The sequence below is a fragment of the Pseudophryne corroboree genome, chromosome 4 (assembly GCF_028390025.1).
Source record: "Pseudophryne corroboree isolate aPseCor3 chromosome 4, aPseCor3.hap2, whole genome shotgun sequence".
Lineage (NCBI taxonomy): Eukaryota > Metazoa > Chordata > Amphibia > Anura > Myobatrachidae > Pseudophryne > Pseudophryne corroboree.
The window spans coordinates 288,568,737-288,640,825 of NC_086447.1; positions in this window are offsets into that span (position 1 = coordinate 288,568,737).

Sequence of the window (72,089 nt, forward strand, 5' to 3'; positions counted from 1 at the left end):
GCGACACCCACGAGATTAGTGAAAGCCCCTAGCGGAGGGATAGGTGAGGTCGTGTCAACGGGTAAGTACGGCACCATGCACTACACTGAAACAATTGTACCACAACAAGCTGTAGAATCTACACAGGAAGAGGCCGTTAGAATTGCTCCTGTAAGGGTAATAGCAGTTCCCAATGGAAAAACAGATGTGTCTGGAGCCACTCCCATAAGGAACATTGCCATGTACACTCCATTTTCCAGAATGGAATTAAGAACAATAGTGTCCGAATTTCCTGACCCCAGGAAGGATTTAGTTGCTAGCCAAAAATATATCAGGGATTTAGGTAACACGGTAGAACCCAACAACAAGGATTGGCAGATACTGCTAAGAGCTTGTTTACCTTCCAATGTCGATGCAACTCAGTTTTTAGCTGATTGTGCATTGGATAAAGATGTACCGCTTACAGACGTGTACAATAAGGATAATGTAAAAAGGATAAATTTACAGCTAAAAGAGTATTTCCCAGCCGTTGTTAAATGGAATAAAATATTTTCCATTAAGCAAAAGGAGTCCGAAACGGCAATAGAATATTTTCACCGGGCACTATTAGAAATGGCAAAGTACACTGGTATAGAAGACATAAAGACCAACCCAAACCATCGAGAAGTAGCAGTATCTGTACTGATGGATGGTTTGAAAGAAACATTAAAAGCTAGGGTACAGACCACGCAGCCATGTTGGCGAGGTCTGTCAGTGTCCACCTTGAGAGAGGCTGCTATTGATCACGACAGAAATATCACTAGGCACAGGGAGTCGCAAAGTGATAAGTTGATGTCCGTAAGTATACAGGCGCTGACCACAAGGCAGCCTGCGTATGTACCACCGAATCCTGTGGGTAAGGCAAGTGTAATAACATGTTTTTCTTGTAACAAACCAGGACATTTTGCACGAGACTGTAGAGTAAGAAATGTACAAAGATCTTTTCAACCCCCTAGACAACAACACCACACACGACATTGGGAGCAGGGTCCACAGAGGCGGAGTTTTGAGCCACATACAGGGGAAACAAAAAGATATCCCCCAAACAGAGATTGGCATGCCTCTGGTAGTTCCCAGCTAACTCCCTCACAAGTAGTTGCTGCCAGCGGGATTCAGGGAGGTCAGCATACCCAATAGGGGTGTGGCCATACCTGTAATCTGCAACCAGTTAAATTGATTGCCAGTCTTGGAAGCGAACCAGAGATTGCAATCAATGTAGCCGGTAAAACTTTAAACTTTCTTGTAGACACAGGGGCGGCCAAGTCAGTGATCAATTCGACAGTGGGCATGAGAACCACTGGTAGGACAGTTCCAGCCATAGGAGTAACAGGAGTAGTCCAGCACTACCCTGTTAGCAAACCAGCCGAGATTACAATAGGGCCTTTGCACACCAAGCATTCCTTTTTGCTGGCTGCATCTGCACCAACCAATCTCCTGGGTAGAGACTTACTATGTAAAATGGGTTGCGTCATTTATTGTACTCCTGAAGGTGTATTCTTGGACATCCCTGAGAATCACGCTCAGGAAGTACGAGACATGTTAGACTCCCCATCAAAATTAATGTCACATTCCATTATGACAAATAGGAATCCATCCCAGGTAGAAGAGATGACATCTCAGATACCAGAGTCACTTTGGACAAAAGATGGACAGGACACTGGATTAATGGCAAACGTAGCTCCAGTAGTAGTACAAGTAAAAGAAGGTAGGATAGCTCCAAAAATCCCACAGTATCCTCTGAAGCCAGAGGTGGAGTTAGGAGTTTTTCCCGTAATAGAGCGCTTGCTACAACAGGGCATTCTAGTAAGAACGTCCAGCACAGCAAATAGTCCCATCTTCCCTGTTAAAAAGAGTGGGGGGAGGGGTTACAGGCTAGTGCAGGATCTAAGGGGGATTAACAAAATAGTCGAGAGTCAGTTCCCCGTAGTGCCTAATCCAGCTGTCATCCTAATGCAAATTCCTCCCACTGCCAAATTTTTCACTGTTATTGACCTCTGCTCCGCTTTCTTTTCGGTACCTCTGCACCCTGACAGCCAATATTTGTTTGCATTCACATACAGAGGAGTCCAATACACGTGGACTCGGTTACCCCAAGGTTTCATAGATAGTCCAAGTATATTTTCTCAGGCTTTGCATGATTGTTTACAGTCTTTCCAACCGGAAAGTGGATCAGTATTAATACAGTATGTGGATGATTTACTGCTGTGTTCGGATTCACTGGAAGCTTCCCTGAAGGATACGAAACAGCTCCTGTTTCATCTTTCAGACACAGGTCACAAGGTTTCCAAAGACAAGTTGCAATTATGCCAGACTAAGGTAAAATATTTGGGACACTGTCTAACACAAGGACTGAGACACCTGACCGCTGATAGAATCCAAGCCATTAGAGACATGACACTGCCACAAACCCAGCAACAGATAAGGACGTTTTTAGGAATGTGTGGGTATTGCCGTAATTGGATCCCAGGGTTTTCCATATTGGCGCTACCTTTGCAGGAAATGGTCTCTTCAAACAAACCTGATCGGATTTCGCATACAGACGAATCCGAAACAGCATTTGAGAGACTCAAACAGTGCCTAACGCAGGCACCAGCATTAGGTATGCCAGACTATGGGAAACCCTTTGAACTATACGGAACAGAAAGTGCTGGGTGCGCAGCAGGTGTACTAACACAAAAACACGGTGATGCCAGCAGGCCAATTGCATACTACAGCGCTCAGCTAGACACGGTAGCGCGATCCCTCCCCACATGCTTGCGTAGCGTTGCGGCGATAGCATTGCTAGTGACGAAAAGCGAAGATGTCGTGCTAGGCCACAACCTCACAATCCATACACCACATGCGGTATCGGCCTTATTGAATTCTGCCCAAACCAGACATGTCTCATCAGCAAGGTTTACGAGATGGGAATTGGCACTAATGGCCCCAGTAAATATCACCATAAGGAGATGCAGCGCATTAAACCCTGCAACATTTCTCCCAGGTGTGCCTGGACAGGCACAAAGGGTGGGAGGTGAGAGTGATGGGGAAGGAGGATTTAATGCAAAGGAAGATACACATGATTGTATGGAATATTTGACCCAAAATTTTACCGCAAGGCCTGACATCAGTGACAATCCACTAGAAGATGCAGAACTCACGTTCTACACGGACGGTAGTTGTCACAGACAGTCAGACTCGGGAGACTTGTGTACTGGATACGCAGTCGTAGATGACCAAGACACCATAGAAGCGGAACCGCTAGGCCCACCTCACTCAGCCCAGGTTGCTGAACTGGTCGCCCTAACCAGAGCATGTGAATTGGCTAAGGGTAAGTCTGCCAATATCTACACCGATTCTAGATACGCGTTCGGGGTAGTCCATGATTTCGGAGCGCTATGGCGTCTCAGAAATTTCATGACGGCAGCTGGTACACCGATAGCGCATGCAGCTCACATAAAAAGGCTTCTAACAGCGATACAGGAACCCGACAGAGTGGCTGTTATCAAATGTAAAGCACATACATATAGTCAAGACCCAGTATCCCTTGGTAACAGCCGAGCAGACGAAGCTGCAAAGCTTGCAGCTGCTACCCCCATACGGACAGACACCACACAACTGAGGGTATTTAATACCATCAACACACAAAAGTTGTGTGAAATGCAGAATTTGTGTTCCACTCAGGAGAGAGCAGTCTGGAAGGCAAAGGGATATGGCCAGGAGTCCTCAGGGCTCTGGACGGATGGACATGGTAAACCAGTGGCCCCCAGGGCATACCTTCCGTGTCTGGCTGAGGCAGCTCACGGGCTGACTCATCTAGGCAAGGAGGGGATGTGCAAATTGGTAAGAGCATACTGGTGCGCCCCAGGATTCTCCTCTCATGCTAGTAAAAGAGCAATGTCATGCCTTACCTGTCTGAGAAAGAATATTGGAAAAGCAATACCAACAGAACCATCCCATATCCCACCTGCCGGCGGCCCTTTCCAAGTAATACAAATTGACTTCATTCAATTACCCCCATGTAGAAATTTGAAATATGTACTTGTTTGTATAGATGTTTTCTCGAATTGGGTCGAGGCTTTTCCAGCAGCTACAAATACCGCTATGTTTACAGCTAAGAAAATTGTGCAGGAATTTGTATGTAGATATGGTATCCCTAGAATCATTGAAAGTGATAGGGGTACCCATTTTACAGGTGATGTCTTTCAAGGAATGTGTAAGTTGATGGGAATTGATAGTAAGCTGCACACTCCGTACCGTCCACAGGCGAGCGCGAAGGTCGAAAGAGTGAACAGCACTATTAAAAATAAATTGAGTAAAGTAATGGCAGAGACAGGATTGACGTGGCCAGAAGCTTTACCCATTGTTTTGTATAGTATCAGAACCACTCCCAGGTCCCCTCTTAATCTGTCTCCTTTTGAAATTCTGTTTGGTCGACAACCGCATGTCATGATTAACCCTCAGGATGATTTGAAATGTAACAATGAAGTAACTGTAAAGTACTTGATTAACATGAGTAAACAGTTGAGGAATCAAAATGATAATCTGAAGTTGGTGATTCCTGATTTACCAGATAGTAATTGTCATGACATTGAACCTGGGGATTATGTAATGATACGAAATTTTCTACGCTCAGGTTGTCTTATTGATAGATGGGAAGGACCATACCAGGTCTTATTGACTAGCACCACAGCATTGAAGGTTGCTGAGAGAGAGACTTGGGTCCATTCATCCCACTGCAAGAAGGTTGCTGATCCAGAGAAGTCCCGTGATAAGGAACAGACGGTAGAGGTTGTATCACTAGAGTGTCTGTTCCAGGAGGACTGAGGCGGCACCTGAGCCTTGAAGACCGAAAGCAGCTGTCGACTCCCCTCTCCCTTTATTGTTTTCTCCACTTCCCATCCCCTCTCCTTTAAAATTTCTTTTTCCCCCTTCTCATTCTTCTCTATTTCCTCCTCAAAGATGGACTTGCCCCAAGAGACTGTGGTCCGGATTTTGATGTTAACCATGATGTTGACCAGAGCAGTCTGTTCCGGCGAGAGTACCATAGAGGTCGAAAGAGGTTCTGGAATGGGTTCCGATTATGATGATGGAGGCGTAGTTTTCCAAGATCAACCAAGCCAACAAGCAAAGGCGAGTATCAGAAAACGATCCGATAGAAGAAATTGTGATGGATTGTTAGCTGAGGAAAATTGTATCTGTAGGCTCTGTGATAATCTGGTTGAAGATGGATGCATAAAGAAATGTCAATCTAGTTTTAATATCCATATAGACCGGCATCCATTGAGTGACTATCACTCCTTAGTGGGTAACGTGTTAAACCAAACAGATTGTTGGGTATGCTCTCAAGTACCTCAGGGTCACAGTAAATCAGGGCTAGTACCATTTCCTTTAACGTTAGGGGAGGTACTTGAGCTAAGTGGTGGGAGACCGGTGGACCGGAGGTTTAACATCTCCAGCCCTCCTAGTTTGAAGCTCCACCAATACCATGTGGATAGGTCCCTCATATGCTTTAACATCTCCAATCCTAGAAAACCGGGAAATTGGGAAGTGTCATGGAGCAACCTTACCATGACCTTTTCACACAGAGCAGATAGAATGCCTACAGATACAGAGCTCGTACGCCACATAGCCAGTAGAGGAAAATCATTCCGGTATCGATATACCTTAGGAAATAGGATTACTAAAGTTGGAGAGGTATCACCAGGATACTGTGCACATATCGTACAAACTGATACGTGCATTAGACAGATGGAAGAATTAGGGTCAGGAGATTTCACCTGGAAGGTTTGTAACATGGTCATGTCCTTCTCCGTCCCTTATGTTCTCCCCGATGATGCATATTTCATATGCGGGAGAAAGGCGTACAAGTGGCTTGCCCCAAACTCTGAAGGATTGTGTTATATTGGAAAAGTATTGCCTGAAGTAATGACTGTTACACATGACAAAATGAAGGACATACACCGTGGTGCCCAAACTCCTTATACTCACACTCACTACGAGCACCTTGTTAAAAGACAACTGTCAGAAAGGTTAGAGCATCTGGCCTCTGATCTTATCCATGAATCCACCGGGATTCAGGTTCTGGTAGCGTTAGATTTCACTCGCACCGCTCGAGGTGTGATGAATTATAGATACATTTCCGCACTCGCCAATTTGTTAGATAATATCACTGAAATGTATGATGACACGTTTAGATACACTGGAAGAGAACTTCAAGCTTACAAAACAGAACTAGTTCAGCATAGGATGGTTCTTAATTATCTTACAGCAGTAACAGGCGGATATTGTGTTACATTGGCAACACAGTACGGCATAAAGTGTTGCACGTATATCACAAATAGCACCGAGGATCCGGTAGAGGTCATAGACCAAAAGATGGACGATATTCTGCAATTAAAGTGGGAATTTCGTCGAAAACACAATCTCACCCTTGCTGCTGTAGGTAATGAGCTGACTGGTTGGGTGTCATGGTTGAACCCGCGAAATTGGTTCTCCGGTTTAGGAGACTGGGCTCAAGGAGTCATAATGGATGTTGGAAAGTTTCTCCTATGTATTTTGGGTGTCGTTATATCTATTGGATTGATATTTAGATGCGGGCAGGCTTTGATGAGGTGCAAGCAAAGTACGAAAGTGATGAGCTTAAGGAGTGAGGAAACTGTAATTAACCTGGATTTGATTTATGACCCAATGCTAGAAACCATGACGTAATGATGTAATGAGTATACGGTCCGTCTTTCACCCATTTCTATGTTTTCCTCCGAGGTACAAAGACCCATGTAGACGAAGGATTTGATGAGCCAAGGGGCCGACAACGGAAAGATGGAAAGAAGAAGAGCAGTCGACCTGATATACAAGATTTTGATGGACAATGCCATGGGTACCCCAGTTTCCCTAGGAACTTTAAAATCACGATAGCCCAACATTTTTTGTAAATCCATGGACGTTGTTTGCTTTACTCACGATTTATGAGCAAAAGCACAAAGAAGAAGACTCCGATCAACCGACACCAATCAAGACCTCAATCGACGAACGTACATTACCCTGACATAGAATATCATTGCATTTTTCGTAAGTGTTCTTTATCTTCATCTCTGCAACCCTCAGGCAATAACACACATAGTCGATAGGGAATACAGGCACAGATAGCAGCAACCACATACCCCCCCCCCAATTCATGTATCATCAACTAAAATGTGCATCCCCATTGTGTTACAACCACAGCCGAAATGAGCTCGGTAGAGTTTGACAGCCCATCCACAGACCTGTACCACAGGATAAGAAGGAATTCAAATGTATACTTCGCAATACCTCGAAGCTTGATCTACCACACGTACGGCACGATGATACATGACCCTCCAAACATGGACTCATACACACATGCTCCTGCTTTCTCACTAGGTCATACCCTCTTCACACCTTCTCCTCTCTCCTCCCCTACCCAACCATGGAAATCAATTAACCCCTGACTTACATTTTTCTCCTTAAATGTTTTGTGGCAGTTATTATTGACTGCCAAAGGGTGGACTGTCAAAGTCAGAAAAATGTCTCAATGCACGTTGCCATATTTGCACCGCACACTGGTCCGTGCTGCGCATGCGTACGCTCTCCCGTGGAAGCGCATACCCGCAATAGCGTGCACTCGCACGCGCAGTATGCGCATTTACGGTAGAGTTTATGTGATCGTAGCGTGCGACTCATTAGTTACAAATGTTCACAATTAATGTAGTTTATAGATCATGATCCCTTTGATAGTTTCTGTAAGTTTGGTTAAAGTATAATGTCCCAGAGCTGAGGAATCCCTCTTTGCATCGTACGAAGGGTTTAACAGGAATCATACTGCAGTGTTTGGTACCCATCGGAAGAGTATTTAATTAGCAATATTCCGGTGTTGGTTTGGAGCGTATTAATCGCTCGTGCGAATAGTTATGGACATAAGAAGTTTATGTCCATTTCTATGATTTACACATACTCAGGTATGCGGCGGGAAACCCAGTTCCCCACCCACCTGAGCTGTTGGAAATCAGCACAGCCCACCTGTATGAATCACCCTATGACCTTTTGTTATGATACAGGGCCGAATTCCTGCGGCCAATGGACAATGGGATTGTAGGACCAGGAGATTGCATTGTGTGTGGGGCATAAATAGGCAGGCCGACCACATCCAGCTCTCACTCTCTCATCAACGGTTATCTGCTGATAATCGGGAGCTGGATATCGAGGCGCTGGCGATCATACCCTTTGTGCGTAAGTTCTCTCCATAATCATTGTCTTTCTGCGAGCCAATCTCTCTCTCTCTCTCTCTCTCTCTCTCTCTCTCTCTCTCTCTATCTCTCTCTCTCCTCTTTTTCTCTTAAATACCTTATAGTATTATAGTATTGTATCGTATTGCATTTAGGTCAGTGTAGTATTGTCTTTTTGTATTTATAGTTTAGTTCTGTGGTTAGGAAGTCTCTGTTATATGGTAGTGTATCATATGTACTGTTATCCCCTTTCACAAGTATATTAGACATAATACAGTTAATAGGCCTTGGAAACCTAAACCAGTATCTGTGTATTTCCTATAGTGATAAGTGTTCATTTGAGCGTCGGTGACGCTCAAACAGCTTTGTAGATAGTCAGGTTACACAAGGTTGCATTTACACCCTGTACTCACATTAAGGTATTCTGTGTGTTTCATCGGTATAAGGTTTAATATCAAGGTATAGTGTTGTGAGCGTCTGCACCGCTGGTGACCTCCTCGTGGTCTCTAGCGTATGCTACGTTACAGCGAATCTTTCCCCTAGACATAACCAATAACGTGTCTTGTGATCACTGGGCCGTGAGCGAACGTGACGCTTGAGCGTCTCGCCTACGGCTGAGCGATCGTTACGCAAATAGCGTATCATTACGGTATTTCTTAAGTAAGCAGCGTACAGTGTTCTTAGCTTCATAAGGGTTGATTATACGACAAAGGAATTTAGCATTGTCACTTAGCTTAGCCATCCAGCGACCTTGGTGCACCTCTTTTTTTTCTTTGCATCATGTGCTGTTTGGGGACTATTTTTTGAAGTGCCATCCTGTCTGACATTGCAGTGCCACTCCTAGATGGGCCAGGTGTTTGTGTCGGCCACTTGGGTCGCTTAGCTTAGTCACACAGCTACCTCATGCGCCTCTTTTTTTCTTTGCATCATGTGCTGTTTGGGGACTATTTTTTCGAAGTGCCATCCTGCCTGACACTGCAGTGCCACTCCTAGATGGGCCAGGTGTTTGTGTCGGCCACTTTGGTCGCTTAGCTTAGTCACACAGCTACCTCATTGCACCTCTTTTTTTCTTTACATCATGCACTGTTTGGGGACTATTTTTTGAAGTGCCATCCTGTCTGACACTGCAGTGCCACTCCTAGATGGGCCAGGTGTTTGTGTCGGCCACTTGGGTCACTTAGCTTAGCCATCCAGCGACCTTGTTGCACCTCTTTTTTTTCTTTGCATCATGTGCTGTTTGGGGACTATTTTTTGAAGTGCCATCCTGTCTGACACTGCAGTGCCACTCCTAGATGGGCCAGGTGTTTGTGTCGGCCACTTGGGTCGCTTAGCTTAGTCACACAGCTACCTCATTGCGCCTCTTTTTTTCTTTGCATCATGTGCTGTTTGGGGACTATTTTTTTGAAGTGCCATCCTGCCTGACACTGCAGTGCCACTCCTAGATGGGCCAGGTGTTTGTTTCGGCCACTTGGGTCGCTTAGCTTAGTCACACAGCTACCTCATTGCACCTCTTTTTTTCTTTGCATCATGCACTGTTTGGGGACTATTTTTTGAAGTGCCATCCTGTCTGACACTGCAGTGCCACTCCTAGATGGGCCAGGTGTTTGTGTCGGCCACTTGGGTCACTTAGCTTAGCCATCCAGCGACCTTGTTGCACCTCTTTTTTTTCTTTGCATCATGTGCTGTTTGGGGACTATTTTTTGAAGTGCCATCCTGTCTGACACTGCAGTGCCACTCCTAGATGGGCCAGGTGTTTGTGTCGGCCACTTGGGTCGCTTAGCTTAGTCACACAGCTACCTCATTGCGCCTCTTTTTTTCTTTGCATCATGTGCTGTTTGGGGACTATTTTTTTGAAGTGCCATCCTGTCTGACACTGCAGTGCCACTCCTAGATGGGCCAGGTGTTTGTGTCGGCCACTTGGGTCGCTTAGCTTAGTCATCCAGCGACCTCTGTGCAAATTTTAGGACTAAAAATAATATTGTGAGGTGTGAGGTGTTCAGAATAGACTGGAAATGAGTGTAAATTATGGTTATTGAGGTTAATAATACCATGGGATCAAAATGACCCCCAAATTCTATGATTTAAGCTGTTTTTGAGGGTTTTTTGTAAAAAAACACCCGAATCCAAGCACACCCGAATCCGACAAAAAATTTCAGGGAGGTTTTGCCAAAAAATTCAGGGAGGTTTTGCCAAAACGCGTCCGAATCCAAAACACGGCCGTGGAACCGAATCCAAAACCAAAACACAAAACCCGAAAAATTTCCGGTGCACATCACTAGTCAAGATGTATGACAAACAAAGTCTACAAATCAATCAACATTGTGCTGATTTGTGTCAGCCAGACTGTAGGACAGTAATAGTGTAGCAACTTCTATGCAGAGGTCCTTTCAAAGAGAGATAAGCACATTCATTAGTCTGAATTGTTGTTAATAAGCAATCCTTACTAAAATCATTAATCCATTGATTAGAGTTCAAGATGCAAATGCAAATTTCGAAACATACATTTCTATTTTAATTTCCAACTTAAACAAAATGTTTTTATTTTTGTTAACCAAGTTGTTACTGAGGCATACTATGGTACTGAAATATCTACATATACCACTATTCATGATTAGTATAGAATGTTCATACTTGCTACCTGACATTTACTGAGGGAAATGATGCTGTGTTATGCCATATATTAACAAGCAGCAGCAATAAATTCATTAGAACAGAATTATGCATAGCCACACACTAATGACTTTGATCACTTACATGTCAATAACATCGGAGATCTTGCACTTTTGGATTTGGTCAGGTGGTCATCATTAATGCAACAGGAGCATGTCTGCATCACCCCAACTCCCACACACATACAGGCATGCGCACACACACACACACACACACACACACACACACACACACATGCACTATCAATAATTAGCTCAACTCAGCTATCAGTGGAAAAGCCACTCAGCATTTCTACAACAACTAATTGAAGGATTTTATTTTTATTCCCACATTATATTTAATGAACTGTAATTTATCATGTTATTGAGTTTACAAAACTGGTAGCTGGTAGATGCTTCACTCCGAATACAAGGTCACCTGCCAATGGCTTGTTGCAGTGCCGTATCTTGCGGCGGGCGAGCCGTGCAACCACACGGGGCGCCCGCCGCGGCACTTCCTGAGCACTTTCAAACCCCCCTCCCCTCTCCTCCCAAGTGCCCAGCTCGGGGGGCGGAGTTTGGCGGAATTACGCGTTTGCATCGTGACGTCACGACGCAATTGCGTCATTCCACGAAACCCTGCCCCCCGAGCTGGGCACTCGGGAGGAGGGAGAAGGGGGAGCCAAGCCGGCCAGCGCTGCTCAGACGAGGGAGAGGCGGCTGAAGAGCGGGAAGAACCGCTTCAAATGTACGTCAGCCCCTCTCCCCCTCTCTCTCTCCTTCCCCCCACCCCACCTGCCGTACTGTGTAAAATGGGGACACCTGTCTGCCGGAATGTGTAAAGTGGGGACACTTGTCTGCCGGAATGTGTAAAATGGGGACGCTTGCCTGCCGGAATGTGTAAAATGGGTACACCTGTCTGCCGGAATGTGTAAAATGGGGACACTTGCCGGTTGTACTATGTAAAATTGGGGCACGTGCCTGCCACAATGTGTAAAATGGGGACACTTGCCTGCCATAATGTGTAAAATGGGGACACTTGCCTGCCGGAATGTGTAAAATGGGGGCACGTGCCTGCCGCAATGTGTAAAATGGGGTCACTTGCCTGACATGCTGTGTAAAATGGGGGCACGTGCCTGCCGCAATGTGTAAAATGGGGACACTTTCCTGCCGCAATGTGTAAAATTGGGACACTTTCCTGCCGCAATGTGTAAAATGGGGACACTTGCCTGCCGTACTGTGTAAAATGGGGGCACGTGCCTGCCGCAATGTGTAAAATGGGGACACTTGCCTGCCGTACTGTGTAAAATGGGGACATGTGCCTGCCGCAATGTGTAAAATGGGGACACTTGCCTGCCGTGCTGTGTAAAATGGGGACACCTGTCTGCCGGAATGTGTCAAATGGGGACACTTGCCTGTTGTACTATGTAAAATGGGGGCACGTGCCTGCCATAATGTGTAAAATGTGGACACTTGCCTGACGGAATGTGTAAAATGGGGGCACGTGCCTGCCGCAATGTGTAAAATGGGGTCACTTGCCTGCCATGCTGTGTAAAATGGGGAAATGTGCCTGCCGCAATGTGTAAAATGGGGACACTTTCCTGCCGCAATGTGTAAAATGGGGGCACGTGCCTGACGCAATGTGTAAAATGGGGACACTTGACTGTTGTACTGTGTAAAATGGGGGCACGTGCCTGCCGCAATGTGTAAAATGGGGACACTTGCCTGTTGTACTGTGTAAAATGGGGGCACGTGCCTGCCGCAATGTATAAAATGGGGGCACGTGCCTGCCGCAATGTGTAAAATGGGGACACTTGCCTTTTGTACTGTGTAAAATGGGGCACGTGCCTACCGCAATGTGTAAAATGGGGACACTTTCCTGCCGCAATGTGTAAAATGGGGGCACGTGCCTGCTGCAATGTGTAAAATGGGGACACTTCCCTCCCGTGCTGTGTAAAATGGGGACACTTGCCTGCTGTAATGTGTAAAATGAGGACATTTTTTTTTTTATCCTGTGGTGGCCGTGATGATGAGATCAGATGAGGCCACGCCCATCTTAACAAAGTCACGCCCATTTTAACGAGGTCACGCCCCCTTGCCGGGAGCGCGCGCGCCTGTGGCGCGAGCATACTTTTCCTCTTTATATCTATGGGGGGAGTGCATTTTTTCTTATGTGAATGGGGGGAGGGGGTGGCGCATTTTTAAATCTCGCACTGGGAGCCAAATTGGCTAGAAACGGCCCTGCTTGTTGGTATAAGGAGTGTGCTACTGCGCTTCTTCCATGATTCTCATTTATACAAAGCATCAGATCCTTTACCAAGATGTCCGCTGTTCTTTATTCTGTGCATGCGTGGCTCTATCTTGTCACTGTATTTACATGCCATAGTAGTACGCGGCTGTGTAGTACTTAGCTCCGTGGGTGACCCTGCATAATCCTGCCAAAATGCATGACTAAATGGTCCCCTGTACGCTTCTCTCCATCTCTGCTGCTTGTATACATAAGTATAGAGTGTACTTTGCCACGTTCTCATGCTCAGAACAGGACTCACTCCCTAGGACAAGGCACAGGTACTGAAGGGTTAAGAATCCTGCTCCTTGCTACAGCAAAGGAAATACACAGAGCTGCACTATGTTTGTGTGACTAATGAGTTGCATGAAGGTATAATGGTTTGTGGGAACCAGTGGGGTTGCCAACACCAGTTAGTGGCTGTTTTTATACATTTCTGGAAATAAAATACAGATCCAAAACCAAAACACGTGAGGGTGGTTTTCGCAAACGCAAAACACATAATTACTACAGATCCAAAACCAAAACACGGGGGTCGGCGCACAACTCTTCATTTCTGTACCGTAAAATGGCTGCATCTGCACTTATGCAGTAGCACATCAGGTTGGAGGTCGCACCTCGCTGCAAACTCTGGGTCTTAGTAACCAGCATGTATGCACAGAAAGGTCCTTGAGATCACTACCCTCTCACAGTTATATATTAGAAGTACAGTATTAAATAAAATAGTTTGTATATAGGCAAGTTACGTTATCCAGGTACTCATATCTTGGGTTTTAGGGTATTATATAGAGATGAGCGCCTGAAATTTTTCGGGTTTTGTGTTTTGGTTTTGGGTTCGGTTCCGCGGCCGTGTTTTGGGTTCGAACGCGTTTTGGCAAAACCTCACCGAATTTTTTTTGTCGGATTCGGGTGTGTTTTGGATTCGGGTGTTTTTTTCAAAAAACACTAAAAAACAGCTTAAATCATAGAATTTGGGGGTCATTTTGATCCCAAAGTATTATTAACCTCAAAAACCATAATTTACACTCATTTTCAGTCTATTCTGAATACCTCACACCTCACAATATTATTTTTAGTCCTAAAATTTGCACCGAGGTCGCTGTGTGAGTAAGATAAGCGACCCTAGTGGCCGACACAAACACCGGGCCCATCTAGGAGTGGCACTGCAGTGTCACGCAGGATGTCCCTTCCAAAAAACCCTCCCCAAACAGCACATGACGCAAAGAAAAAAAGAGGCGCAATGAGGTAGCTGTGTGAGTAAGATTAGCGACCCTAGTGGCCGACACAAACACCGGGCCCATCTAGGAGTGGCACTGCAGTGTCACGCAGGATGGCCCTTCCAAAAAACCCTCCCCAAACAGCACATGACGCAAAGAAAAAAAGAGGCGCAATGAGGTAGCTGACTGTGTGAGTAAGATTAGCGACCCTAGTGGCCGACACAAACACCGGGCCCATCTAGGAGTGGCACTGCAGTGTCACGCAGGATGTCCCTTCCAAAAAAACCCTCCCCAATCAGCACATGATGCAAAGAAAAAGAAAAGAAAAAAGAGGTGCAAGATGGAATTGTCCTTGGGCCCTCCCACCCACCCTTATGTTGTATAAACAAAACAGGACATGCACACTTTAACCAACCCATCATTTCAGTGACAGGGTCTGCCACACGACTGTGACTGATATGACGGGTTGGTTTGGACCCCCCCCAAAAAAGAAGCAATTAATCTCTCCTTGCACAAACTGGCTCTACAGAGGCAAGATGTCCACCTCATCTTCACCCTCCGATATATCACCGTGTACATCCCCCTCCTCACAGATTATCAATTCGTCCCCACTGGAATCCACCATCTCAGCTCCCTGTGTACTTTGTGGAGGCAATTGCTGCTGGTCAATGTCTCCGCGGAGGAATTGATTATAATTCATTTTAATGAACATCATCTTCTCCACATTTTCTGGATGTAACCTCGTACGCCGATTGCTGACAAGGTGAGCGGCGGCACTAAACACTCTTTCGGAGTACACACTTGTGGGAGGGCAACTTAGGTAGAATAAAGCCAGTTTGTGCAAGGGCCTCCAAATTGCCTCTTTTTCCTGCCAGTATAAGTACGGACTGTGTGACGTGCCTACTTGGATGCGGTCACTCATATAATCCTCCACCATTCTATCAATGTTGAGAGAATCATATGCAGTGACAGTAGACGACATGTCCGTAATCGTTGTCAGGTCCTTCAGTCCGGACCAGATGTCAGCATCAGCAGTCGCTCCAGACTGCCCTGGGTACAACTGCATTTTTTAGGAGACTGGTGAGTCTTTTTCTGACGTCCGTGTACATTCTCGGTATCGCCTGCCTAGAGAAGTGGAACCTAGATGGTATTTGGTAACGGGGGCACACTGCCTCAATAAATTGTCTAGTTCCCTGTGAACTAACGGCGGATACCGGACGCACGTCTAACACCAACATAGTTGTCAAGGACTCAGTTATCCGCTTTGCAGTAGGATGACTGCTGTGATATTTCATCTTCCTCGCAAAGGACTGTTGAACAGTCAATTGCTCACTGGAAGTAGTACAAGTGGGCTTACGACTTCCCCTCTGGGATGACCATCGACTCCCAGTGGCAACAACAGCAGCGCCAGCAGCAGTAGGCGTTACACGCAAGGATGCATCGGAGGAATCCCAGGCAGGAGAGGACTCGTCAGACTTGCCAGTGACATGGCCTGCAGGACTATTGGCATTCCTGGGGAAGGAGGAAATTGACACTGAGGGAGTTGGTGGGGTGGTTTGCGTGAGCTTGGTTACAAGAGGAAGGGATTTACTGGTCAGTGGACTGCTTCCGCTGTCACCCAAAGTTTTTGAACTTGTCACTGACTTATTATGAATGCGCTGCAGGTGACGTATAAGGGAGGATGTTCCGAGGTGGTTAACGTCCTTACCCCTACTTATTACAGCTTGACAAAGGGAACACACGGCTTGACACCTGTTGTCCGCATTTCTGGTGAAATACCTCCACACCGAAGAGCTGATTTTTTTGGTATTTTCACCTGGCATGTCAACGGCCATATTCCTCCCACGGACAACAGGTGTCTCCCCGGGTGCCTGACTTAAACAAACCACCTCACCATCAGAATCCTCCTGGTCAATTTCCTCCCCAGCGCCAGCAACACCCATATCCTCCTCATCCTGGTGTACTTCAACACTGACATCTTCAATCTGACTATCAGGAACTGGACTGCGGGTGCTCCTTCCAGCACTTGCAGGGGGCGTGCAAATGGTGGAAGGCGCATGCTCTTCACGTCCAGTGTTGGGAAGGTCAGGCATCGCAACCGACACAATTGGACTCTCCTTGTGGATTTGGGATTTCAAAGAACGCACAGTTCTTTGCGGTGCTTTTGCCAGCTTGAGTCTTTTCAGTTTTCTAGCGAGAGGCTGAGTGCTTCCATCCTCATGTGAAGCTGAACCACTAGCCATGAACATAGGCCAGGGCCTCAGCCGTTCCTTGCCACTCCGTGTGGTAAATGGCATATTGGCAAGTTTACGCTTCTCCTCCGACAATTTTATTTTAGGTTTTGGAGTCCTTTTTTTACTGATATTTGGTGTTTTGGTTTTGACATGCTCTGTACTATGCCATTGGGCATCGGCCTTGGCAGACGACGTTGCTGGCATTTCATCGTCTCGGCCATGACTAGTGGCAGCAGCTTCAGCACGAGGTGGAAGTGGATCTTGATCTTTCCCTAATTTTGGAACCTCAACATTTTTGTTCTCCATATTTTAATAGGCACAACTAAAAGGCACCTCAGGTAAACAATGGAGATGGATGGATTGGATACTAGTATACAATTATGGACGGGCTGCCGAGTGCCGACACAGAGGTAGCCACAGCCGTGAACTACCGCACTGTACTGTGTCTGCTGCTAATATATAGACTGGTTGATAAAGAGATAGTATACTCGTAACTAGTATGTATGTATAAAGAAAGAAAAAAAAACCACGGTTAGGTGGTATATACAATTATGGACGGGCTGCCGAGTGCCGACACAGAGGTAGCCACAGCCGTGAACTACCGCACTGTACTGTGTCTGCTGCTAATATATAGACTGGTTGATAAAGAGATAGTATACTCGTAACTAGTATGTATGTATAAAGAAAGAAAAAAAAACCACGGTTAGGTGGTATATACAATTATGGACGGGCTGCCGAGTGCCGACACAGAGGTAGCCACAGCCGTGAACTACCGCACTGTACTGTGTCTGCTGCTAATATATAGACTGGTTGATAAAGAGATAGTATACTCGTAACTAGTATGTATGTATAAAGAAAGAAAAAAAAACCACGGTTAGGTGGTATATACAATTATGGACGGGCTGCCGAGTGCCGACACAGAGGTAGCCACAGCCGTGAACTACCGCACTGTACTGTGTCTGCTGCTAATATATAGACTGGTTGATAAAGAGATAGTATACTCGTAACTAGTATGTATGTATAAAGAAAGAAAAAAAAACCACGGTTAGGTGGTATATACAATTATGGACGGGCTGCCGAGTGCCGACACAGAGGTAGCCACAGCCGTGAACTACCGCACTGTACTGTGTCTGCTGCTAATATATAGACTGGTTGATAAAGAGATAGTATACTCGTAACTAGTTTGTATGTATAAAGAAAGAAAAAAAAACCACGGTTAGGTGGTATATACAATTATGGACGGGCTGCCGAGTGCCGACACAGAGGTAGCCACAGCCGTGAACTACCGCACTGTACTGTGTCTGCTGCTAATATATAGACTGGTTGATAAAGAGATAGTATACTCGTAACTAGTATGTATGTATAAAGAAAGAAAAAAAAACCACGGTTAGGTGGTATATACAATTATGGACGGGCTGCCGAGTGCCGACACAGAGGTAGCCACAGCCGTGAACTACCGCACTGTACTGTGTCTGCTGCTAATATAGACTGGTTGATAAAGAGATAGTATACTACTAATATTATATACTGGTGGTCAGGTCACTGGTCACTAGTCACACTGGCAGTGGCACTCCTGCAGCAAAAGTGTGCACTGTTTAATTTTAATATAATATTATGTACTCCTGGCTCCTGCTATAACCTATAACTGGCACTGCAGTAGTGCTCCCCAGTCTCCCCCACAATTATAAGCTGTGTGAGCTGAGCAGTCAGACAGATATATAATATATATAGATGATGCAGCACACTGGCCTGAGCCTGAGCAGTGCACACAGATATGGTATGTGACTGACTGAGTCACTGTGTGTATCGCTTTTTTCAGGCAGAGAACGGATATATTAAATAAACTGCACTGTGTGTCTGGTGGTCACTCACTATATAATATATTATGTACTCCTGGCTCCTGCTATAACCTATAACTGGCACTGCAGTAGTGCTCCCCAGTCTCCCCCACAATTATAAGCTGTGTGAGCTGAGCAGTCAGACAGATATATAATATTATATATAGATAATAGATGATGCAGCACACTGGCCTGAGCCTGAGCAGTGCACACAGATATGGTATGTGACTGAGTCACTGTGTGCTGTGTATCGCTTTTTTCAGGCAGAGAACGGATTATAAATAAAAGTGGTGGTCACTGGTCACTATCAGCAAAACTCTGCACTGTACACTACTGAGTACTCCTAATGCTCCCCAAAATTAGTAAATCAAGTGTCTAAACGGAGAGGACGCCAGCCACGTCCTCTCCCTAATCAATCTCAATGCACGTGTGAAAATGGCGGCGACGCGCGGCTCCTTATATAGAATCCGAGTCTCGCGATAGAATCCGAGCCTCGCGAGAATCCGACAGCGTCATGATGACGTTCGGGCGCGCTCGGGTTAACCGAGCAAGGCGGGAAGATCCGAGTCGCTCGGACCCGTGAAAAAAAACATGAAGTTCTGGCGGGTTCGGATTCAGAGAAACCGAACCCGCTCATCTCTAGTATTATACAGTAAGGTACTTACTGTATATGTTAGTACAGGTTGAGTATCCCATATCCAAATATTCCGAAATACGGAATATTCCGAAATACGGACTTTTTTTGAGTGAGAGTGAGATAGTGAAATCTTTGTTTTCTGTGGCTCAATGTACTCAAACTTTGTTTAATACACAAAGTTATTAAAAATATTGTATTAAATGACCTTCAGGCTGTGTGTATAAGGTGTATATGAAACATAAATGAATTGTGTGAATGTACACATGCTTTGTTTAATGCACAAAGTTATTAAAAATATTGGCTAAAATTACCTTCAGGCTGTGTGTATAAGGTGTATATGAAACATAAATGCATTCTGTGCTTAGACTTGGGTCCCATCGCCATGATATCTCATTATGGTATGCAATTATTCCAAAATACAGAAAAATCCGATATCCAAAATACTTCTGGTCCCAAGCATTTTGGATAAGGGATACTCAACCTGTAGTAGATTTATGTTTTTTGCAACATATTTGCACTAGGATGTCTTTTAATTGGGTATGTTATTTTATTGCAGATTTGAGAGCCTGGTCATCATAGGCAGAATTTCTGCTTTTACCCAATTAAGGAATCTATTTTTTTAATGATGGCAGTGATAACTTTTTATCTCAGGCACTCAGAGATACCTTATGAAGTACAGTATGCTACACTGCATTGACTCACTAGTTTCTGCTATGTGCATACACAGCTAACACATGCACATAATGATGCAACCCAACAAGGGATCTAGAGAAATGTATCTGGCGTGCTGGACCCATGTAAAAGGTAAGTACGTAACTCTGTACTATAATGAACTGAGTGATTTTGCAATCCTCATGGAGGTCTATGGGCATAGCATTAAGCTTTAACTTAAAAATTAACATTCCCATGATTGGTGGTAGATGGGTACAATGTAGCTTGTGCATATTTACTGACAGGACATACACACTGATGAGATTGGGAGACTAACTGAAAGAACATGGTCACAGATAGAACAGGGAATCAGTCTAACAGGACAGACCTGCATACTGACAGGCCTGGGAGGCAAAAACACTGGCAGGATGGGGAGACACACTGTCAGAAAGGATAGACTAACAGATAGGACTAGGAAACAGGCTAACAGGGCAGCCGTACAGACTGACAGGACAGACATACTCTGATAGTGAACTGGTAAAAAGACTGACATAATATACATACAGACTGACAGGACAGACATAGAGACTGAGAGAAAGAATAGACTCACAGATAGGACTGGAAAACACAGTAAAATGACAGACATTACAGACAGACCTGATAACCAAACACACTGACTGGGATACAGGCAGACAGAAAATACAGACTCATGGGTAGGCAGCAGCGGTGCAAGTATGTGGGTATGGGTGGGCACGGCGTACCCATAAGAATTTAGCCGTGGGTACGCCGTACCCATACCGATGGGCCGCCCCTCCCTCCCGCTGCTGCTCACTGCCGCTACCACTGATGTGAGGGGAGGAGAGTGCAGCCTGCGCCTCTCCTGCCCCTCAGTGTCTTCATTCAATTCAGCGCCGCCTGTGAGCCAATCAGAGCTCGTGGACCGGCAGCCAAGGCTGCCGGATCGGGAGCTTTGATTGGCTCACGGATCGGCGCTGAATTGAACTCACCTGCACCCGCCGGAGACTGAGGGGAAGAAGAGGCGCAGACTGCGCTCTCCTCCCCTCACACAAACAGGACAGCAGCAGCGGTGAGCAGCGGGGGGGGGGGGGCTTCATGTATACCTGGCACTGGGAGCATATCTGGCACTTGGGAGGGGCATGTATACCTGGCACTGGGGGCATTTATGGCACTGGGGGGACATGTGTATCTGGCACTGGGGGATATCTGGCACTGGGGGGACATGTATACCTGGCACTGGGAGCATATCTTGCACTGGGGGCATATCTGGCACTGGAGGGACATGTGTATCTGGCACTGGGGGCATATCCGGCACTGGGGGATATCTGGCACTCGGGGCATATCTGGCACTGGGGGGACATGTGTATCTGGCACTGGGGGCATATCTGGCACTGGGGGGACATGTGTATTTGGCACTGGGGGCATATCTGGCACTGCGGGGACATGTGTATCTGGCACTGGGGGCATATCTGGCACTGGGGGGGACATGTGTATCTTGCACTGTGGCCATATCTGGCACTGCGGGAACATGTGTATCTGGCACTGGGGGCATTTTTGTATCTGGCACTGAGGGCATATCTGACACTGGGGGCATTTCTGTATCTGGCACTGGGGGCAATGTATATCTGACATAGTGGGGGCATTTGTGTATCTGGCACTGTGGGGCAATCTGTATCTGGCACTGTGAGGTAATGTATATCTGGCACTCTGGGGGCATTTGTATATCTGGCACAGTGAGGCAATGTGTATCTGGCACTGTGGGGCAATGTATATCTGGCACTGTGGGGCAACGTGTATCTGGCACTATTGGGGTCATATGTGTATCTGCCCCTCCCCCCATATGTGTATCACGCCCCCCATTTTCATTGGCAATGCCCCATGTGGCATTTGGCCACACCCATATTTTTGACGCGCGCACCTTAGGCGCGCACACACAGTACCTGTAAGACATTTTTTCTACTTGCACCACTGGTAGGCAGTGCTAGTTTCAGGTATGCACGCGTGTAGTGGTATAACCAGATGGTACAACATGATGAAGGTGCCTGAGGAAAACAGCCACTCTCCACCCCATGATGCAATTAGCCTCACAAACAAGTGCCATCTTTGGTAGCCGTCACCCTGATGGAAGAGAGCAGAGAAGATACTGTAGCGCAAGAATTAAGGGGGATTGGTGCATACCAAATTAATTAGGGTCAGGCTGGTGCTACAGATAGGACAGGAAAACAGACTGACAGGACAGTCATAAAGACTGACAGTACTCACCATCTTTGTCCTGTGGATTGGACTACTGCAGATTGTACTCCCTCAGCTGTGGGATGAGAGCCTACTCCTAGCACATAGCTTCAGTATAACAGGCAAGCTGTATAATCATTTTACCCCACAGCACCTGGGCCCATCATAGCTCCTGATTGCCATGAGAATATGTACATTATTGTCAGTAAATACCTACATTTGCTGAATCTCAAATGTTGTTTTCTGAAATACCAGCATCAGGATGCTTCATTAAAAGGCATACTGTATGTATGGTCTCTTGTTACAAGACTCCTGTTTAACTGATGCATTTTAGTGTCAAATGTGCTTCTATATGAAAACATTATTGCTCAAAATAAAATAAAAAATAACATTAGAGAACTATACATTACAGTAGTTAATAAAATTTGTTTGGATGATTTATTAATGTCATTTTAAAGCCATATGATAATTTGATGGAAATAACAGCCATATCATTTGAAGTTAATATTAATAGTGTACTTTCAGCATTACCAGCTCACTCTCTTCTATGAAAGTCAAGTAGTGACCCATAATATAATAGACAATACATATGCATATTTCTGATTAAACTCGGACTAAAATATGTGAATTTGCTTGATAGCTATGCTTTGCTAAACAAAAGCTAAATATTGAATTATACACGAAACAAACACTTAAAGAAAGATGCTAAATTAAGGTTTTAATTAACATTTTATTTTTAACTTTTAATCAAGCAGATTGACAATCAGAATACAGAATGTGTTATACATATTAGAGGTTCTCTACAAGTTAATAAGAATCGGACATCTCTGACAGATGGTGACAGCTTTCGGATAAATTCAATGACATTCCAAAGTGACACCTACATTCCAGATACCTGGATATCCTCTAGAAATCTACAGGACATCCTTTGTATTTGTAGGGTGTACAATATAAAGTGAAATAATCTGAAACGAAGTCTAATGATTTCCTTATTTTGTTCACTGCATACTACATTTTACATGGTAATAATGTACTTAGGTCTGTAACACTGTTTAGTAATTTTGCTTCTTCCAACTAATAGGCCCTACACACATGCCGATATCCCTGCACGATATGAACGATCTTGTTCATTAATGAACGAGATAACGTTCATATCGTGCAGTGTGGAGTCACCAGCGATGAACGATGCGCGTCCTCGCGCTCGTTCATCGCTGGTGACATGTCGGCTGTGCATGCAGGCCAATATGGACGAGATCGTCCATATTTGCCTGCACGTCTATGGAGCCGGGTGACGGGGGGAGTGAAGAAACTTCACTCCCCCCGTCACTGTCCCCCGCCGCCGGGTCACCCGTCGGCCGTATCGGCCGTCGGGCACCTCGGCGGCACATCGCCTAATGTGTAGGGCGCCTAACAAATGTCAGCAGATGCATTGTTCATACTTTACTATATAGGCTATGTTAAAATTAAATATTGAAATTGACTGTTTGACTTTACTTTTAAAAGACGAGTAAAAGTTTGAGATAAGAATAGACAGAAAAACAGCTGTTTCGATGATCAGTGATCTGTGGTTGAAAACAATAAGTACTGTAGAAGTGTATTAACATTGTCCTCTATAGCTGTTCTATCTTGATCACTACTGTTAGAATCCTGCTCCTTTTAATGTCTCTTAGGGGTCAGTTCAATTAGGAGCGATGTTCACAGGGCTGCAAACAAAAATCAGTGAGTTTAGTGCGAGATCAGGATGCGAGGGGGGCATTTAGACTTGACCCCTAAGTATGGTGCATGAATTGACCCCTAAGTATGAATTATGTCTGGTGTCCTGCTTGCTTCTATTCCCCTCTTCACATCTCTACTGACACATACAGCCCTGTCCTCAAAAACACAACCACATGACTAAACAGGTCAGTGCGTCCCAGAGTATCCTATACTCATCTTCTGCTGCTGTCCCCTTTTACGGCCCATTATGATGATCAGATCTGCTACAAGTTGTATCCCAACCCTGCCCATTTAAGAACCAACAACATTATAGACAGTTAGGAATTGAATAGTATTACAATTGGTTGCTCAGGCCTTTCTTCGATTAAATTACAGGTTATTGTAAGTACAGTACACATTGGCAGGGAGTTGCACTGAGAGGGATGGGAGGTCAAGAGATTATTGCTTTATAGCTAGATAAAACAAAGAAAGAAATGTTTCCACTGATATTGATCTGTGCAAAATACAATTACAGTTAAGTAAAATTGAGGTCATATTGCCTTTATAGATCCTAGACTTATTCTCCCTGCTTACCACCCACAGCTTATCTGGAATCCCAGTGAATTATTTAAAGTTGCATGATTTTTGTTATCTTTTGCTTTATTTGACTGCATAGAGAGCAAAAAGCTCCTGACTGCCTCTCGATGTTATGGGCTGCTGCTGTCCTTCTGTAGTACCATGCCAGCATTTCTCTGCTGAGATGCAGTTAAGTAATCAGTTCTATCCAAAGAAAAGAAGATAACAGCCATAGTATAAATGCCATATTTTCAAACAACACTTCTCCACCAATGTTAGTGAGTAAATAATCCTCCCCTTGCTGAGGCTATAAGGTGTCTATACATTTATTAATACCTTAATAACACACTTTAAACTAGCTTATCAACTAAGAATAATGACACGGACACCACTGCATTGTATTAAAAGGTCATTAAATGTATTAATTGGAATGACCCTATTCGTAAAGGGGTGGAAAGGAAGGTGCTACATTAACCAGCTCTAGGAAACTAGATCGTATAAAATGGCGGTGACTGAAATGCCCCAACTGGAAAAGGGCAGCGACTGAAACATCCCATCTATATATAAGCATAACCTGCGCTGAGAAGGTCTCACCACCCTTTATTATGGCACAGTATGGACACTTCTGCAAAGAAGTGCCCATTGCCCCCCACCCGAGCAGGACACACCTACTGTCCTTCAAAAGGGTAAGTGCTCCATAATGACCACTTATGCCACACGTGACCACTGGGCAGTAGCGCCTTCCCGCCTACTTAATACAACTTGAGTTCCTGATGAAATTAGCAACCGAATTGTAAATTGAGAAAAAAAATGCTTTTTGGTGAGTGGGTGGGTGGGCTTCCAACCCGACAAGAGGGCTAATGATATCAAATTCATCCTTATATACCCTAACACAAGAATCTGCCCATATACTGATATGATAATCCCTAGCCAACTACAAAACCCATAAACAAACTTGATCTGCCTAGCAACAAATGGCCTACAGTATGAAAAGCAAGAGAGATGTAACTTGCGCCCTGTAGCCGCTTTGCACTAAACCGCCAAAGATCACCACTCTTCAATTCACATACAACACAACAAAATGGAGTAGTTCACAAGCGCTACAACACGGATGGACCAAAGCCTCTGTAAGACTTTCTTAATGTTCAGGTAATTATCTCTTCGACCAGGCTCGCACCTGTGGACTGACCTCCTCTTATTGGGGAGCAAACACCAAAAGGTTTCTTAAGCACCACCTCAAATTCGTTCAGTTCCTGGGGTTATTCTCTCCCTCAGTGTGGGTGCTCACCTTAATACAGGTCCCTATGTGCCTTGAAAGGTATCTTTACTCTGAGCTTCATATATCGTTTTTTATTCACAGCATTAGGGGTCACCCTCTCCCTCCAATAAGACGCTCACCTTGAACATCGGCCCTATATTCCTTAAAAGGTTTCTTTCAATGTGTCCTTCCACAGACCTCTTCTATGAGGGCGTATTGTCTTTCCTCAAGGTGATTAATTCTCCTCAGTCATAGAGTGGATATCAAGAAATCCATTCGAAAAGTGTTAAAAAAAAATGTATTCCAAATATATCTCCATAAGTGGATAGCAGCATACAACAATTAAAAAACAAAAAACAAAAATTCAATAAAAATTCAGTAAAAAATCCCCCCAAACAGGCGGCCTGGGTTTATCCTTTAACACTCCCCTTAAAAGCTGATAGGAGAAATTCCTCCCAAAAAACTATAACGAGGGAAAAAATTAATATAAAAATCTCTCCAGCCTTAGGGCCTCAATACAGGGATGTGAATATGAAAAAACCTTACCACCTGGGGGTTTAAAACACTGGTGCCAACGCGTTTCGGATAAAAATCCTTCCTCATGGCATATCACAGGACTAACCCAGTCGGCCTTTTAAACCCCACTGAGCCCTTCCCCTCCCTTCTTCAACCAATCAGAAAATAATCATAATTTTATACTCCAAAATACATACTGATAGTAACCACTTTCTATATATCATATTTATATCCTAATAATTTCTAACAATACACAAACAACCCTTAAATATAGTTAAAAATCAAAGGAAAAAGACAATATGAATCTTAATTGGTGAAACATAAAGTCCGTCATGGAATGTCCATCCATATTACTCTCCATATTCTTCTTTAGCAAGCGTTATATCAAGACCGGATCCCTGATCCATAATTGAGGTGTAGCCTTAGTCCCCCGGCGGGCATCACTTCCGACGTACATACGTCATAGTCCCTCCACATCAAGGATCCCCCCAGTAAGTATATCGAGTTCCTAGACATATAAAGGCCGCCGTTGTCTCTCGCCGACCTTCCGATGACGTACTTCCGGTCCAGTGAGACGCAAAACAGGAAGTGGTTGGAACGCATCAGATTTCTTCAGCGCTGGCTAGATATAGAGACTCCCAGCGTTTATCAAATGTATACGTTCCCATAGGAGAAAGCAATCAAAAAAGAGATTCTGTTAGAGATCATCATATGTATATCACTTTTTTCTGTTATTATTAGTTAAACACAGATTTTTCATATAGATTCATCATAATGCCCCTAAATGGGTATCTCTACCTTAACATAGATTATTAATCCATATATATGCATATGCGGACTTAATTACATCCCAATCTGATTCCATAGCATCCTCTGTAATCACCTCTATGGGTTCCCTCACAGGAACCACTTCATCTCAAATTCTACATTAAGCCCCTTAGGGACCAAAGTCCTCAGCTCATATATAGCCCTCATTTCCATTTTTGCCAGTTTTGCCTCCCCATCATTCGTCCTCCAACCTGGAGTTACCACCTTAATTCCACAAAACCTAATTAAGTGATTAATATTGCACTCATGTTTCTTACTAAAATGCAATGACACATTGTGGGATTCAAGTCCCCTTTTGATGTTCCGGATGTGCTCAGCCATTCTTATTTTGAGCATACGGGTAGTTCTCCCTATATATTGTGACCCGCATGAACATTCTAGGAGATACACACAATTTTTTGTGTTACACGTTATAAAGTGTTTTATATCATAGACCTTCTTAGTTTGTGTGGATCTATATTGTGTCACTTTCCCTTCTTTGTTCTTACATGCTCTGCACATAGTGCAGAGACTGCATCTGAAGAAGCCTTTAGATCTGTTCCTAGTAAGCATTTTAGGTACCGATACCACACTGCTGTCAACATTTTCTTTCAGGTTTTTAGCCCTTTTATAAACAAACCTGGGGAACTTAGAGACCACCTCCTGTAGACAGGGATCTTTTCCTAAGATTGACCAATGCCGCCTTATTATTTTTTCCACTTGTTTATGTTTACTATTGAATGATGTAACAAAAGACACATCACCCATGACCTTATCCTTAGTGACTTGACATTTAGTTAACATTTCTATACGATTGTAGCCACCGGTCGTGTCCATAGCGTATTGGACACTGTCCTGATCATAACCCTTTGCTAAAAACTGTTCTCGTAATAACTGTGCTTGCTGCCAATACACCCCCTCATCTGAACAGTTTCTTCTAACTCTTTGGAACTGGCTGATCGGAATACTCTTCAGCCAGTTCTGGTGGTGATTACTTGTATGGTCTATATACGAGTTGCAGTCAGTGGGTTTGGTGTAGTTGCTGGTTTTAACCTGGTCATTCTCTATATACCTACGTATCTATATAGAGAATGACCAGGTTAAAACCAGCAACTACACCAAACCCACTGACTGCAACTCGTATATAGACCATACAAGTAATCACCACCAGTACTGGCTGAAGAGTATTCCGATCAGCCAGTTCCAAAGAGATAGAAGAAACTGTTTGTCAGGACTCTGCATTCTCCGTCGCATCACTACTGTGGAACTACAGGTTCCAGCAGTTCAGTTCTGTTCCAGTTTTCAGTCTACTGCAGCCTGGAGTACACAGTGCTTCAGCTAACTCACAGCTGATCTGAACACCTAATCCAGCAGGGTGTGTCCTCACAGAGATGCAACATCCAATCTTCACAGACCAAGGGGTATAAACTCCAGTTCCTGGCTCAGTCTCATCGCCTTGGACAACACGTCACATTCTGTGAACAGGCGTCTCCTGTTTGCAGTCATCTGTCTGACGAGATACCCCTGTGTATTGGACCTGTGGAACTACAGGTCCCAGCAGTTCCAGTTCCATTCCAGTTTCCAGTTCCAGGTTCCAGTCTTCAATCCTTTGTTTCCAGCAGTCTCCTATTTCTGGCATCTCCAAGTCATCTCACTGTTCCAGTGTTCCTGTGGAACTACAAACTCCAGCCACAGCCAGCCACAATCCACCAGCAGTAAGAGACTCTCCTCAGGTGTTTTATCATTATCTACCTGTGCACTCATTATCAGTTACCATCTGTGCATCTCAGCAGTTAACATCTATTTGCTTAGAGACTGTCTCCTGCTTAAGCTCGTTAGGCTATCTGGACTTGTGCTTCATAGAGACTATACAGTTATCAGAGTTCTGTTTTTCCAAAGTTATTTCATCCTGAGTTATACTGAGACTGTGTGCTTTTTACAATTACCGGAGTTCTGTTTGTTTCAATCATAGTTACCAGTGACTTTTGAATATTTATTTCCTGTTATTTCTGCAATTGCATTCCACTGCACCTGTTATTCAATTGCTTTGTGATCCCCGTGACATAATAAATATCAGCGCCTATGCGCAGGACTATTCTTCGGTCTCCTCGTGTATTACGTCACACCAACACTGACCCACTAGTGCCCCCGCCGGGGACAGACAAAATCAGAATCCTGACACTGTTCAGATGAGGGGGTGTATTGGCAGCAAGCACAGTTATTACGAGAACAGTTTTTAGCAAAGGGTTATGATCAGGACAGTGTCCAATACGCTATGGACACGACCGGTGGCTACAATCGTATAGAAATGTTAAATAAAAGTCAAGTCACTAAGGATAAGGTCATAGGTGACGTGTCTTTTGTTACATCATTCAATAGTCAACATAAACAAGTGGAAAAAATAATAATGCGGCATTGGTCAATCTTGGGAAAAGATCCCTGTCTACAGGAGGTGGTCTCTAAGTTCCCCAGGTTTGTTTATAAAAGGGCTAAAAACCTGAAAGAAAGTGTTGTCAACAGTGTGGTATCGGTACCTACAATGCTTACTAGGAACAGATCTAAAGGCTTCTTCAGATGCAGTCTCTGCACTATGTGCAGAGCATGTAAGAACATAGAAGGGAAATTGACACAATATAGATCCACACAAACTAAGAAGGTCTATGATATAAAAGACTTTCTAACGTGTAACACAAAAAATTGTGTGTATCTCCTAGAATGTTCATGCGGGTCAAAATATATAGGGAGAACTACCCGTATGCTCAAAATAAGAATGGCTGAGCACATCCGGAACATCAAAATGGGCATTGAATCCCACAATGTGTCATTGCATTTTAGTAAGAAACATGAGTGCAATATTAATCACTTAATTAGGTTTTGTGGAATTAAGGTGGTAACTCCAGGTTGGAGGACGAATGATGGGGAGGCAAAACTGGCAAAAATGGAAATGAGGGCTATATATGAGCTGAGGACTTTGGTCCCTAAGGGGCTTAATGTAGAATTTGAGATGAAGTGGTTCCTGTGAGGGAACCCATAGAGTGATTATAGGGGATGCTATGGAATCAGATTGGGATGTAATTAAGTCCGCATATGCACATATATGGATTAAAAATCTATGTTAAGGTAGAGATACCCATTTAGGGGCATTATAATGAATCTATATGAAAAATCTGTGTTTAACTAATAATAACAGAAAAAAGTGATATACATATGATGATCTCTAACAGAATCTCTTTTTTGATTGCCTTCTCCTATGGGAACGTATACATTTGATAAACGCTGGGAGTCTCTATATCTAGCCAGCGCTGAAGAAATCTGATGCGTTCCAACCACTTCCTGTTTTGCGTCTCACTGGACCGGAAGTACGTCATCGGAAGGTCCGCAAGAGACAACGGCGGCCTCTATATGTCTAGGAACTCGATAAACTTACTGGGGGGATCCTTGATGTGGAGGGACTATGACGTATGTACGTCGGAAGTGATGCCCGCCGGGGGACTAAGGCTACACCTCAATTATGGATCAGGGATCCGGTCTTGATATAACGCTTGCTAAAGAAGAATATGGAGAGTAATATGGATGGACATTCCATGACGGACTTTATGTTTCACCAATTAAGATTCATATTGTCTTTTTCCTTTGATTTTTAACTATATTTAAGGGTTGTTTGTGTATTGTTAGAAATTATTAGGATATAAATATGATATATAGAAAGTGGTTACTATCAGTATGTATTTTGGAGTATAAAATTATGACTATTTTCTGATTGGTTGAAGAAGGGAGGGGAAGGGCTCAGTGGGGTTTAAAAGGCCTACTAAAATGTTGAAACCAAGGTTTCAATAGGAAGCGCTGTCCAGTCACAAATCAATTAATCAAATCAATTTAATTCCACAAACAACATATATGGCCATATATTGACATAAAATAAGAATTCATAAGACTTTAGTACAATGATAACAAATAAATAATTTAAAATTGTAAATCAATTATAAGCAGTTAGTGTTGCTCCAAAATCACGGGCATGCAGTCTCATTCACTTATGTGGTTAGTCATCCACTCCTAATTTATATTCCAATAGCCAGATGGCAATCTTAATTAGTGAGTCCAGAGAATGCAGGTGTCCTTTAAGAACAATGTTCAATGTCCTCCTCCCACCCGTATTTAACAATTAACGGGGGCTTTTTCAAAAGACGGGGACTGTTATTCCTTATAACTTTTTTGTTGTTCACTCCTTGCTGAGTGTTTAGAAAATACTCCTCCCTCCCGTAACTTTCTTACCGGGGATGTCTTGCTGAATGGAGGTTTTTCTTATGGATATCCGGACACATGAACATTAAGAACGTAAAGGTTATAGCCGTTGAACAAATAAAGACTACAGCAAGGGGGGGAGATAGGTATAACCGTCTGTGCAGACGGGAGGCTTTTTGGATTTTTAATATGAGGACTCTTACACCAGGAGGCCTGAATGATACAATCGAATTAAATAATGTTTAAACCCCCCCCCCTCCCTTTTCCTCCCCCCTCCCCCCCCCCCCCTCCCCCCCCCCCCATAATTTTCCAACCCCCCCTTCCCCCCCTCCCCCTTCCCCCCCACTGACCCGCTCTCCCCCTCCCTCCCCCCCCCCCCCCCCTTCCCTTTCTCGTTTTTCTTACCCCCTCTTTGGTTTTTTCTGACAATATTCTGGAAGATATTATATTATATATATGTATTTTAGATGGTAGGACTAACTGGCAGACATACATCTGATTTTTATTTTATATATATTTCTATATTGTATATTTATTCTTTATATGTTGTGTGGTATTATTGTATTAGATTATGTTTTTATTCTAAGACTTTTTTATTATTATAAATGCTTTATGCAGTAATGATATGTTGGAACGCAAAATGTCCGCAGGTGGAACGCAAATTACGGAAGCCGGAAGTAGGTGCCTGTTTTAATGATTAAATTAATGAATGCACCCTTGTGTAATGAGATGGCCGGCAATGAGATATAATGAAAGGAGGATAAATAGCACCTAGCAGGACACTCATTATACACGTCTGAGGAAGCCGCCGAGTATCCGGAAACGGAGAGGCGGAGAAACGCGTCACGTGATTTGGCGTAGCAGTCCGGCAGTCTGAGAGTGCGAGTGTTCGTCTGCTGCTGTGTTAGAGCTGGGACCAGCAGTTGCACGGACATTGCAGAGGGTCGAATGCTCTCTGGCTGAGAGATCCCCTGTGTCCGGATATCCATAAGAAAAACCTCCATTCAGCAAGACATCCCCGGTAAGAAAGTTACGGGAGGGAGGAGTATTTTCTAAACACTCAGCAAGGAGTGAACAACAAAAAAGTTATAAGGAATAACAGTCCCCGTCTTTTGAAAAAGCCCCCGTTAATTGTTAAATACGGGTGGGAGGAGGACATTGAACATTGTTCTTAAAGGACACCTGCATTCTCTGGACTCACTAATTAAGATTGCCATCTGGCTATTGGAATATAAATTAGGAGTGGATGACTAACCACATAAGTGAATGAGACTGCATGCCCGTGATTTTGGAGCAACACTAACTGCTTATAATTGATTTACAATTTTAAATTATTTATTTGTTATCATTGTACTAAAGTCTTATGAATTCTTATTTTATGTCAATATATGGCCATATATGTTGTTTGTGGAATTAAATTGATTTGATTAATTGATTTGTGACTGGACAGCGCTTCCTATTGAAACCTTGGTTTCAACATTTTAGTTTGCTTGCTACAAAGGGTATTTGCAATAACCCTGATTAGGAAGCTGCAGCTCAGTCTCAGGTGTAGTTTGCCAGTGGTCTAAAGGAACAGGCGCCGAGTATATACGGTTGGTTTTTTTGGGTTTAAAAGGCCGACTGGGTTAGTCCTGTGATATGCCCTGAGGAAGGATTTTTATCCGAAACGCGTTGGCACCAGTGTTCTAAACCCCCAGGTGGTAAGGTTTTTTCATATTTACAACCCTGTATTGAGGCCCTAAGGCTGGAGAGATTTTTATATTAATTTTTTCCCCCGTTATAGTGTTTTGGGAGGAATTTCTCCTACCGGCTTTTAAGGGGAGTGTTAAAGGATAAACCCAGGCCGCCTGTTTGGGGGGATTTTTTACTAAATTTTTATTGAGTTTTTGATTTTTAATTGTTGTATGCTGCTATCAACTTATGGAGATATATTTGGAATTACATTTTTTTAACACTTTTCGAATGGATTTCTTGATATCCACTCTATGACTGAGGAGAATTAATCACCTTGAGGAAAGACAATACGCCCTCATAGAGGAGGTCTGTGGAAGGACACATTGAAAGAAACCTTTTAAGGAATATAGGGCCGATGTTCAAGGTGAGCGTCTTATTGGAGGGAGAGGGTGACCCCTAATGCTGTGAATAAAAAACGATATATGAAGCTCAAAGTAAAGATACCTTTCAAGGCACATAGGGACCTGTATTAAGGTGAGCACCCACACTGAGGGAGAGAATAACCCCAGGAACTGAACGAATTTGAGGTGGTGCTAAAGAAACCTTTTGGTGTTTGCTCCCCAATAAGAGGAGGTCAGTCCACAGGTGCGAGCCTGGTCGAGGAGATAATTACCTGAACATTAAGAAAGTCTTACAAATGGCCTACAGTGCCTTGCTAAAGTATTCACCTCTTTGCATTTTTCATGTTTTGTTGCCTCACAACCTGGAATTAAAATGGATTGTTTGACAGTTTGCATAATTTCATTCACAAAACATGCCTACAACTTTGAAGATTTTTTTTTAATTATTATTATGAAGCAAACAACACATTCATTGTCCTGCTGGAAGGTGAACCTCCATCCCAGTCTCAAATCACTGGCAGACTGAAACAGGTTTTGCTCAAGAATATCCCTGTATTTAGCACCATCCATCTTTCCCTTGATTCAAAAGTTTCCCAGTCCCTGCTGCTGAAAAACACCCCCACAGCATGATGCTGCCACCACCATGTTTCACTGTGTGGATGGTGTTCTTGGGGTGATGGGATGTGTTGGGTTTGCGCCAGACATAGAGTTATCCTTGGTGGCCGCAAAGTTCAATTTTAGTCTCATCTAATCAGAGCACTTTCCTCCATACATTTGGGGAGTCATCCACATGCCTTCTGGCAAACTCAAAACGTGCCTTCTTATTTTTAACACTAAGTAATAGCTTTTTTCTGGCCACTCTTCCATAAAGCCCAGCTCTATAGAGTGTACAGCTTATTGTGGTCACATGCGCAGCTACACCAGTGTCTGCTGTGGAACTCTGCAGCTCCTTTAGGGTTACTTTTGGTCTCTGTGCTGCCTCTCTGATTAATGTTCTTTCCATTTGAAGATGATGGATTTGATGGTGCTCCAGGTAGACATCAAAGATTTGGATATTTTTTTATAACCCAACCCTGACTTGTACTTCTCTGTAAAGATGGGGGACAGAGGCTGGAAAGACTGGGTGGCAGAAAGCTGGAAATATGCATGGGCAGATGGCTGGAAAGACAGGAGGCTGGAGTAACAGGAGGCATGAAGCTCAAATGACATGGGGCAGGAGGTGATACATGGAGCAGGAGGCTGGAATGACACAGGAAGTAGGAGGCTGGAATGACACAGTGAGCTGGAGGCGAAACAGGGAGCAGGAGGCTGGAGGTGATACATGGAGGAGGAGGCTGGAGGTGAAAAAGGAAGCAGGAGGCTGGAGATGACAAAGGGAGCAGGAGGCTGGATGTGACATATAAAGCAGCAGACGACGTGGCATTGAGCAGGAGACTGGAAGTGACATGGTTGGGGGCGACACGGGGCAAAAGGCTGGAGTGGCAGGGGTCAGGAGGCTGGAGTGATGCACAAGGTGACACAGGGAGCAGGAGGCTGGAGGTGAAATAGGGAGCAGGAGGCTGGAGATGACAGAGGGAGCTGCAGGTGATACATTGGTGGTGATTCAGACCTGATCGCTGGGCTAATTTTGAGGTCCTGCATTCAGATAGTCACAGTGTATATTTGCTGTGCAAGTGTGCGATCCTATGTGTACGCTGAGCTGCTAAAATCCACATTGTGCAGTCTCTGCGGAGCCCAGGACTTACTTCTACAGTGCGATCACAACAGGCTGATTGGGGCCGGAGCTGACGTCAGACACCCTCCCTGAAAACACTTGGGCACGCCTGCATTTTTTCAGACACTCCCAATAAACGGTAAGTTACTACCCACAAGCAGCTTCCTCCTGTCACCTTGCGAACGCCCATACGATCGGATTTTTTTGCTCCATCCCATCGCTGACCGGGGATGCCCTTTGTTGCTGTCTGACGCATGTGTGCATAATGCGCAGTTAGTACCTGATCGCCCGCTTTGCGAAAACGCGCAGCATCGATCAGGAGTGAATCACCCCGATAGAGCAGGAGGCTGGAGGTGACATGGAGCAGGAGGCTGAAAGTGGATGGAGCAGGAGGCCGGAGGCGACACAGGTGGCAAAAGGCTTAAGTGATAGGGGCCAGGAGGCTGGAGAGATGCACAAGGTGACAGGGAGCAGGAGGCTGGAGGTGAAACATAGAAACATAGAATTTGACGGCAGATAAGAACCACTTGGCCCATCTAGTCTGCCCCCTTTTTTTACAATATTTTTATCTCAAACCTTATTTAATCCTTATTTCTTTGTAAGGATATTCATATGCCTGTCCCATGCATGTTTAAATTGCTCTACTGTCTTAGCCTCTACCACCTCTGATGAGAGGCTGTTCCACTTCTCCACTACCCTTTCTGAGAAATCATTTTTCCTCAAATTTCCCCTGAACCTCCCCCGTTTCAGTCTCAGTGCTTGTCCTGGTGTCCTATTGCTTCTCTTCATTTGAAGAATGTTTCCCTCCTGGAGTTTGTGAAAACCCTTGATATATTTTAAAGTTTCTATCGTGTCCCCCCTTTCCCTTCTCTGCTCCAAACTATACATATTGAGATTTTTTAGTCTTTCTGGGTATGTTTTGTGATGTAGGCCATAAACCATTTTAGTTACCCTTCTTTATACAGTCTCTAATGTAGTAATATCCTTTTGAAGATATAGCCTCCAGAACTGAACACAGTATTCTAGATGAGGCCGTACCAATGACCTATACAGTGGCATTATTACTTCTTTCTGCTGCTGATTCCTCTCCCAATGCAGCCAAGCACCTGACTAGCCTTCCTCATTGCTTTGTTACATTGCTTACCTGCCTTTAAGTCACCGGAAATAGTGACTCCTAGATCCCTTTTCCTCCTCAGTAGTTTCCAGTATCGTGCCATTAATACTATATTTAGCCTTTGGATTTTTGAGACCCAAATGCATGATTTTGCATTTTTTGGCACTAAACTGTAATTGCCACACTCTTGACCACTCCTCTAGTCTACCTAGATCCTCAATCATTTGTTTTACCCCACCTGGGGCAATATTTACTAATATTCGTGTTTGTGTCGGTTTGTGTAGTGTTTAAACTCGTCTTGCATTGGGTGCATTTTCATGCAACTTTTTGAAACTATATACGCCAAGTTACGAAGCAGTCGACTTTATTGTTTTCGTGTTTTCCGATGTCGATGCCAGTCATTTTTTTTGGGCACATTTATGGCCATCATTGTCGTTTGCGTATGTGTGTTTGTTTGTTTTGCTGATTTTTTTCTAAGTTAAACGCGGCAGGGTTTTTTTTTCCCGCGGCCGCATTTTCACTTTTAGTTTAGTTTTTCATCCCCGTTCATAATTGGTTGTGTTTCAGATGGTAGGAGTGTCTGTGCGCAACCATATAAATACGCCCCAAACTGTCCGCACCTCGTGGGTTTAGTTAGTGGTGAGGAAGGAGGTTGTGCTGTGGAGGTTGGTGAGTAGTTGGTTTGGTGAGGAGTTTTGTGGGCGATTTCTGAGTGTAGTATTGTGTTTGAAAGTAGTCTTGTCATTCTTGTAGTCTAGTTTTTTGTGGTTTTGTCTCATTTTTGGTCCAAGTTTTTTTTATTTATAGTCCCTTGTCAGTGTGTGTGTGTGTGTGTGTGTGTGTGTGTGTGTGTGTGTGTGTGTGTGATTTGTGCAGTGGTAGTGGAGTAGTGTGTTGTTTGTCTTTTGATTTTTCAGTGTTAAGTGTTTAGACACACTATTATGTGTGACTCACAGGTGGGTGAGGTGGAGGGTGTGAGTGAGGGAGGAGGTCGGTCAGGTGAAGGAGGTGAGTGTGAGTGAGGTTAGTGAGGTGGAGGAGGTGGGTGAGGTTGCTGCAGCAGCCTCAACTGACAGTGATAGTGACAGTCAGAGTGCTCTGCAGCCACGCACCACTACTAAGACTGGGCGGAATGTCAAGTTTAGTTATGCTGAAAATGTGGCATTGGTGCGGGAGCTGATGAAGTATCAGCGGCAGCTATTTGGGCCTGAGTCCGCCAAGGTGCCAACACGGAAGAAGCTTTTCAGATTTTGAGCTTTTCAGGCAACGGTGTTGTGGGCGAAAGTTGTTGCTGCTGTCAATAGTGAGGGGGTGGTCAAGCGGACAGAGGACACATGCCGCAAACGGTACTATGACATAAAGCGACGTGTCAAGTCCAAAATGGCCAAGGAGGCGAAGTCGGCTCGAAAAACCAGTAGTGGCCAGCCCTATATTGCAAGATATCTGGAGTATGAGGAGCCCATGCGGAGTGTAATACCTCCTGAAATAGACTCTGCAACCCATGTCCGGGATTCAGATAGGCCCAGGAAGAATGGTGAGCATGTGTATTTGCATTAACATTCTATGACATTTTTTTTTTGTTCAAATGTGTGTCATGTGACGTTGCATATTACTCCCATCTTCAAGTGTGTGTCAGCAAATACCTTGTTTTTGGTAATGTTTTATACAAAAGCCAATGTAACATCTTACTTTATTGTATGTCATGTTTTTTCCCCCAGTATATTTTCCATGTGTAGTTTGGACTTGGTGTGTCATTGAATTGTCCAGCAATAATGTTTTCCTTTTGGACATTTTTTATTAATGAATTTGGACTATGTTTTATATTTAGTTTATCCATGTGCAATGTTTCTAAAACAGTGGTTGTCATGTTAGAGGCTGGAGTAGTGGAAAGTGGTTTGGGAACCACTTACATGTGTAATGTCATTATTACTGAATGTAATATATTGTTTGATAAATCCACTATTTGTTTGTTCATTTTGAGTTTGTATTTGTACCCTGACACAACACTGCAGTGTAATTTTTAAATTTGTGTTTTGTTTTTGTTTGGTTCATATAGTGGTAATGTGTGTTTGGAGTGCCACATCACAGAGCAATTTATATATTGCATCTGTAATATTTTTTCTTTCATTACAAAATGTAGATGTGTGTGTTTTTGGTTGTTAATGTATGTATTTTTACTTGTGTCCTGTGTCAGTGTCCTGTACATGTATTCCTGTGTTGCACTTTCCATAGTGCATATGGCTATTGGACAATGTTTCTTGTTTTATGTAGTTGTTTTTTGGTTTCCGGTCCTTATGTTTTTGTTAAAAATAAAGCAAGCATTTATTTAAGAATAAATGTTTATAAACATAATGGGTGGATGTATCAACAATAGCATGAATCCATGTTTTTTTATTATATTTTTACAGTGTTAGAAAAAAGCTGTACTACTCGTCCTACAGTAACTCCCATCACATCTGATGATGATGACGCTGCGGAAGCAGGTAAAGTGTCCATTGTAGTATAGGGTATGTTTGTAAAGGAATGGCCATAACAAAATTTCACTTTCAATAATAGGTCCATCAAAAGAAGTCTGGAGCAGCAGAAGTGGGACTTCTGTAAGACACCACCACAAAAAACCTGTGGCAGCAAAGAAAGCAAGGTCTGATGTCCAGGTCCAACCACAGCAGGCTACCCCGCCACAAAGAATATCCACAGTATGTTCGGTCCCCCCATTCCAAATTTTGGACACACCTCCAAGACGTCAACCACACTACCCTCATCTTGATTGTGAGTATCAAACTGAAATAAATGTAAACAATTTCAGACCGTAATCAAACTTTTTCTTAACCGCATTAAGTCAAAGCACATCAAAATCTTATATACTTACCAAAGTAAGTAAAACATGAAATGGAATCCAAGCAAAATGGCCTTGTCCACATAAAGTAAAGATATGTATGTCCACTTGAGCCATACAGTAGCACATTGTGTGTAAAAAGCTGCAACAGAAACTCATGTTTATTTTTTGAGAATAGTTTGGTGGTTTAACAAATTTGCGCATGTGTGTTTGATCTCACATTGCCAAATACATATAAAAACATTACTATGTTTGTTTTAGAAAAGCTATAAGGTAACACATTATGGATTACAATGTGTTTTTATGGTGGAGTATGTCTGATCTACAATAAAACTAAAGTGTTTGCTTTCACAATGAAGTAACCAGACACATTTGCCACAAACAGGCATATGTATGTATTTCAGTTCACAGTGATGATGTTGCTAGGCAGAATATCTGAAAGCAACAGCGAATGACATGTGTTCCATGTGTAGTGATTTGTTTTCATTTATCAAACATATGGATAGCTAACGGATATTTTTACAACATTTCAGCTTCTAGTCCTGGAAACAGCATCCCTCTGCAACAACAGCAACACAGTGACATGGATGAGACAATAATCTTAGAAATGCAGCCATTAATCCAAGGAATCAGCCCCCCAGCACCTGTGAGTACACCACCACAGCAAAGCACACCACCACCACAACACAGCCCAACAACACCAGTAACACAAGGCCCTGATCAGGTATTTTAGACCATTTGGGCTAGACAGCAGGCCACTAATGAAGATTGCCTGCATAGGCAGACACAAATGTTTGCAAGCCTACCATGTCACCTCAGAAGAATAACCAGAAATATGAGTAGACAAAATGAACAAACCTCGAGATCTGGCAATACCATGGAACTCATGCGTACAGACATTACACAGGTCATGGCCAACTACAGCACATAATGGAAGAACAGCACAAACTAATGGAAGAACAGCACAGACAACAGCAAAGTTATATGAACATTTTTCAAAACAATCAAAAGATAAATGAAAGTTTATTCCGAATTGTATACAATCAAAATGCTGCTAGACGTGAACTGAATGCCACCCTCACTAACCTGAATGAAACACTCAGATCCATGCACCAACAGCAAATAAGCAGCAGTTCTGGTACGCTACTCCAAATATCACGCCAGTCTCATCACCAACAAGACGCTCCACCAGAGCACGACAACATGACATTGCTAAAGGCAAAGGGCAGGACAAGCAGGCACCCAAAAAAAAATAACAACCAAAAATTAATTTATACATTTCTGATAAGTTAATCAAAATAGTTAGTAATTGTATGTTTGCCAAAATATATATAACACTTAGCTCCTTGACAATTTATACAACATCATTAATTATAAGTGGTACAAACAACAACATGAAATGTGTACGCACATTTATTCTTTAACATCTTTGATTTTTTTTGGAGGAGGGTAATGTTGTTAGAGCTGCACATACATGTTAGCAGGAAGTAACCAGACCACTTGATTTTTTTTCTAATCATTACTCTTTCTAGATTCCAATCATTCTCCTATCCTGCACACACAATCATTGCCAGGCAGCCACCATATGTTTAGCAGGAAGTGACCAGACCACTTGATTTTTTTTCTAATCATTACTCTTTCTAGATTCCAATGATGCTCCTATCCTGCACACACAATCATTGCCAGGCAGCCACCATATGTTTAGCAGGAAGTAACCAGACCACTTGATTTTTTTCTAATCATTACTCTTTCTAGATTCCAATCATTCTCCTATCCTGCAGCCAATACAAATTACAATGTGATTGTTAACTTTTTTACATTTCTTCTCTGTACAACATTACAAGATTAACACAATTTAATTACCAAAAAAGCTTTTAATATGTTGTCAATGAATTCAGATATTTCAGTGCCAAATTGAATGTTATTATTGTTGGGCCATGTTTGTGTGTGTTAAAAATGAGTAATAATGTTGTTACACATGATGCAAAAACCAAAAAATAAGTAATTTTTAACCAAAAAACTAATAATGTGTATAATAATGTATATATGTGGCAAACTGTGTATTTACTGACAAATCAGCAAGTTTACTGCAGCAAACATTACGAAATGAATCATTTTTTAAGATAGTAAGTTTGTTGCCCTTAAATACGATGGAGTATCACACATAGGGACACATGTATTCCTCAAGGCTAACATATTATATGTTGAGGAGTGTTTATTTAGAAGACAGGTTCTCAAACTCGGCCCTCAGGAACCCACACAGTGCATGTTTTGCAGGTCTAATCACAGATTCACAAGTGACATATTTAGCTCCACCTGTGAACCTTTTAAAAAGTGTCTGTCAGTAATTCATACACCTGTGCTTCTACTGGGTTACGTGCAAAACATGCACTGTGTGTGGTCCTGAGGGCCGAATTTGAAAACCTGTGCATTAGGACGTAACACACAATCATAAAGTAAAAGACTAAATGGATTATGTGTGCTTGTAATAAATTAGCAGTGCAAGTTTACGAACACTTATCCAGACTTAATGCATGCCACTCATAATCTGTTGTTTGGAGTTTTAAAATAAACACAATACACATGCGACATTTGTTTTGCATAAAGCGAGGGTATGTTTGTATGTCTCAAGGAGACAGACACATTCTGAGTAATGGTGTTTAAATTAAAAATGGGCCAACATCTATTTATGATTACACAACAAATGAAATAAGCAAACCAAACTTACCTTAGAAATAGTGAGTGATGAGCTCTTGCCTAACCTGCCTCCCTACATCTGTACTCCAAGTATCACCAGATGTCTCTAATTCCTCTGCTTTCTAGCTGCTTTTTTCATCCTCCTCCTCAACATGTGGCAGATGTTGTTGCAAACACATGTTATGAAGAAAGCAGCAGCAGAACACAATTTAAGTCACCTTCGAGGGACTATACAACTAAATGCCACCAGACTTATCCAGACACCGAAACCTAGATTTCAGCACACCAAAACATCTTTCTATCACATTCCACGTGGACTTATGTGCATGATTGTAATTGTGTTCAGCAGGGGTATCAGGTTGGGACAATGGAGTTAGAAGCCAAGAGAAACAGCCATATCCTCCATCACCTAAAAGACAGATATAGTAACGTGATTCATGTTAAGATACAGCAACACATAAGTAACACACTGTGGGGCAGATGTATTAACCTATAGAAGGCATAACGAAGTGTTAAACCAGTGATATGTGCAAGGTAATAAAGGCAGCGGACAATCTGATCCTAAATGTTCATTTACATATAGGAGCTGATTGGCTGGTGCCTTTATCACCTTGCACATATCACTGGTTTCACACTTCCTTATGCCTTCTACAGGTTAATACATATGCCCCTGTATTTGGACAAAGTATACGCAGCCCTACACATATCAAATTACATACCCAGCAGCCATCCATCTGGCATTTGTCCGTCCTCAAACTTATCAAAGAGGGATGACTGACCGAGGATGAAGGAGTCATGGCAGCCCCAAGGGTAACCAGCAACAAAACTCATTATTTTGAGATTTGCATCACAAACCACATGCACATTTGTGAAGTGCTCTAGATGTCGATTAGTATATATGTGCTGCCTGCCCCTAGGTGGTCTCAGCTGAATGTGTGTGCAATCTATGGCTCCAAGCACATTGGGCATGCCAGCCAGCTCATAGAAATCTACCCTGACGACATGCCACTGAGACTCCTGGGTAGGGAAGCAGATTGAGGCATCGATGTGGGGCTGCAAAACAGCCAACACCTGTGTGTATATTTGAAAGAACAATAAACATGAGATTTTAGGACAGAACTGGCCACCGAGAAATAAACAAAAAAAAAAAAAAAGAGGTAGTTAGGTATACATCACCTGTGTTAATATTCTCGAAAATGAGGGCTGTGAGATTCCAATGACATCCCCAGACACAGCCTGAAAGCTGCTAGTAGCCATAAAGTGCAACACAGCCAGGAGTTTGTGCAGGCCTGAGACAGAGCGAGAGCGTGCTGTCTCAGGGTCTAGGCCCAGTTTGACAAGGTCATACAGACGGAAAATGTTATTACGATTTAGATGGAACATCTGTATGACCATATCATCGAACAATGCGTTGAAGTTTAAACGCCCCCTAAAAAAATGAGGCCTGCGCTGCGCAACCTGTACAACCTGTAGAACCTGTACAACCTGCTGACCATGTTCAGTTTGTTGGCCCTGGTTACTTACAGGCTGATGTCTGAGTCTGAGGAATCCCACAGCACACAAAATATCACTGGTCCACAGTCCTGATGCCATTTCTGAGAGGAGGTGGATTGAATTGGGCCTAACATCCTTTTATAGGCATCCGTATTCAGGTGTGATTGATTTTTGAGTTGCAACACATGTAAACACGGCTGAAAAAAGCAGATCTATTTTTTTGCCGCTTTTTTTAACGAATCGCAAAAAAATACGACTGCAATTGAGCACTCAGAGGCTAACACCCAAATACAAATGAATAGTGAATACCCGTGTTGTATGAAATAACAGCCGCGTTTGACCGATGGTCTATTCATTCGTATTTCTGAACTTTGAAAATCAAACCATTATGAATAGTCCAAACACTGCCGAGATTGGTGCTTAGTGAATTCCCGTGTTGGGACTTAGAAAAAAAAACACAAATCGGACAAACTCGATTTTTTTGTAAATATTGGCCCTGGTGTCTACCCTGTTGCTGCCTTTGTGTAATCTGCAAAAAGACATACTTTCCATTTAATGCCATTTGCAATGTCACCTATAAAGATATTAAAAAGCACTGGTCCAAGTACAGATCCCTGGGGTGCTCCACTGGTAACATTTCCCTCCTGTGAATGCACTCCATTTACCACAACTTTCTGTTTTCTACCAAGATCTTATCCATTCAATAATCCTAGTATCCAATCCTAAACTTCCAAGTTTATTTAGCAGTCTGCGATGTGGAACAGTGTCAAAAGCCTTACTAAAGTCTAGATAAGCTATATCCATGGCTCCACCTTTATCCATCACTTTAGTCACACAGTCAACAAAGTCAATAAGATTTGTTTGACATGATCTCCCCCAGGTAAATCCATGCTGTTTGGAAACCTGTACATTTCTGGATTTGAGATCATCTACAACTCTTTCTTTTAAGAGTGTTTCCATCAATTTCCCTACTACTGATGTAAGGCTCACTGGTCTGTAGTTGTTTGTCTCTTCCTTGCTTCCACTTTTGTGCAGTGGGACTATGTTAGTTCTTTTTCAGTCCTCTGGAATTACTCCTGTAGCTAATGACTGGTTAATTATGTCAATGGTGCTACCAGCACCTCTTTAAGTTATTTTAGTATCTTTAGATGTATCATATCTGACCCCATAGATTTATCCACTTTCTGCTTTGAGAGTTCTGTTAGGACCTTCTCGTCTGTAAATGTGATTGTTTTATTTTCCTGAATATCCCTGCAACTTAACTGTGGCCCCTTCCCCTCTCTTTCAGTAGTGAATACTGAGCAAAAATAATTATTAAGGTGACCTGCTATTACATTGTCTCCCTCAACAAGACTCCCAGTCTCTGTCTTTAGTATTATTATTCCGCCTTTTGTTTTTCTCCTTTCACTTATATAATTAAAAAAAAGTTTTGCCTCCTTTACCCACTGACTGGGCCATTTTTTCCTCAGCTTGTGCCTTTGCATTTCTGATTACCTTCTTAGTCTCTTTCTGTCTAACAAGATATACATCTTTGTCTTCATTATTTTGTGTCTGCTTATATTTCCTAAAAGCCTTTTTTTTGCTTTAACAATAATTGCTACTGTACTTCTTTCACAAACCACACTGGCTTCCTTTTCCTTGTGTTTTTCCTGACACTTTTGATACAATGGTCTGTTGCCTTTAATATTGCACTTTTAAATGTTTCCCAGCTCTCCTACAAGTTCCTCCACTCTGCTAGAGAATCGCTTACACATTTTCCCATCCCTACAATATCAGCATTCCTAAAATCCAACACCTTTGTTTTTGTATGGGATGAGTCAGTATCTGTCTTTATGCTGAACCATACTGCTTGATGATCACTGGATCCCAGGTTTTCACCCACTTTTACACCAGATATTCTGTCTCCATTTGTAAGTATTAAGTCTAATATTGCATCTTTCTGAGTGGGTTCCCTCAGCAATTGGTGGAGGGATGCTCCCTGAAGGGAATTTAAAATGTCCCTACTTCTAGTGGAACTAGTAACAGACACCTCCCAGTTTACATCAGGAAGATTAAAGTTTCCCATGTCCTGCAATAGGTTCTTGTCCAGTTCTTCTTCCTGTGCTGGTGGCCTGTATATCATGCCAATACGAATAATCGACTGCTCCCCTGTTTCTATGGTCACCCAAAGGGCGTCCGTTTTTTCTTCAATACTTTGTATTAAGGTAGTATTTATGCTTTTTTTTACATACATTGCTACCCCTCCTCTGATTTTTCTCATTTTGTCCTTCCTAAAAAAAGTATACCCCGGTATAGCTATGTCCCAGTCATAATTTTCATTGCACTATGACTCTGTAATTGCCACAATATCTAGATCATCCCTTGTCATTATTGCAGTTAGTTCTGGGATTTTATTTCCTAAGCTCCTAGCATTGAACACATAGCTTTTATAGTTGTGTTTGTGCTTTTCCTGTTCGTAGTTATGTTCTTCTCTCTGCATATGTTTATATGGTTTTGATCTGAATTATCTTCTGTTGCTGTGGATATGCTTCCTATTCCCTTTGCTTGCAGAAACAATACCTCTGTGTTGGGGAGCAGATTGCTTTATTCCTATTTGGTTCACTGCCCCCTCTGTTAGTTTAAATAGTTCTTGATTAAGCATCCAAACTATTCCGTTAGTATTCTCGTTCCCCTTGAAGATGAGTGCAGGCCATCACTTTTGTATAAGCTCCTATCTTGCCAGATGGTGTGACTATGGCCTATAAATCCAAATCTCTCCTCATTGCACTAAGGGGGTCATTCCGAGTTGATTGCTCTCTAGCTAGATTTAGTAGCCGTGCAAACACTATGCTGCCGCCCACTGGGGTATGTATTTTAGCTTAGCAGAAGTGCGAACGCATGTTCAGCGGAGCTCTGCAAAAATAGTTTGTGCAGTTTCTGAGAAGCTCTGAACCTACTCAGCGCTTGTGATCACTTCAGCCTATTTGTGTCCGGATTTGACGTCATACACCCGCCCAGCAAACGCCCAGCCACGCCTGCGTTTTTTTAGACATGCCTGCGTTCTTGCAAACACTCCCTGAAAATGGTCAGTTGACACCCAGAAAATCCCCCTTCCTGTCAATCTTCTTGCGGCCGCCAGTGCGAACTGAAAACTTCGCTAGAACCTGTGCACAACCACAACGGGCTTTGTACCCGTACATCGCGCGTGTGCATTGCAGAGCATATGCATGCGCAGAAATGCAGAAATTTTTAGCCTGAACGCTGCGCTGCGAACAACGGCAGCTAGCAATCAACTCGGAATGACCCCCTATGTCCTTAGCCAAACGTTGAAGTTTCTGATGCAATGAGTTCTGTCTTCCCCTCTGTGTACTCGCAATACTTCTGAAAAGGTTACAGTGGTTGCCACCTGCTTCAGAGCAGTCCCTAACTTCCTAAATTCATATTTTATGACCATGAGTTCAGCATTAGCCAGGTCATTTGTCCCTAGGTGGACAATGACATCCACCTCCCCATCTTTTCTTGCTTCCTTCACAATTCTTAGCATGCGCTCTTTATCCCTTGGAGCTGTTGCTCCAGGCAGGGCCGGACTGGGACCAAAAATAGGCCCTGGCATTTTTGAAGCACACAGGCCCACCTCGGTGTCAGCGGCGGACCGGCAGCGGCGAGCTCTGATTGGCTCACGAACCGGCGGCTGGTTTGAAGTCCGCTACATGGCGCCAGACATAGCCGCACTGGCGCGCTCTGAGCTTCTGACAGCTGAGACACGCTGCCGCCGGACTGAGCGGCAGCGTGTCTCAGTGACACAAGAGGGGGTCGGCTGGACCGGCCCACGTGGCCATCGGCCCTTCTGGCATTTGCCAGAAGTGCCAGATGGCCAGTCCGGCCCTGGCTCCAGGTAAGATCCTTACTTGTTTCTCTACTTCATTTGCATTTCTCAGATGTATTCCTCTAATAATGGAATCTCCCAAGAGAAGTGCAGTCTTTTTGGAAATGCAATTTTCCTGTTCATTTTCCTGTTCCTATAGTTAGTAGATGTCCCCATATCCTCCTGTTCTGTTTTGCCTCTATTAGTTGTATCTTCCAGCCCTGCAAGTGTGGCATATGAGTTTTGCAGTGTCACAGCTTGTGGGAGGTGTCTGTGTCCCTCTGGAAATCTCTGCCCTTGAGAGCCCACAGTAGTCCAGGCAGAACGATTTCTGGTGGCTCTCTGAGGCAGTGGAAGCCTCAAAGACACAGACATCCTACAAATATAAGCATGCATTTTAGCTATCTCCTACTTCAGCAGAGAAAATTGCTCACAGATTGGACAGCAGCTGAGACTCCACAATTCCGCTTTCAAAACAAATGCATTACGGGGTTCATTCCGAGTTGATCGCTTGCTAGCTAGTTTTAGCAGCCATGCATACGCTATGTCACCGCCCACTGGGGAGTGTATTTTAGCTTAGCAGAAGTGCGAACGCATGTGCAGCTGAGCTCTACAAAAACAGTTTGTGCAGTTTCAGAGTAGCTCTGAACCTACTAAGCGCTTGCGATCACTTCAGCCTATTCATGTCCGGATTTGACGTCATACACCCGCCCAGCGAACGCCCAGCCATACCTGCGTTTTTTCAGACATGCCTGTGTTTTTGCAAACACTCCCTGAAAATGGTTAGTTGACACCCAGAAACGCCCCCTTCCTGTCAATCTTCTTTTTGCGGCCGTCAGAGCGACTTCGCTAGAACCTGAGCACAACCACAAAGTGCTTTGCGAAAATCGGCAGCGAGCGATCAACTCGGAATGACCCCCTACATCCATTGCACTGCACTAGCCCAAACATTGTATCAGATGTTAATGGTATTGCAAATATTTGTGTTCCTGTTTGCATATTATAAAACTCGCCTTTTTCTGTATTCTAGCTCACCTGCTGCTGTTTCAAACTCACAATTCACTTAAAAAGCCAAGCTATCACTTTAGAATACAAGCTCTGACAATGAGTAAGCTCACATGAGTCTGGTCACTGTTTAAATAGTTTCTCAGGCAGCTGTTAGATTCAGCCCCTCCTCCTAATCTCTTCACACCTAGATTCAGCCCCTCCTCCTGGTTTCTCTTCCCACCCTTTAAGAAAGCACAGCACAGATACAAACACAACCAAATTCACACTCTGTTTCTCCCACAATATTACAATCCCTAAATGGATAGACAGAGAATACTCAGAATACTCACCTGCTGCTGTTTCAAGCTCTGACAATGAGCAGGAAATATTGAGCAGGAGACTAACAAAGGGAGTTGGAGGCGATATTGGGCAGGAGGCTGGAGAGAAACAGGAGGCTGGAGGGGACATGGGGCAGGAGGAGACACAGGGAGTAGGAGGCTGGAGGCAACTAAGGGGGCAGTAAGCTGGAATAATGCCGGCATTTGGACGTGACACAAGGAGCAGGAGGCTGGAAGTGACACAGTGGGCACAAGGTTCAAGTGACACGAGGTAGTAGATGACACAGGGAGCAGCATGCTGGAATGACACAGGGGCTAGGAGGCTGGAATGACAAAGTGACCTGGAGGTGAGCAGGAGGCTGGAGCTGAAACAGGTAGCAGGAAACTGGAGGTGACACAGGGAGTAGGAGTCTAAAGATGAAACAGGAAGTAGGAGGTGACACAGGGACCAGGAGGCTGGTGAGACTCAGGAGGCTGGAGAGGACATGGGGCAGGAGGTGACACAGGGAGTAGGAGGCTGGAGGCTGCACAGGGGGCAGAAAGCTGGAGTGATGAAGGCATCTGGAGGTGACACAGGGATCAGAAGGCTGGAGGCGGGCTTCCGGTTCCGGGTTCGCATGGGCTAACAGGCTAACACCGGAGCTCCGCTTCCCGCCCGCGAACGATACCTTCTAACGGCTGTTTACAGCCTCCAAAACCACCAGCTTTCTACTGCGATCCGGGTGCTACCCGATGGACCGCTTTGTGACATCCGGAGCTCAGCCGGGACAGCCCGCGCCACGTCAGGAGAAACGCCGCTCTGAGGGGAATATGGCGCCGGAGCGAGGCACGGACGCTGCAGCCCCTGCTTCTAAAAAGACGGCCGCTGAGCTGTCAGACTCACCTCATAAGGTATGCCGCTCTCCTGACTCCCCTGTTACCTATGGGGATGTGGTGGAAGCAATACGGTCCACCATGGCACCGCTCCTCTCCCAGGCTGTAACAGACATTTCCTCCCAATTGAAAGCCCTTACACATAGGGTGACACAGGCTGAGAATCAGCTGGGGGCTACACTACATGAAGTTGCTGACATGCGTCACAGTGTTAAAGCATTAACATCTGATAACTACCAGAAATGGAACAAGCTAGACGATATCGAAAATCGCTCGAGACGTAATAATATACGTCTGGTCGGTTTACCTGAATCCATTAAAGGGCCAGCGATTGCTCATTTTGTCAGAAACACGCTACCTGATTTATTGGGAATTGCTCAGGAATGCCGGGACTTAGTGATTGAACGGGCACACAGGGTGGGCCCTGCACCGACTCCCTCGAAACCGAGACCACGTGTCACGCTATTTAAATGTTTAAACTACCTACACAAAATGGCGTTTTGGTCGGGCATCCCGACGTGTCAAAGATCTTCAGTGGGAAGGCAATAAATTGTTCATTTTTCAGGACTACTCCGTGGAACTGACTAGGGCTCGCAAGGCCTTTTCTCCGTTATGTTCAAAGCTAGTCACTGAAGGCCGCAAATTCAGCTTGCTATACCTAGCCCGTTTACGGATCTACGATGGCTCCACCCACAAAGATTTCCTCTCTCCTAAAGATGCCGAGGACTATCTGCGGGAACTCTCTCGGGACAATGCTACTGACATCAGCGACCCGGTACCCCTGCCTCCCTGATTGCTGCTCAGCAACCTTTCTATTGTCTCTAACACAGATGAGTGTTCTTTAGTCACTCTCGAGCAGAGTATATGGTTCCAATCAGTTACTTACAGTCATCTTATGACAGCTCTTGCTAGCTATGTTATGCCAACATATTAACACATGCGTTATCCTGGTTAGCCCTCACTACATGATAATGTATGGTATTGTTCTGTCTGTACAGATCTCATTCCTGCATTGCTCAATTTATTTGTATTTATTTTGTTTTCTCTTTTCCACCAATATGATTGGGAATACGGCTGTTGCTACACCCACTATATCTCGACGATATCGAGCTGGTGGTAGTATTAAATTTTTCTTTTTGTTAATGGTTATCCAGTTCGCGGAGGAATGGAAGCTCCTCACCCCTCCCCATGCGCCTGCAGAATATTGCTAATACCTATTTCTTCCTTAGGATATTGTTTTTTATATTCCGGAAGCACAGGGTCTATTGGGTCTTCTGCAATATGCTTACATGTTATATGTTTTTACTAAGATCCCCAATGACACCTGTATATCAGTGGTGTCTTATGACTGTTTTTATGTTTCATGTGCGTTTGTCTCCTCCCCTCTCCCTTCTCTCCCTTTTTGTTTCTGTCCTGTCGAACACTTCTAGAGAGATGAGTGGCATTATTGTTTTATCTACTGCACTATGTCTGACGTGAAAATAGGGACGTGGAACGTGGGAGGATTCAATTCACCGGCTAAGAGGAGAAAGGTACTTCTTTACCTCAACAAGCAGAATATAGAAATTGCTTTTCTACAGGAAACTCACCTGATTCCCGCAGAAGTAACTAAACTTGCCATGTTGGGTTGGTCAGTGATGGCCTCCAGTCCGTATTCCTCCAGAGCCCGGGGGGTAGTGATTCTGATCAAGCGGCACATTCCTCACACCGTGTCCTGCACTATCCAAGACCCAGACGGCCGTTATATTATTGTATCCCTGACAATAAAAGGTAAACCAATGATCCTTGGGAATATATACGCCCCTACATCATACTCAAAGCGCTTCCTCCAAAAATTGATTGGTTTGCTCACTCCTTACTCAGATATACCCATGGTTATTGGTGGGGACTTTAATCTGGTTTCATCTCGGCTCCTAGATAAATCAAGCCCCTCTGTCTCCACCCACCACTTGCCCAAATTGGGAATTCCATCACTCTCAGATCATCTCCAGTTAGTTGATATTTGGCGGGCTCACCATCCTACTGACAGAGACTACACATGCATGTCAGCTGCCCACTCTACCCTCTCACGTATAGACTACCTCCTCATCTCCCGATCTCTATTCTCCTCTGTAAGGGATTCCTCCATCGCCCCAATTGTCATCTCAGATCACGCTATTGTGTCAGCTACCCTAACTCTAGACTCCTCTACCCCTACAACTAGATTATGGAAATTCCCCTCTTACTTAGCCAAATCTCCTGACTTCTGTTTACGTTTGGAGTCGGCTTGGAAGGACTTCGTCCAACTCAATGGATCCCACTTGGAATCAGATCCGACATTATTCTGGATGACCGCAAAGACGGTTCTTAGGGGCGATATCATCTCCTTCGTGGCACACTCCAAACGGCAGTATACCGCCAAATATCTATCGCTCCAGTCAGCTCTTACTCTTAATTTTCAACAATTTAAAAGCTGTCCTACTCCTACAAATAGACAATCTTATCTACAATCCAAAACACAATTTGAAGAATATATGGGATCTATGGGTGATCGACACATGTTCTCGGTCAACTATCGATTCCATAAGTTCGGCAATAAAACCGGGAAATTACTCACTAATCTCCTCAAGGGTTCCCATCCACCCGCGCTGATTCACCCTCTCCGCAAGACCCCAGACACGCTCACTGTCTCGGACCTAGAAATTGCTGATGTCATGAGTGCATTCTATAGTCGGCTGTATTCTGATCCTCTCCCTTCTCCCTCACCCTCCACACCAGGCTCGCACACTGAGGCTTCATTTTGGGAGACCATCCACCCTCCTCGACTCCTTCCTAGGGATGCGGAATTACTTATGGCTCCCATAACCCTCTCCGAAGTGGAGAAGGCCATATGTCATACTAAGTCTGACAAAGCCCCGGGCCCAGATGGCTTTAGTGGGGACTTTTATAAAGTCCTTCTCCCCCACATAGGGCCAGTCCTCGTCTCCACCCTTAATTCTATGATGTCCTCACTCAGAACCCCACCCCATTTTAATTCTGCCATCCTCAAATTACTGCCCAAACCAGACAGAGACCTATCATTACCTGAATCTTACCGCCCTATATCACTATTAAACTTAGACTACAAACTACTCACAAAAATACTAGCAGATAGATTGAAACCTCTCATGCCCCTCTTGGTCCACCCAGACCAATCGGGTTTCATAGCTGGGCGCCACTCCGAAATTAACATTCGTCGGGTCCTTTCAGCCATTTCTGTCTCGGATGCTTCCCCCCTAACTCACAACTTGTTGCTTTCACTAGATGCCGAGAAGGCATTTGATCATGTAGACTGGCAACACCTATTCCTTACCCTGGATAGATATGGGTTTCCGCCTCACTTTATTTCCATGATCAAGTGCCTTTACTATAATGCTAAATCCCAAATTTCCTGCAACGGCCTTTTATCAGCCCCTTTTGAAATTAAAAAAGGCACCAGACAGGGATGCCCCCTATCTCCCCTATTATTTGCCCTAGCCCTGGAACCTCTAGCTATCGCCCTCAGAGCCTCCCCCAATTTCACCGGAATAAAAATAGGTATCAAAGAATTAAAGGTCTCACTATTCGCTGACGACATGCTATTATTCATATCCGACCCCAAACGCTCTATCCCTGCTATTTTAGAACTGATCCACTCCTTTGGCAAGGTAGCGGGCTACCGCATTAATACTTCTAAATCGGAGCTGCTTTGTCTAGGCGAGACACACACAACCTTAGCCTCTTTTCTCTCCTCCCTCCCATTTCGCTCCTCTAACACCTCCATCAAATATCTGGGGATTCACATACCATCTACGCTCCCACGACTTTATTCCCTAAACTTCTCACCTGTCATTGCTAAGTTCTCAACTCTAATGCTAGGATGGAAACTCCTCCCGATTTCTCTTCTAGGCAGAATTGCGGTTATACAAAGTATAATATTCCCTAAAATCTTTTATGTGATGCAAAAACTACCAGTATCATTGAATGCACATGATTTAGGGGTTCTGCGGAGGTCGATGACTTCTTTTGTGTGGACGGGGAAGAAACCAAAAATTGCTCTTTCCAAACTCATAGGTCCTCGCAAGGCGGGGGGTGTGGGGCTACCAGATCTATCCTTTTACTCACACTCAATCATGTTTAGATATGTGACTGACTGGTTATCACACAAATCTACATTTACTGATATCAGTGTCGATGAGGCTCTTTTCTACCCCTATTCACCAGCCGCTTTACTCCTAACACCTCCTGCTATTCTTCCCCCCCACGTAAAAACACATTTTATTTAAGGACATATTTCGGTCATGGCAAGGGGTAAACAAACGGTTGAAGAGGAATCCGTTACATGCCACCTCTATTCCACTTTGGGGTAACCCAGCTTTCCCTCCCTCTATTTCCAACGCCCGGTTCCGGCTCTGGAGGGATAAGGGACTGACCGACTCAACCAAAGTCTTTGATCCGGGTGGTAACTTTGTCCAGTTTGCTGAACTAGTAGGCTCTTATGGGCTCCCACACTCCCACTTTTATATGTATCTCCAAATGAGACACTACCTTTCTTCTCTTAGCTGGTCTACCTCCTCACGAACCTCATCTGCACTGGCTGACCCACTACGGCCGGTGATGATATATAGCGCCCGGAAAAGATACCGTATCAGTTCTTTGTACTCTCTCCTCACTACAAATGACTCAGAGAAGCGATGGGAAGGTGTCACAAAGTCCTGGGAAAAAGATATGATTTTCCACATGCAAACAGACCAGATGACTAATCACTTTCTCCAGGCCTTGAAAACGCTCCAATCATCGTACCTACAGGAGGTCCACATTAGAACATTACACAGGGCTTATATCTCACCAGCACAATACGCTCACTTTAACTCGGCTAACTCTGCGGAATGCATTAAATGCCACTGTGCGACCGCCACCTTTCTCCATTGCATGTGGGATTGCCCGCACATTCGCCGCTTTTGGTACAAACTCCTTAATTATATCAAACGCATTTTTAAATTTGCTCCAGTTCTTGACCCCCCAGCTTGCCTACTGGCGGACTTCACGAACTGGAATCTTGGCCGGAATAAATATACCTTCACCCCTTTATTGACGATTATAGTTACTGTTGCAAAGAAAATGGTCCTGACACACTGGCTCAAACGCACCTCCCCATCGCTCTCTGAAGTACACCAAAAAATGCTGCAACTCATGTATTTTGACAGGAGAACTGCTTTGTCTAATGTCATCACGGGAGCAGCCACGTTTCATAAGAAATGGGTTTTATTCATTCTCTCTCTTAACTCAGAAACACAGAACTCCATATTCACGCTATTCGACAGTACCGAATATTCCCTTCATAAAAGTATCTCTATTACTCTCACGCAAGCCACCCCCCAGTGATTGCTATAATACTCTTTTATGTTGTCAATTAAAGATGATTGCCCTCCCTCTCTCTCATATCTCCCTATATCTCCCCTTCCTTTCTTCCCTGTGTCTGTGTCTCATCCCTCCCCCCCTTTCTCCCTGTTACTAAATTCAAGTTGTACTTTGGATATCAATTATGTGCAGATATGCATTTCTAGCGACCTCACTGATGACACAATGTATGTAACAGTTTAAAGTCGGATTGTTCTCTCTCATTATATGAGATGTTCTGGGTTATCACTTTTGGTCATTTTTGATACTGATATCTTGCACTTGATTGTATATACCCCTTTCTTTACTGAAAATTTAATAAACAGAATTTACAAAAAAAAAAGAAGGCTGGAGGCGACACAGTGGGCACAAGGCTTGATTGACACAAGGGATATGTACCTGAAAAGACACAGGGATGGATGGGAAATGGAGCAGGAGGCTGGAGGGGACACAGGAAGCAGAAGGTTGGAGGCGACACAGTGGGCACAAGGCTTGAGTGACACAAGGGGTATGTACCTGGAAAGACACGGGAAAGGATGGGAAATGGAGCAGGAGGCTGGCGGTGACATAGGGAGCAGGAGGCTGGAGGTGACATGGAGCAGGAGGTGACATGGAGCAGAAGGATGGAGGCGGTACAGGGTGCAGGAAGCTGGAGTGATGCAGGTCTCTGGAGGTGACACAGAGAGTAGGAGGCTGGTGGTAGCACAGAGGCATGAAGCTGAAATGATGCAGGCATCTGGAGGTGACACAAGGAGCATGAGGCTGGAGGTGACACAGTGGCACAATACTTGAGTGACACAAGGGGCATGTAAATGGAAAGACACGGGGATGGATGGGACACGGAGCTGGAAGCTGAAGTGACAGGGAGAACAATTCTGGAGTAACAAAGGGGCAGGAAGCTGGAGAGTACATAGGAGGCACATGTCTAGTGTTGATAATGACATTGGTTATATTCCTACACAAACAGACATCATATGGACAATGGGATTTCCTACATGAATACCAAATGAAGACAACATCTACCCAAGGAAAATCTATTTCTTCAGAGGTTTCCTATAGCAGAGAAAACCCCATATAGGTAAGGTGTTTATTTAATACATATGCTGTGCCTGTGCCAAATACTGTATATTAGAATTGCACGTACTGTAGACCCTCATTCAGATATGGACGGAGTTGCGGCTTATAGCACAAAACGGCCAAATGCCGCCGGCCCGCCCCCTCCCGCCCATGATTGCCTCTGCCTATCAATCAGGCAGAAGTGATCACAGGGCTGAGACGGCCTTTGGCTGTCTGGCATGTGCCGGCGCACTGCGGCACCCCTGCATGCGCAGTTCAGACCTAATCGGCAGCTGTGCAAAAACGCATAGCAGCAATCAGGTCTTAATTAGGCCCATGGTTTTGCCCAACTGCTTACAAATTTGCTGGTACGATGAGGTCTGAATAACCCCCGTAGGTCTAGCTTTTACCATTGCTGATATGATTACATATTCTCTGAATGGATAAGAGTTGAACATCCCATAAACATTACTCCTTCAGTTGTAATAAGATTACATCACCATGATAAATATGATCTCTGTATCAGAACAAAAGACAGCTGATTATATACTGAAAATTATTTTAACGTTCATCTGTTTCAGTCAGTTGGCAACCATGTTTCTTACAGGAGTTTTATTATTTTTACATGAGATGCTACTTGTTTAATAGGACCTAATGTTACATATATTTATCAATCTTATCATTATTTAAAGAATAATATGACTATTTCCCAGTTATATTCCTGTGCAGATCGTGCTGCCTGTAACTCAATAAAATTCAATTTCTTTGCAACAATTAGGTGACGGTTTAACATTCTATTTCCTGCTAGCAGTTTTTATTCAAATGTGTTATTATGATGTTTATTGCTATAAACCACAGACTCTAACATGGGCATTTAGTGATTTTCATTTTTTATAATATTTCCCGCAGGATATATACCAGTGCCAAATTTCTTCTTTTTGCAATTGTGCACTTTGTATATGCAATTCTGGGGAAAAGGACGACCTTTAAAAAGAGCATTTTACTGCCTGTTTGTGATTTGTGATATCATTATGAGCATGCTGATATACATTGTATGACACACTACATTATTTTCTACTTTCCATTTCCGCCATCAGCTTTGCAAATCAGATGTTGCTGAAGGAAGGGAACCTCATGTAATGTGATTTTAATATATCAATGCCATATACAGTAGGTTATACAGTGTATGGATAATAACACAAAGGATGTGTGGGACTCAAACAAATACAGGCGCTATAACATTTGCATAATTTATACTTCACAATACGTTCCTTAGATACATTCCATTCTACTGGATCAACAGACTTCTGATCTTCTTCAAACAGGCCTTCTTTCCACTCATATCGATGTTACCATGAAAAGAGAGGATTGTATAGATGTGTAATAAAGTTTTTTGACAGTACATAAGTTTCTCTTGTTGTTAAACACTTTCGAGTGGTGAAGAGGGTGATTATTTCACCGAAGAAGCGTACCCCAACTCACTTTTCCAAAGAAAAGGTAAAGCTCATAAAGGTATCTTTTATCCACCACTGTGTTAGACAACCCTTTTAACCAGGAAAGATGAGCATACCTCACTCACAATCAAGGGAGGCTGCCTCGAACATATCAAGGTTTCTTTCGCTGATGGTTCCTTATTCCTTTTAACCCGATGTTTTTTCCTCTCGTATGGGTTTCACTGTGGAAGAGAAATATGTATATATATATATATATATGTGTAATATCGTTTTAAAACACGTATCACTCTTCTTAAGTACTAGGACATTCACACCTACATCAATTATATCTCTTTCACTGGGAAAGCGTACCCTGACTCACTTTTCACATGAACGGTATAAACCTATAAAGGTATCTTTTGTCTTCCACTATATCCAACCACACAATCTGATGAACTCTTTCTAGCAAAAAAGCATATGCCTACCTCACTTACAAAGAAGGAGGTGGGTTCAAACATGTAGCGGTTTCTTTTCAGGAGTTTCTCTATTTCCTTCAATCAGGGTGCTTTTTCCTCTCTAGTAAGTATCACCATAGGGAAAAAAAAAATATATGTGTGGTACTGTTTCTTTCTGATTACACCTTATTATCTCTCATTCCTATATACATTCGTACATGAGGGGATAATAATCGCTCTCCAGAAGGGGTGTACCTTAACTCACTCTTTATATGGAGGGGAAACACCCTTAAAGGTATCTTTTTTAATCCACCACTGTGTTTTAAGCAATTTCCATCCAGTAGTGAGCCCACTTTGCCAAAAGGGAGATAGGTTTACCTCACTCACACAAGACAATGCTGATAAAAGCACATAAAGGTTTCTTTTTATATTTGGTGGATGAAAACCAGGCGTACCCTACTCACGGAGAGATGGTTATGTGCAAGCTCATCTGGGTTTCTTTAGGAGACTGACTGAGGTAAAAAGAAGAAAGTTCCTGTCTCCGTATGTGATATCTCCACCGTGATGGCAGGTTGCTCAGAAAAAATATATTTTCCAATCACAATGGATCCACATGAAAAAGACGATTTTTATTGTTTAAAAAACCCCACACAATAGGGGAAATATTTACAGCTGACAGAAATAATTCTTTAAAAACAAAGTCCAAAAAGAGGTTCTAGCAGAAAGACCCAAAAGCATAAAAAAAAAAAACAGTCAAATTCGTATACATAGAAAAAAATCCTTAAAAAAGTACTTAGTTCATACCTATGTAGTATGTTCACATAGTTCCACACTCTCAGCTGGTCGACATGTTTCGGCCTGTAGTAGGCCTTTATCAAGACATCATGATGTCTTGATAAAGGCCTACTACAGGCCGAAACATGTCGACCAGCTGAGAGTGTGGACCTATGTGAACATACTACATAGGTATGAACTAAGTACTTTTTTAAGGATTTTTTTCTATGTATACGAATTTTACTATTTTTTTTGGATTTATTTTTATGCTTTTGGGTCTTGCTGCTAGAACCTCTTTTTGGACTTTGTTTTTAAAGAATTATTTCTGTCAGCTGTAAATATTTCCCCTATTGTGTGGGGGTTTTTTAACAATAAAAAATCGTCTTTTTCATGTGGATCCATTGTGATTGGAAAACATATTTTTTCTGAGCAACCTGCCATCACGGTGGAGATATCACATACGGAGGCAGGAACTTTCTTCTTTTTACCTCAGTCAGTCTCCTAAAGAAACCCAGATGAGCTTGCACATAACCATCTCTCCTGTGAGTAGGGTACGCCTGGTTTTCATCCACCAAATATAAAAAGAAACCTTTATGTGCTTTTATCAGCATTGTCTTGTGTGAGTGAGGTAAACCTATCTCCCTTTTGGCAAAGTGGGCTCACTACTGGATGGAAATTGTTTAAAACACAGTGGTGGATTAAAAAAGATACCTTTAAGGGTGTTTCCCCTCCATATAAAGAGTGAGTTAAGGTACACCCCTTCTGGAGAGCGATTATTATCCCCTCATGTACGAATGTATATAGGAATGAGAGATAATAAGGTGTAATCAGAAAGAAACAGTACCACACATATATTTTTTTTTTCTCTATGGTGATACTTACACGAGAGGAAAAAGCACCCTGATTGAAGGAAATAGAGAAACTCCTGAAAAGAAACCGCTACATGTTTGAACCCACCTCCTTCTTTGTAAGTGAGGTAGGCATATGCTTTTTTGCTAGAAAGAGTTCATCAGATTGTGTGGTTGGATATAGTGGAAGACAAAAGATACCTTTATAGGTTTATACCGTTCATGTGAAAAGTGAGTCAGGGTACGCTTTCCCAGTGAAAGAGATATAATTGATGTAGGTGTGAATGTCCTAGTAATTAAGAAGAGTGATACGTGTTTTAAAACGATATTACACATATATATATATATATATACATATTTCTCTTCCACGGTAAAACCCATACAAGAGGAAAAAACAGCTGGTTAAAAGGAATAAGGAACCATCAGCGAAAGAAACCTTGATATGTTCGAGGCAGCCTCCCTTGATTGTGAGTGAGGTATGCTCATCTTTCCTGGTTAAAAGGGTTCACCACGAGAGTGATTTTGTCTAACACAGTGGTGGATAAAAGATACCTTTATGAGCTTTACCTTTTCTTTGGAAAAGTGAGTTGGGGTACGCTTCTTCGGTGAAATAATCACCCTCTTCACCACTCGAAAGTGTTTAACAACAAGAGAAACTTATGTACTGTCAAAAAACTTTATTACACATCTATACAATCCTCTCTTTTCATGGTAACATCGATACGAGTGGAAAGAAGGCCTGTTTGAAGAAGATCAGAAGTCTGTCGATCCAGTAGAATGGAATGTATCTAAGGAACGTATTGTGAAGTATAAATTATGCTAATGTTATAGCGCCTGTATTTGTTTGAGTCCCACACATCCTTTGTGTTAAATCTGTATACATGTTTGAATCTTGGGTGAGATTCAATTGTGGTGAATCAGAGTACGGGCAGCTTCCAAGGCGCCATTTACAGAGGTTCACATTTCTACATTTCTCTGTAGTGTATGGATAATGCCAGCAAATACTGTCCAAGCTCATGAGAACTGCAATACTGGATGGCCCGTCACTTGTTTCTTCAGACCAATGCACGCTGCTACATACTAACTAGTTCAATATACGCATTATTCCAATACGCACTAATACAGGATAAATAGTCACATTTTACCAATCAGTAAAAAAGCATTGGAGGTTATTTAATAGCAAGTTACAATGTGCCCAAATGTGTTACATCTCATAGCAAACTGCTTCTATAATTCTAATTTTATTTAAGTCATTAATTCAATGACAGTTCAAATCTGATTGGTTGTCATGGTCAGGGTTGGACTGGTCGACCGGTGGGGGTTACAGGGGAAACCCCCAGTGGGCCCTACTGCATGGGGCCCTTCCCCCTCCTCTAGGGATCAGGTTCCAGACTGTGCTGTTATTAATCTAGTACATTATGGTGCATGCACTACAGTATTTACTGTATATCTTTATCATGGGGCCCAAACCATGCAAAATGGTTAGGCAAACTAATGTGGTGGCTGGGCACACCCCCTCTAGAGACTGGCCTCACCTATAAACATGGGCCCCTACCACTGCATTTCCCCGGTGGGCCCTACATGCCCCAGTCTAACACTGGTCAGGGTTTATGTATTGCACCATGGTTTTAAATTAGAGATGAGCGGGTTTGTTTCCCAGAGAACCGAAACCCCCCCGAACTTCACATTCCGAGCCGGGATCCGAGCCTTGCTCGGGACTTCCTGCCACACTCAGAAACCAGAACAAGGCAAAACGTCATCATCCAGCTGTCGGATTCTCGCGGGTTCTGGATTCCATATAAACAGCCGTGCATCGCCGCCATTTTTACTCTGGACTTTGAGAGTGAGGAAGATAGAGCTCTGTCTCTCTGTGGGTGATGGCGTCAGGTGGGGTCAATGTGTGCTCTGTAGGGGTGCTGCTCCTGGCACTGTTGTGTACCTGTGCTGTTAGGGGTGCTGTACTAGCTGTCCTGGCTGTCACTGGTGTTTCATGTGCTGTTAGGGGTGCTGCAGCTGTACATGGGTGTTGTTGCTGTCCTGGCTGTCACTGTGTTGTATAGGGGGCAGGAGCACTGTCCTCCTGTATGCTGTAAAAATTCAGAGTTGATGTTGTTAAAATAAAAGCTCACTGGTCCTGTATGCTGTGAAAATAAAGGGGTGCTGGCCCAATCTTGTATGCGGTGCCAGATTAAGGGTGGGATCCAGGGGGTAAATACCCCCGGGCCCCACAATCTCAGGGGCCCCCCGACCAGACCTGCAGTACAGGGTCATTTCTACTTCTCTCCATGCTTCACAGACAGCGGCAGCAGCAGAAGCTGCTGGTAGAGCTCTGCTGACTGCGGAGCCTGGAGAAAAGTCAAATTGTCCCGATGTCTGCCCTATGTCTGTACCCACGGTGGAACGCGACGGCGCTGCATGCTCCCCTGCTGCTCCTGCAGCGCTGGCGACTACTACTAGCAGACACTGCCGCCGACACTGTTCATCCGACTTTGGTGCTGCTGCAGCTAGGAGGAGCGGAGGCAGGCGGGAAATTGCCTGACTTTGGATGCACAGCACTCCAATCATTCAGCCAGCAGAGGTGGGTGGTCGTTAATAGAAGGTGGAAGTGACTTAGGTTAAATAAATATATACAAGGTGGGGATGAGGGGGGTTCATTCAATATTTAAGGGGTGGGGGATCATATATAAGGGATGGGGAGATTATCAAATATATTATATAGAGTGGATGTGATGAGTTGCTGGGAGGGGGAAAGAGACATAGAGAGAGAGAGAGAGAGAGAGAGAGATGTCTCTTTCCCTCTCTCAGCAATTCATCACATCCGACCTATATGATAAATTACATAGACAAAAAACCTTACGGTTTCACATGTCCCATTAAGGCTTCTTAGACATGATCAAAATTTCAGAAACCTGTTGTAACTCTTCCACTCAAACTACAAAAAGCAATGAAATTCCGATCATTAAGGCTGACGCCTTAATGGACGTGTTCCTTGCGCAATACAGATATGGTATGCCATCACAGCCTGTGGGTAAGTGCAGATTCAGCACTCTCACAGAGTGAGATTTCTGTCACTCACACAATGGTGGAGCTGCTAATTCACAGATTTGTGTGCTCATTGGAATACACACATGCAGTCTATGCAACTGAAGGTCTGAGCAGTTTTGTGGTGCTCCCATCCCACACCGTGCCCACAACCATCCCTTTCGGTCACCACAACAATCCCACCTTGTTACAACAACCTTCTCACTCCATACAGCCATCTCACTTAGTATACACATTTAGCTCCCTCAAACATCTTGGTTAATTGCTAAAACTATAATACCCCATCTACGGTCTATGCATCTACACTTCCCCTATACACCCCCATGCTGCTCTGTCTTCCCCAATCCCTACTGCTGTGTTCTCCCATCTGAGCTAGTCTGTATAACTTTTCTCTTACGTCCTAGAGGATGCTGGGGACTCCAAAAGGACCATGGGGTATAGATGGGATCCGCAGGAGACATGGGCACACTATATGACTTTGAATGGGTGTGAACTGGCTCCTCCCTCTATGCCCCTCCTCCAGACCTCAGTTAGATTCTGTGCCCAGAGAGACTGGACACACACTAGGGGAGCTCTCCTGAGTTTCTCTGAAAACACTTTATGTTAGGTTTTTTTATTTTCAGGGAGACATGCTGGCTACAGGCTCCCTGCTTCGTGGGAGTGAGGGGAGAGAAGTCAGACCTACTTCTTCTGAGTTAAAGGCTCTGCTTCTTAGGCTATTGGACACCATTAGCTCCAGAGGGTTCGATCACTTAGTGCGCCTAGCTGCTTGTTCCCGGAGCCGCGCCGTCAACCCCCTCACAGAAGCCAGAAGAAAGAAGCCGGGTGAGTATATAGAAGCAAGAAGACTTCAGTGACGGCAGAAGACTTCAGTAACGAGGTACAGCACAGCGGTCGCGCTGCGCCCCATGCTCCCACACATATTTCCAACGGCACTTACAGGGTGCAGGGCGCAGGGGGGGGGCGCCCTGGGCAGCATGTTACTGAGGCAAAAAACTGGCTAAAGAGACATATTATAAGTGCCTAGGCACTAAATATAATCCCCCGCCAGTATAAATATTGAAAAATTGAGCGGGACTACAGCGCGCCGAGGTGGGGGCGTGGCTTTGCCCTCACAGCTTACCAGCGCCATTTTCTCTCTTCACAGACTTGCAGAGACGCTGGCCCGGACCTCCACTCTCCTGATCAAGTACAGGGAGCAAAACGGGGGGGGGGGGGGGGGACACAGTAATTAGGTGCTATCATAACAGCGCACACATCATATATTTTTCAGTATTATATGGGCGCTGGGGTGTGAGCTGGTATACTCCCTCTGTGTTTCTCTAACAGGCTTCCCTGTGGGTCTGTCCCCTATAGCCAGTGTGAGTAGGTGTGTGTTGGTATGGTGTGTCGACATGTCTGAGACTGGTTGCTCCTCCCCATAGGAAGTTCCTGGGGGCGCAGAGAAGGATTTGGGAGTGACTCTGTCGGCACCGCCGACTGCTGATTGGCTGAATATGTTGAGTACATTGAATGCAAATGTGGCGTTATTGTCTAAAAGGCTGGATAAATCTGATTCTCAGACACAAACGTGGAGAAAATCCATGGAGGACACCTTGTCCCAGGTACAGGTCCCCCCAGGGTCACAAAAGCGTTCATTTACCCAAATAGCTGATACAGATACCGACACAGACTCTTACTCCAGTGTCGACTATAGTGAGGCCAATTTACATCCAAAATTGGTTAAGAGTATTCAGTACATGATTTTGGCTATTAAAGATGTTTTACATATTTCTGAAGTGCCTGCTGTTCCTGATACAAGGGTTTGTTTGTTTAAGGGAAAGAAGCCTGAGGTGACGTTTCCCCCCTCTCATGAACTGAACGCTCTTTGTGAAAAAGCTTGGGAATCGCCTGATAAAAGGTGGCAGATTCCCAAGAGAATTTTTATGGCATATCCTTTCCCCTCTGATGACAGGGAAAAGTGGGAGTCATCTCCCAATGTGGACAAAGCTCTGTCACGGCTGTCCAAGAAGGTGGTGCTTCCGTCTCCCGACACTGCTGCCTTCAAGGATCCTGCGGATCTTAAGCAGAAAACAACATTAAAATCCATTTATGTCACTACGGGTGCACTCCTCAGACCGGCCGTGGCGTCGGCATGGGTGAGTAGTACTATTGCTAAGTGGGCTGATAATTTGGCATCTGACATGGATACCATGGATAGGGATAACATTCTGTTGACTTTCGGTTATATCAGGGACGCTGCAGCTTACCTAAAGGATGCGGCGAGAGATATTGGCCTCTTGGGATCAAGGGCCAATGCCATGGCAGTCTCGGCCAGGAGAGCGCTGTGGATTGATCAATGGAATGCTGATGCCACCTCCAAGAAAGCTATGGAGGCTCTCCCATATAACGGTTGTGTATTGTTTGGTGACGGCCTCGCTGACCTGGTGTCTACCGCTACAGCGGGTAAGTCATCTTTTCTTCCTTATGTTCCAGCGCAACAGAAAAAGGCACCCCATTATCAGATGAAGTCCTTTCAGCCTAATAAATACAAAAAAGGAATAGGCTCGTCCTTCCTTGCTTCAAAAGGTAGAGGAAGGGGAAAAAGGTCGCCTGCTGTGTCAGGCTCCCAGGACCAAAAGTCCTCCCCGGCCTCTGCCAATTCCACTGCATGATGCTGGGGCTCTCCTACGGGAGTCTGTGCCGGTGGGGGCACGTCTCAGACTCTAAGTCAGGTCTGGTTTCACTTGGGCCTAGATCCTTGGGTATTAGACATAGTGTCCCAAGGGTACAAACTGGAGTTTCAGGAGGTGCCCCCCCCACCCACCGATTTTTCAAATCAGCCTTGCCAGTTTCTATCCCAGAAAGGGAAGTAGTGAGTGCTGTGATACAAATGCTATGTCAACAGAGTGTCATTGTCCCGGTTCCCCCGTCCCAACGGGGAGAAGGGTGCTATTCGAGCCTCTTTTTTGTGACAAAGCCGGACAGCTCGGTCAGACCGATCCTGAACCTAAAATCCCTCAATCTGTATTTGAAAACTTTCAAGTTCAAGATGGAATCTCTTCGAGCAGTAATCTCCTGTCTGGAAGGGGGGAATTTTATGGCGTCAGTCGACATAAAAGATGCCTACTTACACGTCCCGATATATCCTCCACATCAAGCTTTCCTGAGATTTGCGGCGCAGTATTATCATTACCAATTTCAGACGTTGCCGTTTGGGCTTTCCACGGGCCAGAAGGGGCTTCACCAAAGTGATGGTGGAAATGATGGTACTCCTACACAAGCGAGGTGTCACAATTATCCCGTACTTGGATGATCTCCTGATAAAGTCGATATCGAAGGAGCAGTTGCTAAGAAATGTGGAACTCTTGCTGACGGTTCTGCAACATCATGGTTGGATTCTAAATTTGCCAAAGTCTCAGTTGATTCCGACAACTCGGCTGCATTTCTTGGGCATGATTCTGGACACGGAACTGCAAAGAGTGTTTCTTCCAGCGGAAAAAGCTCTGGAATCCAATGCATGGTCAAGGAGATTCTGAAACCGGCAAGAGTGACGATTCATCAATGCACTCGAGTGCTAGGGTAGATGGTTGCGGCTTACGAAGCCATTCCGTTTGGCAGGTATCATGCCCGGGTGTTTCAGTGGGACCTGCTGGACAAATGGTCCGGGTCTCACCTGCACATGCACCAGAAAATAAGTCTATCTTCCAGGACCAGAATTTCTCTCCTGTGGTGGCTGCAAAGTTCTCACCTTCTAGAGTAGGGGTGGGCAACATGCGACCGATCGTGCCTGGCCCGCTGTGCCCCACCAGAGTGCAATGACAAGCGGCCCGACAGGACGCTTGTCATTGCACTGCTCTCAGACGCGGCGCCGCTGAGGAAATCTCGGTCACGTCACAGGGTCAGCTGACCGGGATTTCCTCTGTTACCATGTGCGCGCTGGGCGGCACGGGGGGCGGGCACTGCAGTGAGCAGGAGCGGCGGCTGAGTGAGGAGAAGAAGCGGTGGCCAGCGAGCGGAAGCAGGAGAGGCCACAGCAGCAGCGCGGATCATCGGACAGTGGGGATCGTCTGCCACTGTGACAAACAGGTAAACCCCCTGTCCAGCTAGCCCCTGCATCAGCGCTTCAGCTGCCATATAGGTTTAGGGGTGGGGAGGCCGCGGAGTTAAAATCTGCAATATGGGTTTAGGGGAGGGGAGGGGGGGGAGGGACTGTCTGCCATAATATGTAAAAAAGTGGGACGCTGTCTGCCGTAATGTGTAAAAAGGGGGACGATGTCTGCCGTAATGTGTAAAAAGGTGGACGATGTCTGCCGTAATGTGTAAAAAGGGGGACGATGTCTGCCGTAATGTGTAAAAACGGGAACGCTGTCTGCCGTAATGTGTAAAAAGGGGGACGATGTCTGCCGTAATGTGTAAAAAGGGGGACGATGTCTGCCGTAATGTGTAAAAACGGGGGCGCTGTCTGCTGTAATGTGTAAAAAGGGGACGCTGTCTGCTGAAATTTGTAAAAAGGGGACTCTGTCTTCCGTAATGTGTAAAAAGGGGGACGCTATCTGCCGTAATGTGTAAAAAAAAGGGCATGCTGTCTGCCGTAATGTGTAAAAAGGGGGACGATGTCTGCAGTAATGTGTAACAACGGGGGCACTGTCTGCCGTAATGTGTAAAAAGGGGGACGATGTCTGCCGTAATGTGTAAAAAGGGGGACGATGTCTGCCGTAATGTGTAAAAAGGGGGACGATGTCTGCCGTAATGTGTAAAAACGGGGGCGCTGTCTGCTGTAATGTGTAAAAAGGGGACGCTGTCTGCTGTAATGTGTAAAAAGGGGACGCTGTCTTCCGTAATGTGTAAAAAGGGGGACGCTATCTGCCGTAATGTGTAAAAAAAAGGGCACGCTTTCTGCCGTAATGTGTAAAAAGGGGACTCTTTTTGAGTATTTTGTGTGTGGCCCTCGAATATTCGCTGGAAGTGTTAAGCAGCCCCCCAGCTGAAATAATTGCCCACCACTGTTCTAGAGGGACGCAGGTTCGGAATCCAGGATTGGGTCCTGCTGACTACGGATGCAAGTCTCCGAGGCTGGGGAGCAGTCACACGGGGAAGAAGTTTCCAGGGAAAGTGGTCAAGCCAGGAAACTTGTCTCCACATAAACGTTCTGGAGTTAAGAGCCATCTACAACGGCCTTTTGCAAGCGGAACACCTGCTTCGAGGTCTACCTGTCCTGATTCAGTCGGACAATGTAACAACGGTAGCGTACGTAAACCACCAGGGCGGAACAAAGAGCAGAGCGGCGATGGCGGAGGCCACAAGAGTTCTCCGCTGGGCGGAAAAGCATGTGAGCGCTCTGTCAGCAGTCTTAATTCCGGGCGTGGACAACTGGGAAGTAGACTTCCTCAGCAGACACGATCTCCATCCAGGAGAGTGGGCTCTTCATCAAGAGGTATTTATAGAAGTGACAAGGCGTTGGGGAATTCCTCAAATAGACATGATGGCGTCTCGCCTCAACAAGAAGCTTCAGAGGTATTGTTCCAGGTCAAGGGACCCCCAAGCCAGTGCAGTGGACGCCCTGGTAACTCCGTGGGTGTTTCAGTCGGTATATGTGTTCCCTCCGCTTCCTCTCATTCCAAAAGTGTTGAGGATCATAAGACGAACAAGGGTTCCGGCAGTAATCGTCGTTCCAGATTGGCCACGAAGGGCCTGGTATCCGGATCTTCAGGAATTGCTCATAGAAGATCCTTGGCCACTTCCTCTCAGAGAGGACCTGTTACTGCAGGGGCCATGCGTATTTCAAGACTTACCGCGGCTGCGTTTGACGGCGTGGAGTTTGAACGCCAAATCCTAGCTTGGAAGGGTTTTCCTGGGGAAGTCACTCTCCTTAAGGCTAGAAAGGAGGTCACGGCGAAGCATTATCACTGTATTTGGAGAAAATATGTGTCGTGGTGTGAAGCCAAGAAAGCTCCTGCGGAGGAGTTTCAGCTGGGTCGTTTCCTCCATTTTTTGCAGGCAGGCGTGGATGTAGGCCTGAAATTGGGTTCCATCAAAGTGCAGATTTCGGCTTTATCTATTTTCTTTCAAAAAGAATTGGCAGTCCTTCCTGAAGTTCAAACTTTCGTGAAGGGAGTGCTGCATATCCATCCTCCATTTGTGCCACCCGTGGCACCGTGGGATCTTGACGTGGTGTTACAATTTCTTATGTCTCACTGGTTTGAACCTTTGCGAAAGGTTGAGTTGAAATTTCTCACTTGGAAAGTGTATATGCTTTTAGCCTTGGCGTCCGCCGGATGGGTGTCAGAATTGGCGGCTTTGTCTCACAAGAGCCCATATTTGATTTTCCATGTGGATAGAGCGGAATTGAGGACTCGTCAACACTTTCTGCCGAAGGTGGTTTCTTCGTTTCACATAAATCAACCTATTGTGGTGCCTGTGGCTACGGATGCCGTGGCGGTGCCAAAATCTCTCGATGTCATGAGGGCTTTGAAAATTTATGTCGCCAGAACGGCTCTTGTTAGGAAAACGGAGGCTCTGTTTGTCCTGTATGCTTCCAACAAGATTGGAAATCCTGCTTCCAAGCAGACTATTGCACGCTGGATTTGTAATACAATCCAGCAGGCTCATTCTACGGCTGGATTGCCGTTGCCGAAGTCAGTGAAGGCCCATTCTACCAGGAAGGTGGGCTCATCTTGGGCGGCTGCCCGATTGGTCTCGGCACTTCAACTTTGCCGAGCAGTTACGTGGTCGGGTTCAAACACTTTTGCTAAGTTCTACAAGTTTGATACCCTGGCTAATGATGACCTCATGTTTGCTCAGTCGGTGCTGCAGAGTCGTCCGCACTCTCCCGCCCGGTCTGGAGCTTTGGTATAGACCCCATGGTCCTTTTGGAGTCCCCAGCATCCTCTAGGACGTAAGAGAAAATAGGATTTTAATACCTACCGGTAAATCCTTTTCTCCTAGTCCGTAGAGGATGCTGGGCGGCCATCCCAGTGCGGACTGTTACTTGCAGTTGTATTGTTAGTTGTTGTTTTCGGTTACACGAAGGTTGTGTATCGGTTATGTTCAGCTTGTTGCTGTTTTTCGTTCATACTGTTCTCTGGTTTTCCTGGTAATCCAGTTGTACGGTGTGTTGTGGTGTGAGCTGGTATGTATCTCACCCTTAGTGTAACAAAAATCCTTTTCCTCGAAATGTCCGTCTTCCTGGGCACAGTTCGTATAACTGAGGTCTGGAGGAGGGGCATAGAGGGAGGAGCCAGTTCACACCCATTCAAAGTCTTATAGTGTGACCATGTCTCCTGCGGATACCGTCTATACCCCATGGTCCTTTTGGAGTCCCCAGCATCCTCTACGGACTAGGAGAAAAGGATTTACCGGTAGGTATTAAAATTCTATTATCTGTACTATCTGTCTTTCCCCACCTGTGCCTTGTCTGTACCACCGTTTCCTTCTCTCTGTGCTGCTCAGTGTTTCCCTCTTCAACGTCACTCTGCCTCCTCCAGTACATGGCACACTGTCTTCTCTCCCATCTGCACCAGTCTTCTACCCATCCATGCCAGTGTTTTCAACCCATCAGCATCATTGCCCCCATCCGCACCACTCTGTCTCCCTTCCCATACTAGCTGCTTAATCTCCCCCCTATCCACACCACTCTTACCCTATTCATGTAGCTGACATCCTGAAGGTAAGTTTCGTGGGTCACTATTGGGGGGGGGGGGGTTTGCCCTATCCAACCCACCCAAGGATTAGGCCTAGCTGCCACTCCCCAAGGGAAGGTAAAAATACTTATCCCCTCCGATGTTGGGACTGTATTCCCCTCATCCATGCTGCTCTGCCTTCCTCATCCGCGCCATTTCTTTCCATCTGTACTGCTCTTACTCCTCCCACATCTGTGCTGCTCTTTCCCCCTCAGCCACATGGCACTGTCCACCCATCCACACAGCTCTGTCTCCCCACCATCTGTGCCACTGTCTTTCTCCCATCTGTTGCACTCTGTCTTACCTCCCCCCATCTGTGGGGGTAATTCAGAGATGATCATAGATGTGCTAAATTTAGCACATCTACGATCATTTACTCTGACATGTGGGGGGGACGCACAGGGCTAGTCCACCCCACATGTCAGGCCCCCACAGGTATAAAAGCATTGCACGGCGGCAATGCTTTTGTACCTGACAAGTAGCTCCTGTGCTCTTGGCAGGGGGATAACCGCTGCAGCCCCCCCCCCCCCCCAATGGTCCAGAAACTCCTCCATTGTGCAGACCATGCCCCGCCAACGGCATTCTAACGCCGTTGGCACGCCCCCCTCCTTCCCCGCAACCGCCTCTGCCTGTCAATCAGGCAGGGTGATTGCATCCAGAGAGATGCTGATAGCATCTCACTGGGCTCCCGGGGTACGCACGCGCAGTGCGACCATTGCGCGTGCGCACCCCACAAACTAATTCAGATCACTGCCGCTGTGTTTCTTTGTCCCCCCCATCAGTGCTGCTTAGTGTTCCCTCTATCCACACACTTCTGTTCCCCAATCCACACCGCTTTGTCTCCTCCCTCCAATCGACAACACTCTTACCTCATCCGAGCAGCTTTGTCTTCCGCTCAGACCTTCAGTTGCATAGACTGCATGTGTGTATTCCAATGAGCACACAAATCTGTGAATTAGCAGCTCCACAATTGTGTGAGTGACAGCAATCTCACTCTGTGAGAGTGCTGAATCTGCACTTACCCACAGGCTGTGATGGCATACCATATCTGTATTGCGCAAGGAACACGTCCATTAAGGCGTCAGCCTTAATGATCGGAATTTCATTGCTTTTTGTAGTTTGAGTGGAAGAGTTACAACAGGTTTCTGAAATTTCGATCATGTCTAAAAAGCCTTAATGGGACATGTGAAACCGTAAGATTTTTTGTCTATGGATTTTCATAGCTTTTTTTTTTTTTTCAATTTATTTTTTTTATTCAGAAATGTAAAAATTTCACTGTAAGAATAAACATTTGATTTTTTAAATGTTTAATGAAAATGTTCGCATAACATCACTGTTCTGTGCAAAATGCAAAAATAATTTTATTTACCAAACAAAATTGTTATACTTGTAACTTTGGTCAAAATACTTTGCTGCCTTTGCGGATGATGCAGGGAGGGGGTAGGTGGCAGCTGCCTGTGACTGAGGCTGGAGGCATGTGTGAAATGCATTGCGTGTACGTGTGAGGTGCCGTGTGTGTACGTGTGTGCCAGGTGCCGTGTGTATATATACATATATATATATATAAATTAGAGAATGTGCAAGCGCCACAAGTGTTACAAATACACCCAACTCAAAAACACTCCCAATAATTTTGGGCGTCTGCCGTCCCTTAAGTACTAGTGATGAGCGGGTTCGGTTTCTCGGAAACCGAACCCCCCCGAACTTCACGCTTTTTACACGGGTCCGAGGCAGACTCGGATCTTCCCGCCTTGCTCTGTTAACCAGAGCACGCCCGAACGTCATCATCCCGCTGTCGGATTCTCGCGAGGCTCGGATTCTATCGCGAGACTCGGATTCTATATAAGGAGCCGCGCATCGCCGCCATTTTCACACGTGCATTGAGATTGATAGGGAGGGGACGTGGCTGGTGTCCTCTCCGTTTAGAGTAGACTAGAGAGTAGTAGAGACACTTGATTTACTAATTTTGGGGAGCATATTAGGAGTACTACTTGCTGATAGTGTGACCAGTGACCACCAGTTTAATTAATCCGTTCTCTGCCTGAAAAAAAACGATACACAGTGTGACACAGTCACATACCATATCTGTGCTCAGCCTCAGTGTGCCCTCAGTGTGCTGCATCATCTATGTAATACTGTATATCTGACTGTGCTGAGTGCTCACTGCTCACACAGCTTAATTGTGGGGGAGACTGGGGAGCAGTTATAGCAGGAGTACATATTTTAACAGTGCACACTTTTGCTGCCAGAGTGCCACTGCCAGTGTGACTGACCAGTGACCACTGACCACCAGTATATTGTGATTGTCTGCCTGAAAAAGTTAAACACTCGTCGTGTGGTGTTTTTATTCTATAA